The following is a 72,089-nucleotide window of genomic DNA, read 5'->3' on the forward strand; positions in this document are numbered from 1 at the left end:
AACCACAACTTTTTCGATAGTAGTCACAAATTCTGAAAGTGTTTTCTCTCAAGTGTCCGCATTGTTTCCATACCTATGGAATCAACCATAATAGCTAAATCAAGTCAGTACATCCTAGAAACGAAGACGCCAAATTTGGTCACATCATCAGACCCAGATGAGCTAGAAGGATGGTGTCTTCGGCAAAGTTGTTCAGCATATCAACGGCTATCTGGCAGTAACAAAACAAATTGGGAAATTTTCCTTAAGGTGGTGCTAGTAATATATTTTCTACAATCTTCTATATCTATAGATCTTGATGAGCTAGAAGGAAGGTGTCTTCAGCAAAGTTGTTCAGCAGACCAAGAGCTATCCGGCAGTAACAAACTTTATTGGGAATTTCTCCGCTAGGTGGCGCTAGCTACAAATTTTCTTCAATCTTATATATCTCAAGGTCCTGGTGTGCTAGAAGGTTGGTGCAGTAAGAAATCTAATTCAGAATTTATTCGATAGATGGAGCTAGTAACATTTTTTTTCGATCTTCTATATCTCAAGATCCTCATGAGCAATGTTGTTAATCAGAGAAAGGGTTATCTGGCAATAACAAAACTTATTGAGAATTTATCCACTAGGTAGCGCTAATGACAAATTTTCTTCAATCTGCTATATCTCAAGATCTTGTCTTCGCAAAGTTGTTCAGCAGACCAAGGACTATCTGGTAGTAATAAATCTAATTAGGAATTTATCCGCTAGGTGGCCTTATGAACAGATTACCTTCAATTTTATGTATACCGATGTCCTGATAAACAAGTCTTCGGCAAAGTTATTTAGCAGATCAGAAGTTAACAATCAGATCAATGCTAGGTGGCTCCAGTTTGTCTTCGGCAAAGTTGTTCACATCGTTGCGAAATTTTCAAATTCTCATATCTTATGCTCGAGGTTTTTCACGCTTGAGTTGTACCTTACGCAGTTCAATAGCCACAATACATGAGTTGGATCATTAATTTGTTTCACATGCCTTTTTTCACTCAAAGACCTTTTGTATTATTTTTATTAACGGATTAATTCATTTCGGGACCAACAGGTTTACTTCGTCGAAGGAAGTCGTCACTGAAAGCGGAAGTAAATTCTTATAAAACGTTTACAAGCTAATTTTAAAATAACGTTTTACCCAATAAGAAAAAAAAAACTTAAAAATGTGGATGAATGTAAGTCAAAGAATAGGATCCATTTTTAACGATTTATGGTAAGTCATCTTGGTTTTTGGGTACATTGCAGCATTCGATGGGATCAAAAACAAAAACATCAACATCAGGGCTTGAATCCTGAGAAAATTGAGAGTATCTTTCACTAAACACTCTCTGTAACAATCATGATCGCTGCACATCATGAGAGTATGTTTATCGTCTACTGCTACACTGCCCTTCTATGCCTACTTGTCCCACGTTCTATGTAAAACTTATGGACCGCGAGACAATTATTCGTAGAACGGCAGTACAGCTCTGTAAAACACCTACCCCCAATGGTAAATAAGCAAAACAATTATTTATCATCACTCTCTCTTTGGAGCTCTTCTTCGCTAGTGCTGTTGTTCATCAAGCTTGTTACAAATTGCGAAACATTGCTGATCATAGACCGATACAGATGCGATGTTTTTATTCGACTGCTTTGGTCGTGTTTCAAAATAATTGAGAACGAAATTTGAAATGCCTGATTTAAATGTACGATTGTTTGAAATCTAGTAAGAAAATTAGTTAAACTAAATGAAAACTATTATGTATAGTGGATATTCTTCGAATATAGATGGTAGATCTATCCATCTATATGAATAAAAATGGAGTGGTGTTTGTGTGTCACCAAATTTTCTGAGAACGGCTCGTAAGTTTTTCACTGTTGCACTCGACAAAGAATGGGCTTTTGTTGCTAGAAAAAAGTTCAGAAAAGTCTCCGAAAAAATCTGGGAATCATAAGACGGCTAATGTGTTGATTTGTATGGGGATTGCATGACGGTTCTTCAACAGCCAACTTGATGACAAGATGAAGTTTGCCTAGCTCTTAATAATAATAATACTTCCCAGAAAATCTGGGAATCCCGGGAAACAGAGAATCAGTTCCCAGGAAACGGAAATTCGGAGAAGTTCTTCCCGGGATGGGAAATCCTTTTCATGTTATCATCAAGATGATCAATTTCATAATTTTGTCAGATGCTTGTTGGTGGGGCCTGTCACATGACTTACCACAAATCGTTCAAAAGGATTCTATTCTATGATCATCCACATTTTCAACCTTTGTCTTTTTATTGGGAAGGGTGATGCAAATTTGCATTTTGCATAAAAACTGTTATAAATTGAGGAAATTTGATTACACACCACAGTTTAAAAGCTGCATCTCGTATAGGCAATTCAAAAATAATGCTCATTAAAAAGTTATAACACTGTTTTTCCTTCCTATACATCTCTGCCTTTCTTCTATTTCACAATGTGACAATATCGTCACGGTTTTGATTTTTATTAGCCTATTATTGCAGCATCAAATCGTTTCAGTCGCTTGTAATAGGTCTGCTCTTGCCTATATTTTCCACAATAATTGAGATATTTCTCGGCGAAGTGCGTTGATTTATTGTCGACCTGCTGCTGCTGCCGTTGGCTGTCATTATTACCTACGGTTCCTGTCACAGCAGCAGCGATGGCAGTCAGTCGCCGTTATTTCGAATGCGATGCTGCACTTGCACACACTTCGGCAACGACATTTCAAAAGGGCGTAACTGGTTTTGTAAACACCAACTTTTCACGTCGCTGTGGAGCGTATTGTATTGAAGTTCACTCAAACACTCAGAAGCAATGTTTTCAGAAGCAGTTGCGCCCTTTTGAAATGTTCTCATAGACTTATCGGTCCTTTTCCGACGACTGCAAATTCCCCTTCGGCACGTGGGAAAAGTAGCGGCAGACAGTCAGTTGGTTGGTGCAGTTGCATACTTTTTTACGAGCCGATAATTAACGAGAATAATGTCGCGGCTGTATGCTGTTAGCCAAGATTTTAATTAGAAAATTCATTCATACCGCACTTTGGCCATGGCGACGACGGTGAGTAGGGCATCTATGCAATCATCCAACGCGTTTGTCATATCACCCATCGCAACAACGTCTCAGGGCCAGCAAAACAGTCTATATTTATGGTGTCCGGCCATTTGGCCGAACGCCGTTTGGCCGAATGCCGTTTGGCCGAACGCCATTTGGCCGAATGCCATTTGGCCGAAAGGGTCATTTGGCCGAATGCCGTTTGGCCGAAACAACGCTGATGTGTAGGATTCATAAGTGTGACCCAATAACTGATAAGCTAATTAATTTGTTGATTTTTATGATGTGACGAGACGTCATGTTTGCCACTATATTAGCTCCAAGAGAATGATAACATCGACCCTTTAATTCAGGATGAAGTTGTGAACTCCACACTTCGCGTCAAGACTCTGAGGTGGTGATTGATTAGCCACTGGATTACCAACGGTGTAATAATTTCATCAGATCAGATTTTTTTTCTTCTTTTAAACATAGTCTATTCTTAGTTATACTGGTTCCATTACTATCGGCAATTGTTTAGCTAATATTTTAATTGGAAATTTTTCCTCCTTAAATCATCGGCAGTTCTTTGTAGTTGTACTGATGAAATGATTATATGCATTACACTTGCTTAAATTTTCATAGGAGATTTTTCCTTCTTTTGATCATAGACTATTATAAATAGACACATTTTTTTAGCTCAAGGGTTAACTTAGGTGAGATGTCATTCTCCTTCAAGATTAAGATTACAACATGAGAACTGAACACTGCACCGTTGCTTGCGTATAGCAATAAACGACTCGATGAACACTTACGTCAAAGAAGCACAATGTTTTTTCCGTTGTGAAAAGCAGAAGCCAAGACTTGTTGATGTCAGATCAGAACTATGACACATAAAAATTAATTAATACGGTTCGACGGATCGAAGCCAGCCAATCCAGCAGAAGAACGAATAAGTTTTAAACCTTTTTAGTTACTGTCAAAAGCTAACTACAAACGCGATGCCAAAACATCTGCTGGTGGCTATTACCGCTAGCTTCGAAGTGAACAACTGCTTACATTTAGGATGTTCTTCTTTCAGCACTGACTGTTTCTTCAACTAACACTAAAAAGCTTATGTATATCAATGATGATTTATGTTTTTTTTTATGAATAAGGTGAATAAGCTCTTTGGAATTCATCAAAAATCTACACTCAAATAAAGATTAAAAAAAAAAAAAAAAATTCATCAAAAATCCATACTAACTGTGGTTCACTTTTGTTTTCAATTTCGGCCAACCGGCATTCGGCCAAATGGCGTTCGGCCAAACGGCATTCGGCCAAATGGCATTCGGCCAAATGACCCGGAACCATATTTATTACCCACATTTAAAACATTCTGCGGGTACTCGTTAAACATGTGTTTTGGCGGCGGCAACGATGACGATGGCAGCATGCCGTGAAGATTTGGGAGAATCCTTAGCGACGATGACGTTTACTGGAGGGTCCAATACAAGTAGGTTTGGCCTGCAGATGCACCACGCATGTGAGCAATACATATCATCCCAACCTTGATTAGATTTCCGCTTTTCGGTGGAAAATGCCTGCCTGCCCGAGTATTTGCATTAACTTTTCACCAGAAGATTAAATTTATAACTACGAAGAAATATAGTCGCACATATTTTACCAATTAAACTTTGCTCCGTCAGTTGCTTGCCCTCCAACGACTGTCTTACATATGGCGGTAATTTCTTCCACCTCTTGAACGCAGCAGGCTAAGCAAAAATCAAATCTCTGCGCTTACTTAGCATTAGCATTAGCACTCCGGCTAAGCCGTCATCTGTTTCTAGTTTTGTGGCAAAAATTTCTGCGAATTTCTCGCATTTCAAGCATTTGGCTAGTATGTAAAGTGGCGTACACGTAACAACTGCAATTCACATGAGATACAGTGAATTAAGAAATTATATTCTAGTACATATATATAACAACTTTAAAAAAAGTGGTGAAAAATGTAATTGTTTTTCTCAAAATGGCTTCGTATGTGTGTCACAAACTGCCAAAAATACGTGAATAGACTTCTAATCTTCGTTTGACATAGTTGTTGAACCAAATTTCCAACACAAAAATCGAATGAAACGTAAAAATTTCTTCAAACATTTTGTCAGTACACAGATGGGACGTTGGTTTTTGTTGAATATTGAAAACAGTTTTTGATTTGGTCCTCAGAAATATGACTTAGAGACATGTTTTGTATTTTGACGTCTCCGTATTAAATTCGAACAAAAAGTATTATTCATAATTATTACATACCTAGACTCTTAAAAATAATGAAAATTACTGCGGACGTAATTCACATTATGACTGAATGACACCTGATGTAAATGATGTAAAAATGTGTTCTGAAAGATGTATTGAACGAAAAATGTAATTTTACATGATGATGGACATGAACACGATGCCACTATGACTGACATTTCCCGAATCAGACACCATCGTATTTAAAATGTAACTCAAATTCACGTCATTTGGCTCGCTTCTTTAATGTGCATCCAAAAGACGTAATATCACATGATTTTTTTGGAGTGTGTACATCACAGAACATGATTGATTATCTTTGAAAATCAATCTTCTTCTTGTTGGCATTAACGTCCCCACTGGGACAGAGCCGGCTACTCAGCATAGTGTTCTAATGAGCACTTCCACAGTTGTTGACTGAGAGCTTTCTTTGCCTAAGCTGTCATTTTTGCATTCGTATATCGTGTGGCCCTATGCCCAGGTAAGTCAAGGAAATTTCCATTACAAAAGATCCTTGACCGACCGGGAATCGAACCCAGACACCTTCAGCATGACTTTGCTTTGTAGCCGCGGACTCTAACCACTCGGCTAAGGAAGGCCCCAATATCAGAAAATCAATATGGGGGACAAATAATATCATATTCAAGAAATTAGGGTAAAATAACAATCAAAGCTGCTAATTTATAAAAAATAAGCAAATTTTCAATAGGGCACATAATTTTTGCCAGTACTGTAGGTCGGTTCACATGCGCGCCGCCGGTCGAGGTCTTTCTATCTTTCCATTCTGCGGAGGGCTAACTGTATATCGTAACAAATGGTTTAATGGTTAGCACGTTCTTCGGAAAGTGATTCCAGAAGCGGAGTTATTGGCAGTCAAGAGGAAAACTCCTTACACGAGAAACGTATTTGCTTGGCGGGAGTTAATCTATTCGACGAAGGCAATACAGGGATTACACTTACAAGCGAGCGTGTTCAATTAACACCTCAGAGATACCGAATGGAAAGCAATGTAATGGAAATCATCGTAAATTGACTGGTTGGACGAAAAGGCGTGAATTGGTTGGTTCGCGATAACAACAACATCCAATTGCTTTCATCGAGTTTAGATAAGAGTTAGTCATCGCGAATGAAGATTGTACAGGTAGAGCTGAATTTGTATCTTTTAAATCATCCTTAGAGAACCTTGGAGTAGTTTGTTAGGAAAATTTTGTTATCAATAGTAAAAAAGTTTCCAAACTTTTGTTTTTGTATTTTATAACAAGGATTTTGATGAAGTACTTTGAGGAATTCCTGGACGAGCTCCTAGATGAAACCTAGGAGAAGAATCTGAACGAATACTAGATTTGCTCCCGACATATATTTTTGTGTTGTTTTTTTTGTCATAAGGGCTTATCTGCATTTATCGATTTCTCTTCATCGTTGCTCTCTTTGCGTTATTGCAGAAAACAGATTCTCTTTTCGTAACATATTTTTGTGCTGTAGGATGAAGAATCACTATGCTTCATTATCAAGAAATATTACAGATTTTCCTAATTAAGCGAAGTTATTAGCGAAAGAGAGGATCGATGAAGAGAAATTGCTCATGTCAGTTAGGCCCTATTGAAGTAACAGCACAGATTTATTTCGTATTCAGATTTATGTTTATCAATGTCTGCTCATGAAAACTTGATAAAAATATTAACCTTCACAACTACATATAAATTGATGGAATAACTAATAATATACATTGTACACAATCATCTTCCCTTTTCGTCGAGACAATAAAATCCTTGAGCACGTGTCCGATATCAAGTTGACTGTCTATCTGCGAGCAAAAATCTCTCGCAATTTCAATTTTAACAATCTCATTAGATACACCCTTTTGCCTCAAACTAACAAGCTGTAAGTGCGTTCTGCTCGCTGCGAGAGGGGGATCCCAAATTGACGAACAATATCTTGAAATTGTATCTTTATTCTTTTGATTCGGAACGACGACATGAGCACGGGTACGGGATGAACAAAGCTTTTTGTTTGCCAATAATCTCATGTCGGATGCTCTGATACGACTGGAACGACTCCCCCGCACGTGTCATTCGGCGGTCGGCTCTAGGTGAAGAGCTGATCCTTGTATCCAGCAGAAAATCGATTTCATGGTGGCTGTTTGCAAAATCTCCATCAGTCTATCTGCGCAAGTCGGTTCAATGTCGACGGGAGCTGCGAAAAGGGCGCCATTTTGGACACCCCTGCGGTGGATGTCCTTTTTGCAGCAACGATGGTTTACACAGACTACTAAGATCGCTGGAAACGAAATGCTGGAGAAAGAGCGTGGTGGATGCTGAATTCTGTCGGTTGTCATGGCAACTACAGGTGGCACCAGCTGTGGGGGTGTGTTTCAAGGAACTGAAGGATTTGTCAGATGGAAGTATATTAAAGGAGAACATTCATTTGATGAAACACTGATGTGATGACTCCAAGCATAGTTGTCTCGTACGATTGTGCCCCGTTAGACGAAAGTTGATCGAAATTAAATCGTTTGGCATAAGGTCATCTGGAATAAATTTTTGGCTGAATATTTTTTTTAAAATGGCTGGATTGAAAAACAAAATATATTATTGGTGAAACCAGCTTTTTACGCTAGCTATAAAATGGACAGGGGTGATTCAACTTTGCCGTTTCTTAGCTACAGGTTTTATAGTTTGATCAAAGTAAGTTAAAATATGAAATTGTTGATTGATGTTATTTAATTATAAAGTTTATTCTTAAATGCGTTTGTGGTTCTTTCTTAATAATCCCATTTTTTTACACTATTTTAGGCACTTGAAAAATATGGAATTACCTACACTGATGGAAAGAACCATGATTGATGTGATTGATAGGTACAAAAACGTAAATTTATTGCTTCATCTCAAATGAGACATCCTTAACAATAAGGGCAGCATTGGGAGCGAGAATTTGAGGGATGATGTGAGCATTTAAAAATGACATAGGGGAAGAGCACTAATTTTCGACTTACAAGAATACAAAAATTGTCAATTTTCGGATTTCCATACAAAGTAGGCCAAAATCGTATGGATGGGTCGAAAATTAGTGCTGGGTCGAAAATTGGTGCTTTTCCCCTAATATAAATTCCCATGAATATCTTATTATGGGTTAGTAGGTTCTCTAAACTGTTTATATTATAAACATCCATATATTGTGCGGAAATATATTCTGGTGGACGACCATATTTTGGTACTCGATCATGCCAGCTGCCGATGATTGTTCTTCATTAATCTAGAATAGAAAACAGTTTAATATAGAAAACATTAAAAAAACAATTTTCGTATCATAGTAACAATGCCGAAATTTTTTGACGTTCCTCATCGGCAATTTTTTTTTTGATACTTAGAGTTTACTTTAATTAGCTATAAGAATTACAGTGTATGTAAGAAACGTCAACGAGGGGTGATTCAAAAATTATGACATGCTAGCATAAAAAGCTGGATAGATCGATATTGAAGAAACCATCGACTCATGGAACAGAAATCCTTTGGAACGTTGTTTCGTGGGATCATCATAGGCATTTTCATGTGACAGATCCGTCTGTGCATTTGTTTACATCGGTGGAGGACTGGTGCTAACACGGGCCTGTCATTTTCATAGAAGAACTGTCAAAGTGCTTCCTGATCAGCTGATTTGAGACGTCATGTGAATAGGCCTATAGTAACCATGGAATTTTGTTTCTATTATGGACACAGAGAACAGAAATTCGTCTTTAATCGTCAGTACGTGTAAAGCTTTGTACTGTCATTTCAAAGTATATCGTTATGCTCCTGTAACGCGGCGCTGTCATCTGAATATAGAAGCTTCAATTTTTCCACTTTTTACACTTTGGCGCTGGTCATCATAGAAAATTGCCACTTGTCGCTAGCGTTGCTTTGTGTGCCAATGTATGTTGACGTTCACTAGTGCCATCGTGTAGTCGAAACGAGTTTGTATGCCGCGCTGTCTGCGTTGGCGGCGCTGGTGATTGACTTTAACCTTTACACATGATTATGATGGAATTTTGTTCTAGCCTCTATGTCTGTTCTCTGTGGTATGGATGCACCAATTCACTATTTGACGCGGCCTTCATACAAAGGTCGGAAAAACTTCAAATTCGTCCCAAATCGCTTGAAAATTGTAATCTATTATCTATCTTGGACACCTGATATCGATTTTTAGTGACATTTGTCCAAATCAGGGATGGGAAAAGTACTGTAACCAACATTTACCCCCTCTACATTTACATGCTTCTACATGACCATCAAAATCCAAAGCAAACCATGACCGTTCAAAGCAAAAAAATGTCACGGCTCTTCAAAACTGTAATCTTCTTCTTCGCAACGTTTTTTCAAACCCGAATGCGAAATGACTCGAGCACAGTGGTGACACGATTTTTCCGGTTTTCGGGGTTTTGAATTTTTGCTCGATAAAGGCAGCATTAAATTGAACTTGTTTATATGTATCGCAAAGGAATGAGTATGCTCTTGCTGTTAGCGCTAATAGATTTCAATTAGTTGAAAACACAAGCGAAATATTAGCGATTGAATTATTTAACATTTTTTTCAGTCATTCACATTGGAATGGCTGCCCGAAAACGGTCATAGTGGAGAGACAAAAACAGTCAAGCAGTGTGTGAACCGTTGGCAGCAAGGCTGCCATATATACAAATTTATCTGTATTACACAGATTTTTTTTATTCTGACACAGATTCAATTTGTATGGAACACAGATTTTCTTTCAACAATTTTCGTATGGGCACAGATTTTTTTTGTTTGGGACACAGATTTTTTAACCTCGTAAATACAGATTTTCTATCAAATCATCTGGCAGCTCTGGTTGACAGCGCAACACCTGATAGTATTCGAGTGTACGAAGGTACGGTGCTGCCATCTGGGAAAAGTTTGCTCGATGCGTGAAGCGTCGAAAATTTTACCCGGCAAGGTATAGGAAGCGAAATTTCAAATGCTCATATAAAATTAACTACAATAGTTATTTAAAATCTTTTCAATATATGTTGATATACTTTTGATGGGCTACATTATAGGCATATAATTTTGAGTTTTATATTTTTTTCTCAATATGCTGCTGATTCTATAGTTGATCACTGTCTAACCCCGTACACTTAACAGAATTTAATTAAAAAGTGTTTTGAATTTTTAGAAGCATTTGAAAATTGACTTCCTATGCTTTGCCATGTAAAATAATCGGAGCTTCACGCATAGGGTCAACTGTGGTAATTACCTTCGTAGACGCGAATTGAGCTGCTGCTGCTTTGTGTTTTGGTTGACTGGCAGAATCAGGCTATCGACATCGATGGAGACACCATCCTCTATGGTTACAGAGGGCTCGATTAGCATGTCAGATGGAATGGGCTCGGGACATCCTGTCTACTGCAAATCGCTGCAGTTGATATTGGGCATGTCCATAGGCTGGGCAGAATCGATGAACTGTGGTTAATTGTGATCACAGTTCCCAAGCCTGGTCCAAATCATGTTTTGTCATCCAATCGAATAAAAAGGCTATTATTATTAAAAAAAAGTTGTAATGCAGACATTTGTGTATAAACCAAAACTAGAGATACATATTTAAGTTCCTTGTAGTAATTTCAGAATAGTTTCAAACGAGTTATGATACGTTATACAGATTTGAATGATGAAATAGATAAATTATAATGAAAAATGAGAATGGAATTTTCACCTCTAGGGGCAAAGAGGGGCAAGAAAAAATATTGCACTTCAGAAAGTATGAATGATTTGCTGTGTCATAGTGAGTGACTCATTTTCTCAAAACCCTTCATATACACCGTGTCCAATATATTCTCATACACTTTTTCTTTCCTTTGGTATAACTTTACTGAATGTAGGATAATCCAATGTTGTAGTATTTCATTGTAGTCTGGTAGTATTATACTAACGTAGAATAGCTTGTTTTACGAATAAGAAAAAAAACAATTGCTATGATAAGTGATGAAATGTCCATTGAAGTCGTGTTTTGCACTTAAAATGAATTTTTATTCATATTGGTCTGGTTTACAAAGTGAAAATCAGAGCATTCACAAAAAAGTTTCAGAAACTTTAAGTTAATCATATTGCGTTTTGAATAGATAAATATTAATAAAATTTGATAAATATATGTGCGATAACTGCAGATTGAAATTGGGCTCTGCCTATGAGCGTGCCGCTGGAAATTTTTTTCGTAAATTCTTAAGTTGATAAAATAAGTTTATAATTGAAATATTTCCAAAATATTTTCTGTAGTGAATCAGTTTTATAACCACTTTCAAAAAATGTTATCACCAATGATGTCAGTTAGACAAGCGCAAAGTAATGTTATCTTGAATTTGTATGAGAATATACTGGACACGGTGTAAAACGAACGAAGATTTGAATATTTTTTTTTAAACTTTAGAGAAGGATAGAAAAACATATTTTTTGTTACAAGTAACAACTTAATGTGTTAATATTTATGTAATTATAGCCAAATCAAAGGTTCAAAGCTACGCTTTCAAATGAAGCCTATTGAGCTTAGATTGGCTATGATTTCGTTGAGATACAACTGTTTGAAGTTGATGAATTTTAAGCATTCCAATTTTGCTGACTTTCGCGCTGACTTACTCCGGCTGCCAAAATCGAAAACAAAACAGATCAATCTCAAATTTTGAGAAATCGTCATCGTGGCGCTAGTAATAAATATTTTTCATCCATCTATATCTCAATATCCTTATTAGTTAGAAGTTTGGTGTGTTCGGCAAAGTTGTTTGGCAGATCAAGTGCTATTTGAAGTTGAAAAAATCTAGTAGTAACAAAAATTATTCAATCGTTGGGGCAGGACGTTAGACCGAAGGCCGTTAGGCCGAAAGGGTCGTTAGGCAGAAATAACATGTGATCGTTTACTACTATTTCAAATGGCTAACACATTCATCAGTGTTTTTCCCTTCTTTTAATCAAAGGCTGTTCTTTCAAGTTTTATTTCACAGCGGTTATTTTAGGCTTCTAGGTTCATCAGAACTATCCGCCATTTTCGGCCTAACGACCCTTTCGGCCTAATGACCTTCAGCCTAACAGGATAGAACCGTTGTTTGCCAGATCAAGGGCTTTTTGAAGTTGAAAAATCTAATTTGGTGCCGTTAGTAACAAAGGTTATTCAATCGTCAGATTCTTATTAGCTAGAAGGTTGGTATCTCCGGCAAAAATGTCCAACTCGAGGGCTTGTGATGGGAATTCTGATTACAAACACATCCACTAGGTTACGCTAGCAATACTTTTTTCTTATTCTTGTTTATATCAAGAACCTTATCTGCTAAAAGGTTGGTGTCTTTGGTAAAGATGTTGGGAATCCGCTATGTGGTGCTTGTATTTTCTACCATTCTATATCTTAAGATATTGATAAGCTGGATTATTGATGTTACCAAAATTGATATTATGTTCCATTCAACGGATATCTCAAGATTGCGATAAGCTAGAAGGTGGGGGACTTTGGCAGAGTGGATTAAGGGCTCTTTGGCAGTTTTGAATATAATTAAAAATTCGTCCACAGGTAGTACTATTAATAATTTTTTTTCAATATTTGTATCTTGAGATCATGATCAGCTGAAAGCTTGATGGCTTCAACAAGCTTTTTTGCATATCAAGGGCTATCCGGCGGTAAATATTAGGAATTCATTCACTAGGTGCAGCTAGTACTTATTTTTAACATTCTGTATCTCAAAAGCTTGAAAAGATAGAGGGTTGAAGTCAACCCAGATCAAGGGTTTTCTGACAGGGGGAAATAGGTTTTAAAAGTCATTTGTTAGGTAGCTTTAATAACTAATTGTTTCAGAATTCTATGTGACAAGATCCTGATAAGCTAAAAGTTTGGTGTTCACAGTAAAAACGCGTTCAAATGAAGGTTGACAATTCATTTTAGGGCTTTTTTGTTTTATTAATATTTATACCTCAAAACAACTGTTTCGCTTGTCAAAATATCATACACTTCCCAACACATTTATTGATGAAGACGACACATGCTTTACTTACCGACAACAGACTATAACATTTCCCTCGAAAAGTTTCAAAGGCTGAAGCGGGAATTGAACCATGACACGATGCGCTTAACTGTCTGACGACACAAGCTGCTTTACCATGGAGCTGTCAAATTCAATCACTATCAGATAGATATTGTTCATCTGAACAACGTTTCCAAAGACACCAAATATCAAGTTTATCTTAAGATGCAGAAGATTAAAAACTTTAAACTACAGTAAACAATTTATAACTCGATATTGAAGAAACTTTCTCGTAAGATAAACATCGAATTATAGAAAAACACAACAACAATGCAACTGTGCTTCAAGTGACCAATGAGTAAGCCATAAAGTTCATTTCTGTTATGGTTCTACAACTCGATATCAAGATTATGAATTTCAAGTTATGGAGAGATGACTGTAGCGCCATCTATCAAATGAATCTCCAATCAGATTGCATCGCCAAATTACTGAAGAACTTTGCTGAAGACACGAACCTTCTAGCTTTTCGGTATATTAAGGTACTAGATATTGAAGAAAAAATGTTACTAGCGTCACCTAGCGGTTGTATTCCAAATACCGTAATCTGGGGGCAAATTGATCACTATTTGACAACTTTTTGTTATGTTATCATACGGAATTCAAATATTGTCAAATCAATTTCGACAAAATCAGTACTCCATTGATCTTTATCGGTTTATGTAATAAACTTTTCATGAAATAATATTTAACATTTCATAAAAATAGATTAAATATAAAAAAAAAAATAAAGTGACAAACTGGGGCGAAATTGATCACCATATTACAAAACAGGTTTAAGGGCCAATTTCTTCACCTTCGCTTAGCCCGTAAACCACGTTTACCCATATAGTTAAACTGAGTTTAAGGCCTAAGCAGTGGTGAAGAAACCACATATAAGAATAAAAATATTCCCTATTTACTGAGTTTCGGTCTCCTGAATCTGAAAATGATGTCACAACTCGAGTATTTGATCATTTTACTGCAAAATTAGACTTTGAAAATCTACCTAATACGCCTAAATGTAGGCAATTTTCCATGAAATAAGCTGATTATTCGAGAATAACCGGTTTTATGAGCAAATAACTATGCTTGCTCTGTTGTTTGATAACAAAAATGAGTTCAGCAGTTCATCCTTAAGCTTACACAACATTTTAAACACTCAAAGTTAACAAGTAGGCATAGCACCAGTGGATTGTTTAGCACCGACATATCCAACTGTATTGCTTACGCCTTCAAAAACTGTGAATAGTTCTATGCAAAACTAACCTTAGCAAAAATGAAATAGTTCAGAATCATCAATAGACATCTATAAATTAGAAAACATGGAGTCTATGTGATGGCAACGAAACATTCGGCATCCTTGGGAGGAAATATTGTTGGTACCGACCTGATCAAATTCACCCCAGTGATCAATTTGTCCCCGGATTACGGTAATTCATTTTTCATCGTCAGATAGCCCGATCTGCTGAACATCTTTGTCGAGGACACCAACATTCTGCCTTATCTTGAACATTGGAACCGTTTTTTCTAACGCCACCTATTGTACGAATTCTCAATTAGATTCTTATGCATCAGATAGTGCTTCACCTGTAAAACACCTTTGCCGATGACACCAACCTGCTAGCTGAACAGACGTTCTGGCAAGTATGTAGATGGTTTCTAACGCATTGGCTAAAGATCGGCTCAAATTGTAGATTAGGGCGAAGCAAGATGAGCACCCCGAATAAAATGACTAAACAAGAGAGATGTTTTGCGCACTCTCTTATTGTTACGCATTGTTATGGATCAAGCGTTACTTTTTAAATTTTGTTTGAGCAGAAAATTCTTGAATCATTTCACAATTTAGAGATATCAATGGATCACTTACTTTATTTTACTAGAAATGGAAGGAAAAGATTTGAAACGACTTTACAGCTAATCAAAAGATGTAATAAAGCTAAAGTAAGTCATTTCCACAAAGGGTGCTCATTTTGCCCCAACTTGTTGAAATTACACACATCAAGTAAAGCACTGTAAAGTTTTGTTGATGATTTTTTTTCTTTATATAACAAAAAACTATCTAACAGGCTGAAAATGTTGATGAAAATCAGAAATTTGGTCAAAATTTTGTTAGATGACAAAAGTCTTATTTTGTTCTGGCCATTTGTTAAAAGAAAAGTAATTAATGATAATTTACTCATGTTTTCAAACCTATATTTTTTTTTAACTTTTATGAAGATTTGTCATTGATTAAACCTCAATGCAACAGTGTATAATGATATTTTAATTGATTACATTTAATTAATCTCAAAATTCGAGGGTGCTCATTTTGCCCCGTCCTCCCCTATTGATGTAGTCTCAATTTTGTTGAAAAAATCAGATTAAACGAAATTTAACTGTGAAATTTAAACCTTTACCTAGGACAGGACGTGACAGCTCAACTTAGACTATCCTGTTGTTTTTCAGTCGATAACCTTGACGATACAGAAGCCAGTGCCACCCGTATCCTTTTTTGGACTAATCTTGTGAACAAATTTAAACATCAAGGCTTATAATTTGGTTGTATCTCGCACGCTACATTTATTCAGAGCAATAGAAGATGCTAGCTGTTTTGAAAATCAGGTTTATATTCAAAACCGTCGATATATTTAGAGAAAATGACGCAATTTCTTTTATATTGCTCTCAATTTAGAATTTTTATTTATTTAAGCATTGTAGGAGCAATTTCTGTAAACTTAACATCGAATAAAAATAAATTTAAAACAAAAAGATTTGATGAAAAATTTCCAAAATTGTGGTTAAAATTCAAATTCATGAAGTAGCAACACAGCCGGGCTAGCAACGCAGTGCCATGTTGCAATCCAACTCAACGAAGGCCTACTCTTTGCCAAAACAACCAATGAGAATAGTGGTCTTTTTTTTGACAGGGATTTGGTTTCGTTTTTGTACTTCGACCTGATACGTCTAGTCTTAGCCTACTGCGTGACAAAACAGCGTTTGCCTAGAATACTTCTTCTGTTTTTTTCTAGCGTTACGTCTCTACTGGGACAAATACTGTTTCTCAGCTTATCATTCTTATGAGCACTTCCACAGTTATTAACTGAAAGTTTTTTTTGCCGATTGACTATTTTTGCATGTGTATATCGTGTGGAGGTACGATGTTACTCTATGTCTTGTGAAGTCGGGAAAATTTCCTCTACAAAAAAACCCTCGATCGGTGGGATTCGAACCCACGACCCTCAGCATGGTCATGCTGAGCTGCGCGTTTACTGCTACGGCTATCTGGGCCCTAAGAATAGTTTTCAATGATTAATGGCTAATGTTCAAGAGAACTAATATAGTAGCACGGTTTTCTACATTCAAAAGCTGTAACATTTATTTCAGCAGAGTTCAACAAAAAATCATTTTTAATATTTGTGATTTCCGTATAAGCATTTTTACCAATAAATACGAATCATTATTGTGACTCAGTCGCACTGGAAAGAAACGCCAATTTTAGAAATAATGGAAACTTTATAAAATGCCAAAAGATAAGCTGATAATTTTTGAAACAGCATAACGAAAACATTCTAATTGGAACATTATCGTAAAGGGCTACGCTCAAAAGAACAAATATAGATGAAATTGAAATTTAAAACATTAAGAGCTTCGAAATCTATAATGATGGTAACAGGATAATTTTAACAATTAATTTATGAAAAAAGGATTAATTTACGATTATTAAACCAAAAGTTTTGAAACCAACATTTATTCAGATAGTGCAACTCGAAAACATAAGCTTCAATGAACTACACTGCATAATTTATGTTAATGTGCCGTTGTTTGCCTCCGTCTGTTCACAAGAATGGGAATATTGGATTAAATATCGCTATATTGCGTTTCAATCTAATAGGTAACCCTAGAATTTTCAGTGGAATTGAAGAGAAACGTGTGAACCTTAAGGAATCCTTGTTTTCAGACTCATTATGCCAAGCGCCCTTTATGCTAATCGACCTTATGACAAATGGCCTTATGTCAAACTACTTTATGCTAAAAGACCTATCACCGTCTCGTACACCTGACGACGACGTCTCGTTCAGAAAACATCAGCGCGACTTTTGGTCGCCCATGGTTTCATACATAGCCCCTTTTCGAGTCATGGGTCATCAACAGCTGTCAAGTGTCTGTTTTCGCGGCCTGCTACAACAACCGCTGGCTGGGCAATCAGGGCACCCGATTCGGCGCGACCCCGCTCGGTTCAAACGGGAAGAGCGTGCTCCCCTGCGTCCCATGTGAAAGCATTTTGATTTATTGCTTAACAATTGGGCCCGTCGGGTTCTCTGTCGGCCGAGATTAGCCGGTCGTAATTCAAACGATGACGAACAACAGATTCACACTTCTACGGCAGACCGGGCCCAGAGAACACGATGTTCGAAATGATTGTTGTTTAATTGCAAAAGTGTTATTATAGGCCGATGCCGTCGACGGCTTCGTCGTTGTTGATTTCGAATCGTAAGACGAAAGGAATTTTTGGCGAGTTTGTTTATTTTTGCGCCATGTCAAATTTAGCGAGATGATAAATTATTATGTTCAATTATACTGGCACAGATTGCGGCTATTCAGAAAACACGTGAAGGCATTTTCGTTTTTTAATTACATTGTTGTAGGAAAACACAGAAACGAATGACAGCAGGTGGCTGGTACGATAACGGATCTTATAATTCGAATTTCTCAATCGAATTGTGAACAATTTTTCAAAATTAAACTATTTTCCAACTCAAACCAATTACTCATAGTAATTCTCGGCACGATCTCAGCAACCCAAATCCAAATACGCGAGGTGTTGAAGTGCGATCACTTTGTGCTCGGCGATGAGATGTTCTGTCGGCACCGCGAAAATGCATCCCCACAAACGTCGGTTGGGCCCAGGAAACTCCTCACGGCGTGTCTGGTAGAGCAATATTATTACCAAAAAGCTTTCGAATTTCAAATGATTTGGCGATACCTATTTTTTGTAATGAATCTTTGCCATACACACGCCGTGTCTCGAATAAAAGCATGTTTGTTTACACTGACCCCACCGATTTTCATTAACTCCTCCTCGAGAGACGAATGCCATTATTGTTGCATTGATGATGGGTGCATGCAGCTACTGCAAACAAACCATCAGCAATGCCTCTGCCAGCAGTCGTCGCGTACGCCGCAAGTGGTTTTCACATCTTTCGGGTGGGAAATGTTTTCTGGGAAAACAACATTTCCGACCAGTATGGAAACCTTTATTGAGCGTTCAAAGAAAATATCATTTTTGAAGATGATTCATCGTTACATTGCATTCGAATGGGTTGCTTTATTAGTCTTCATACATCAGCAGACAATAAAAGAACTACATCGGAACAATTATTGGAATTAGTTTGAATAATGAAATATATTTGTCACGTGCCACAGCACGTGGCGACCTCCGTTCGGGGAACCGGAGGTTAACTTCAACCGAACTAATGAACCTAAAGTTCAAATTTGACGGGCATCTAGGCGCAGTAGGCCATGGCTTATGGCGTTTTCGAAAATGAACACCAAGTAGGCTGTGCCGACGGTTAGTGGTCGCACAAAGCGAAAGTAACGAACACCATTATTCTAATTAAACGTAGGGTAGGTGTACCAGTTATGGCCATAGTGGTTCCCTATTTTGCCATACGTAATAACTTGAATGTCTTAACATTTTGAAAAGTTTTTTTGTGTTTTAGCAGTAAGATATAGCTTATATCTTGATGTTAAAACATTCAAAAAGATTAAAAATGTGGAAGTTATCCGAATTTTGCATATGATCAAATAGGGAACCACTATGGCCATAACTGGTACACTTTCCCTACTGCCATTTGATGAGGCCGGGTGGAAGAATCGATCACGTGACCAAAGACGGAGAACACAAAACAATGAGGGGTGTAACGCAAGGGGTACGAAAAAACGATTTTGGAATACTTTATAGTCCATAGCCAGAAGCAGTTCATTGGATTTTATTAAGTTTTATTACGATGTTAAGACTAATTGGAAGGATGCTGGTGATACAGTTGAAGCAATTATTTTTAATAAAAGACGTTTATTTTATGATTGGTAAATCCGAAGAATTTCACGTATTTTAACATTTTTGTAGCATGTACTCAGTAATTTATACCAAAATATAAATTATCCTTTATTGGTACAATTTTGCTGCTTCATTAAAACATTATTCTCTATAGATAATTGTTGCAAATTGGTTGACAGACAAACAACATCAAATTTTGAGCGCTATTTTCTCAATGCCTCCATACGACAGTTATTCTTTTATGGACAGTGCATTCAACACTTCATAATTCAAAATTTCATATATCGATATAGAGTTATGATAAATTAATACCATCACGTATATCTCGAAGGTATTTTGAACCCTTACTTACTTGATATTTGATGGGCTACAATTCGCTGAGAGGAATCTGCGCCGAATGGATGAGTCTTCTCCACTGGGCTCGGTCCTGGGCCAATCGCTTCCAGTCGCCCTGAACGTTAAGTGCCCTTAAGTCCTCCTCAACCGCAAAAAGCCATCGTGTGCGCGGCCTGCCTCGAAGTCGGCGGCCTCGTCCGGCTTCTCTGTTGAGTATTATCTTTGCTTGTCGTTCTTCCGGCATACGGGCAACGTGACCAGCCCAACGCAGCCTGCCGTGTTTTATGCGCTTGACAATATCCACCTTTTTATACACTTGGTACAACTCGTGATTCATGCGACGCCGCCAGATGCCGTTTTCTATTTTACCGCCGAGTATTGTTCACAGCACTTTACGTTCAAACACCCTGAAAGCTCTCCGGTCTACTTCCTTCAATGTCCATGATTCATGGCCATATAGGACAACCGGAAGGATCAGTGTCTTGTATAACGCGAGTTTTGTTTTCGTTTGCAGGCTACGGGACTTCAGCTGGTTACGGAGCCCGTAGAATGCCCGACTCGCAGCTGCAATACGTCTTTTCACCTCGCGGGTAAAATCATTATCGCATGTCACTAGTGTTCCAAGATACACAAATTCTTCCACCACTTCAAACTTTTCACCACCTAGCACCATTTCGCTACCACTAACACGTCCGGACCCACGTTGACCATCAGCTATCATGTACTTCGTTTTTGTGGTGTTGATCATGAGCCCAATCATCGCTGTCTCCCTCTTGAAAGGTACGAACGCCTCTTCCACTGCCCGACGGTCAATCCCGATGATGTCGATATCGTCCGCAAAGCCAAGGAGCATATGGGAACGTGTGATAATGTTACCGCTTCTCTGCACATCGGCTCTCTTGATAGCACCTTCGAGCGCTAAGTTAAACAGCAAGTTAGAAAGAGCGTCACCCTGTTTCAATCCATCTAAAGTTACGAACCATGACGAAATTTCATCCTTCGCCGGAAAACCATGTTCGGACATAATTTGCCACAACTCGTTTCTGTTCACTGAATCGTACGCTGTTTTGAAATCTACAAACAGATGATGAGTCTGCAAGTTGTACTCCCGGAATTTATCTAGGATTTGACGCAGGGTAAACATTTGATCCGTCGTTGATCGTCCCTCTCGAAAACCAGCTTGGTATTCGCCGACAAAATTCCAGACATGATTTTGTACGCCGAATTAAGGAGTGTTATCCCTCGGTAATTGGCGCACTCCAGTCGATGCCCTTTCTTGTACAGAGGGGAAATGAGACCTTCCAACCAACTAGTAGGCATTTGTTCTTCCTCCCATATCCTCGATATGATACGGTGAAGGAGTTCGTGCAGCTGCTCACTTCCGTGTTTGAGAAGTTCGGCCGGGAGCTCGTCCTTCCCAGCAGCCTTGTTGTTCTTCAGCCCATTGATAGCTTTTTTTACCTCATCTAACGTTAGAGGTTCCACAGCCTGTCCATTGTCATCGATTTGAATTCTGCTACCAGATCCACTTCCGTAATCTCCGTTTAACAATGACTCGAAGTACTCTTTCCACCTTGCGGCCACCATTGTTTTATCCGTCAGCAAGTTTCCTTCGCGGTCGTTGCACATGGCGGGAGACGGCACTGTTTTTCTCCGCACACCATTTACGGACTCGTAGAACCGTCGCATGTTGTTCTGTTCCATAGCTTCTTGCGCCTGAGCAATTACTGCCTCTTCATGCTCTTTTTTTCTGCGATGGATCCGTTTTTCGGCTGCCCTTGCTTCCTTGTACCGCTCTCTGCTCTGATGGGTACCAGACACCAGCATCCGTCAATTTCACTAATCTGCTAGTCGAGCTTTTGATGGTAGTCCGCTGCTACACCATCTGCTAACAGGCGTTGGATATTGAAACGTAACAATTTTCGATTTCTAGAACTCGAAACGGTTGATAATCGCGCTCGAATTTTGATTACAACGAGATAGTGGTCTGAGTCGATATTGTGAAGAGCAAACTATTCACTGGGTAAAACCCATGAAAAATATTCGTAGTTCAACTTTACCGTGTATCTTTTGACAAATAAAATTCATTCTGTTCTTTTATACTCGACCGTAACACACGTGTTTGTTTTTACTCTCGTCGCGTATCACATTCCACTTGGTGCTCCGCTTATAGGTTATGGGCCCAGCGCAGCCCGAGCCCCATTCCGAGAGTGCACACGTTTGAGTACGTCGCGAAAACGTTTTTCGATCGTTGAGAAGAAAAAGTGTTCTCCGCCACAGCGCATGGCAAAAGTTGCCATTGTTCGGTTTGTGTGGTAGTCTATCGCGAGTTTTTCGAGCAAGTTTTTCGTTGCTGTTGGTACCGCCGGTCGTAGTGCGTTGAAATGGAGGAAGAAAAGAAAGTTTATCTTTTCGACGGAGCCAATTTCAACAATTGGTGTTTCCGAATGGAAATCCACCTGGAAGAGCTGGACCTCGTCGAGTGTATCCGGTCGGAGCCGGAGGAGGTGGCTGAATATCAGGTGTTACCGACCGACAGTGCCGATGTCAAGCGCGGAAAGGAGGAAAGCCTGCAAGTGAGGAGGAGGAAGGACGTAAAATGCAAGTCGGTGCTGGTCCGGAATATTGCGGATTCGCAACTTGAATACATCAAGGGTAAGCGAACGCCGCGGCAGATCTGGACGACGCTTGAAAACACGTTCGCCCGCAAGGGCATCTCCGGGCAGTTTTATCTCCTGAAAAAGCTGTCGGCGATGAAGTTTGAGGAAAATGGACCACTTCAGGCGCACCTGCTCCAGTTCGAGCGGATGGTGCGGGATTTGGAATCAGCCGGAATCAAATTGCAGGAGCAGTTGGTGGTGTTTTACCTGCTGCAGACGATGCCGTCGTCGTACGGGCAGCTCGTTACCGTGTTAGAAACACTTTCGGCGGAGCAGTGTACTCTTGATTTCGTTAAAGCCCGTCTGTTAAGTGAAAGTGTGAAGCGGGAGCATTGCGATGATGGAAGAAGCGGTGATTCCACGGCATTTGCCGGTAAAAGTGCTAAACCGAAACTCAAGTGTTTTTCATGCGGGAAGTTGGGGCACAAACGGTCGGAGTGTCCCCAGCGTCGCGATTGGGACAGTGCAAAGCCAAAGAAAAAGGAAAACAAGTTTGAGAAGAAAGAAAAAGCGCACGTCAGTGAATCGGAGGTTACGTTCATCAGCAGTTGTGTTGACAGAAATGATAAATCATGTGATGAAAGTGGATTTAAGTGGATTTTGGACTCCGGCGCGTCCGACCATATGATTTGCTCGAGTGAGTATCTCCGTGACGTGCAGAAGCTTGATGAACCAGTGATGATAAAGGTTGCATCCGGTGAAGTTCTTCGAAGCCACCATAGGGGAAAGGTGGATATTGTGGCCCGCGTCGGGAAGCGTCGAATGAAGTGCGTCGTCGACAATGTGTTGTTCGTTCCCGGATTGAACTATAACCTCTTCTCGATCCGTCGCGTTGGACAGCTTGGAATGGAAGTGAATTTTTCCAAGAACAGTGCGGTGATCAAACGAGATGGCGAGGTTGTGTGCACGGGTACGCGGTCGGACCGACTCTATGAACTGAACGTCGACGTTAAGATAGCAGTGAAATCCGAGGTGCTAGTGACGCAGAAGGCAATCGAAAGTGCCGAGCTGTGGCACAGAAGATTTGGCCACATTGGGAAGAGTGGCTTAGTGAAGTTGATCCGTGAAGACATGGTGAAAGGACTAACGCTGAAGAGGGAAGCTGTGAACAGTTCCAGTGGCGGCGTGTGCGGTCCGTGCGTGGAAGGCAAACAGACACGCAAACCCTTCCAGGATATGGCACTTCCCCGTAGCTCTAGGCCTCTCGAGTTGGTGCATAGCGATGTTTGCGGTGCGATGTCCCCGGCGTCATGGAACGGTAAGCGCTATTTCGTTACTTTTACAGATGATTTCACTCACTTTTGTGCGGCGTACATCCTGAGCACGAAAGATGAGGTGTTTGATTGCTTTAAAACGTATGTAGCGATGGCAGAGGCCCACTTCGATACCAGTGTTAGCCGCTTGCGCTGCGACAACGGTGGAGAGTATGTGGGCAAAGCATTTGCCGATTTCTGCCGAACCAAAGGAATACAGGTAGAGTTCACCGTCCCATATACCCCGCAGCAGAACGGGGTCAGTGAACGGTTCAATCGCACCATTCTCGACAAGGCTAGAGCAATGATAGCGGACTCCGGACTGAATCGGAACATGTGGAACGAGGCTGTGTTGGCGGCCGTCTTTCTCATTAATCGGAGCCCTACGGCAGCGCTAACCTCAAATAAGACACCGTATGAGCTTTGGTACGGGCATAAGCCGGACGTATCGAAGATTCGGATTTTCGGAAGCAAGGCGTTCAGTCTAATCCCGAAGGAGAAGCGAGGCAAACTGGACTCTCGCAGCAAGGTCAGCTATTTCGTTGGATACGGCGGTGGTGGGTACCGTTTGTGGGACGGTAAGCGGATCTTCATAGCTCGGGATGTTGTGGTTGAGGAAACAGCGCTCAAGCAACGGAATATCGAATGCGAGTCAGTGGTGACGAACGACGTCGACCAGATCACAGGCGGTGGTCGTCTGCTAGGACCAGTTTCGTCTAGAGGCGTAGCAGATTCTGAAGAAGTCCATCGTGATCCGTTGAATTCAGGAGCCGGTCCCGCTTCTGATCCCAGCGTCGAAGCAGATTCGGATGGTGAAGAGTTTGATGAAGCGGATGACAGGTCGTTTAGTGAAGTTGAGGAGGGGAACAGCGGCAGTGCGGAAGCAGGTCTGCGCCGCAGTCATCGAGTTCGGAAGCCTCCAGAGAAGCTGAACGACTACTTGTGCATCGCGTATGCGCTTAATGCTGAAAGTTTCGTCGAAAATGTCCCTGATACCATCGAAGAGCTGCGGAAACTGGAGGATTGGCCGGAGTGGAAGGTTGCCATAGATGAGGAGCTGAAATCATTGGCTGATAACAACACTTGGCAACTAGTGGACTTGCCAGCCGGGCGTAGGCCGATTGATTGCAAATGGGTATTTCGCCTCAAGTTTGATCCGGATGGTTCTGTCCAGAAGCGGAAGGCACGATTAGTCGCCAAAGGCTTCACTCAGCGTTTTGGTTTTGACTTTTCGGAAACGTATGCCCCTGTCGTCAAAATGTCAACTGTTCGATCAATGCTCGCTCTTGCAAATCAGTTCGACCTTGAAATCCACCAAATGGATGTCACGTCCGCCTTCCTTAATGGAATCCTCACTGAGGACATCTTTATGCGTCAACCAAAGGGATTTGAGGAGGGGGATAAAGTATGCAGACTCAACAAATCCATTTATGGATTGAAGCAGGCGTCCAAAGCGTGGAACGACCGTTTCAATGAGTTCATTTCACGCTGTGGTTTCCGTCGATGCGAGGAGGATAGCTGTCTCTACGTTCGGGTAAGCAAGTCGGGTCCAGTGTACCTGTTGCTTGAGCTGTGTAAGGAAACTCGATTCCGTGATTTTAATCCCGTATTTATTCTTCGGAGATTAAAATTCTCCTGTAATTAATTCAATTATAAGTATTGCTTAGTTGTACAAATTTTATGTTACTTACGTTTGTAAGATTCCTGTAGCTATCTACGGGTTTGGATCTATTTCAATTTATGTGCTTCCAATTTCAATTCAATGGCTACAGTAAATAGTCGATATTAGGTTATAAGTATTCAAGTAATAGATTAATAAACTCAGTACCGTTTTAAGCGTTATCAGCACTATTAGATACACGTATTGGCCGTACAAATCTACGATCAAGGCTAACCTAAAATCAGACAATAGTGACTCGTGTTTAAGGTTTATACGAATTGGAATATCTCACCTATCCGTTATTCTAGTTTCTACAAATTTACTGGGATTAACTGATGGATAGCGAGTTCAAATTTACTATTAATTCACAATTATTAGCGATTTCAATAAATTCAATCCAGAGCACATCACGCATGCTATTGCTATGACATCTACACTCCTCTTGTCTCGTATCGATATGACAGGCTCCCACTCAGCTGTCAACGATCGCAGCAACCTTTACATCTTCGGGCAAAGTAATCGATTACGGGTCTGCGGTTAACGAGTTGTTGGACTGTGTGAGTTCTCGCGTAGGGTGTACGCAACACTCCCCCCCAGTACTTGGGCGTTGGTCCATGCTACTCATGTTTGTACGTATGTCCAACACTGCTAGTTTGGTCGCAGGCCTCTCATAAACTCCACCTGCGGTCTGAATTACGGCCGACCGAACTTGTCCATCTAATGAGGTTTTCACGGATATTACTCGTCCTTTTGGCCAACAATTTCTCGGAAAAGTAGAATCCACAATTACAACAATGTCTCCAACAGCAATTGGCTTACTTGGGCTGTACCACTTCGAACGACGAGCAATTTCTGGAGTATAGTCGTGTACCCATCGCTTCCAGAAGTAGTTGGCAAGTATTTCGGATGTTTTCCAGGACTGTCTCATCACCGTCGCGCAGTCTTGATACGGTACGAGTGGCTTCGAGCCATTAGAAGAGCCGACCAGAAAGTGATTAGGCGTTAATGCTGAAGACGACTCATCGTCGACAGGAACATGTGTCAGAGGTCTACTGTTCACAATGTTTTCTACTTTAATCATCATGTTTCTTAATACTTCGTCAGTCGGTGAACGTTTTGGTTTAATCTCCATCAATATCTTTTTAATGATTTGTATCATGCGCTCCCAGGCTCCTCCCATATGAGGACACACAGGCGGATTAAATTTCCACGATGTGGAAGGCGTTGTGAACTCTGAGATTAATTTTGAACTATCGACAAGAGCCAAGGCATCTTTGAGCTCCTTCGATGCGCCAACGAAATTCGTACCTCGATCGCTGATTATTTGTATCGGAGTTCCTCGTCTGGCAAAACAGTTTTGGAGAGCCATAATACATGAATCCGTGGATAGACTGTGAGCAATTTCAATGATGATTGCCCTGGTAGTTAAACAGGTCACCAGCACTCCCCAGCGTTTCTCCAACCGTCTGCCAACAACCACTTGATACGGTCCGAAATAGTCCACGCCTGAGTACGAGAAGGGTCGAACGTACGCCGCCAATCGTTCCTTTGGTAAATTTGCCATCATAGGAGGGCATGGCTTGGCTAGACGGATCTTACAACGCTGACACTCTCGACGAACTCTATTGCATTCAACGCGTAGTTTTGGTATGTAAAACTTCTTTCGAGCTTCATTGACGAATGTCTCATTGCATTGATGATGATATTTTTCATGTATATCTTGCAGTACTAACTTAGTTAGAGGATGACTACGAGGCAATACGATGGGAAATTGCGTATTCTCACCGGCGAAATCAGACACATCAATCCGACTGTGTATACGCATTACCCCAACGGTGTCAAGAGATGGACTTAATTTATACAACGCGCTTGTTTTCGGCAAAGCTGGTTTCTTCTGATCTTCTGATAATACTGCTATTTCGTGGCCATAACATTCCTTTTGAGTGCGTTTGTAGAGGTATGTCTCAGCCGCTTGTAATTCTTCGGTGGTTAGTGGTCCTAGCAGAGCTGGTTCAGCGTTCCTTTTGTGCTTGATATTTGCGGAGAATCGTAGAACCAAAGCTGAGATTCTACGGAGATGGATCCAACTGGAATAGTCCTCGGCTCTCAGGATATCACCACCTTCTTGAATGCTATGATGCAATAAATGCGTTCTTATCTCTTCCACGGTTTCTTGATTAAATGACGTAATTGGCCAGTCTTCTTTTGGCTTCGACAAGAACGGAGGTCCGGAAAACCATCGTGAACTCGCATCGAATCTAATTTGATCGTTCCATTTTGTTGCTTCATCGGCAACGTTGAATTTCCCAGACAACCACTGCCATTCAGACAGGTCTGTTTCATCCAATATTTCGCCAACTCGAAATGCGACGAACTGCGAATACTTTCGGTGGTCTGACTTTAGCCAGCACATAACGTCACGGGCATCAGTCCAAAAGTATCGCCGCGAGATCTTAATGGAGTGACCAAGTTCGATGCTTTTCGCTAGTCTTGAACCAATTACCGCTGCCTGGAGCTCAAGTCGGGGAATTGACACAAATTTGAGGGGTGCCACTCGACTTTTTGCACCTACTAGCGAGCAAGAGATTTGTTCACCTTCAGTGAATCGAAAATAGCAAACCGCGGCATATCCTAATTCGCTGGCATCTGCAAACGTATGTAGTTCCACAGTTCGTTGTGTCCCTTTCGAAGCCGACAAGTGATAACATCGAGGAATTCGAATAGACTCGGCCTCAGGAAGTAGCAGCAGCCAGTTGTTCCATTTTTCCACCTGTCTCTCGCCGATTTCATCGTCCCACGAAACGCCTTCCCGCCAGATTTCTTGAAAGAGTAGCTTCAACAGTACCATATAGTTCGATAACAGTCCAAGAGGGTCATACACTGACATCATCACACGCAAAATGTCACGTTTCGTAGGATGCTTCTGGCCAGTAAGCAGTTGCTGATTTCGCTCCGTCGATAGTTTGTAGCGAAACGTGTCCGTCTCGGTGTCCCACCACAAACCCAAAACCTTTTCTAATACAGTATCGTTGTTTCCATCAATGCTTTTCTCCGTCATTTCCGTACTGCCTAGTGCCTGAATGACGAGCCTTGAGTTTGAGATCCAATTTCTCATTGTAAATCCCCCTTGCTGGTGTATGTGGTGAACATTCTTGGCGAGTTGTATAGCCTCCTCTTCAGTGTCCACGCTCGCTAGCATGTCGTCAACATAATGGCCTTTCTCAATAACCTCTACTGCTTCTGGATATTCTGTTCTGAACCTTGCGGCGTTTTCTCTAACGATAAATTGAGCGCAGCTCGGTGAGCATTTGGCGCCAAAGGTCATGACCGTCACAACATACTCTCCGACCGTTCCATCTGCCTCACACCACAGAATTCGCTGGCACTGTTGATCATCTTCATTCATTTGAACGCGAAGAAATATCTCCGCGATATCCCCTGATATAGCTATTCGTTTTTCACGAAATCTGTATAACACGAAGGGCAACGGTGTTAACTGATCTGGGCCCTTCATTAAAACAGAGTTAAGAGAGGTTTCCCTTATGGTCGCAGCCGCATCCCAAACAATTCTGATTTTGTTCGGTTTATTGGGATTATACACGGGAAACATTGGTAAATACCAAATGCGGTCCATAGGTTTCCTTAATTCTTCCGGGGAAAGTTTTCGAACGTAGCCTTTCAACACGTATTCCTCCATCTTTGCTTTCAACGTTTCACTCAGTTTAGGATCCCGTTGCATTCTTTTCATCAAGCAGTTGTGGCGTCGTAGTGCCATAGACTTGTTGTCGGGAAGTCTGATGTTGTCATACTTCCATAGCAATCCGGTACAGTATCTACCATTTTCGAATTTTGTCACTGAACGCATTTTCTCAGCAGCATATTCGTCTTCTTTTGATAGTAGCAGCCTTTCAGGCTTAGATACGCCAAGGCCTTCTAGCGCGAAATAATCTTTAACTACGGAATTGAGTTCCACATCCGCTTCTGTGATGTGATGACACACGTGAAAGCTATGCGGAATAGTTGTGGATGTTGCTTGGCCACCTGCGGAACACGTTCCAAATACCATCCATCCTAATCTCGTCCTGGCTGCTATGGGATCGTGTTCCTCTCCTTCTCGACTTTCCATGGGATTTACAATTCGAGCGTTGTTCATACCAATCAAAATTCGTGGTTGAACGTTTGAGTACGAATCTATTGGCAATCCTCGTAGATGATCATGTTTCTTCGACAGCTCTTCAAACGATAACGTCTGACTGGGTAGCTTCAGCTCTTTAACTGTATAAACTTCACTGAGCCGGTGTGTCCTCTCTTCGTCGAATGACCCGGAAATATCCAAAGCAACTATTGTTGCAGAATCTTCATAGCGACAAGCGTCGCCAGTCCATCGAAGGCATAATGGATGGCTTTGTCCTTTTAGTTGCAATTTCGAAGCAAGACTCTCTTCCAGCAGCGTTACCGATGATCCGAGATCTAAGAAAGCGTAAGTTCGAATCTTTACATCTTGATTACGGAGTGTGACTGGGATGTACTGAAACAGTACGGTTTTGTTGTCACCGCGATGTGTATTGCAAGTATGTCTAGCATCATTCTGGTTGCCTATAGTGTTGCTAGCTTCAGGACTACTCACGGCCGAGATTGCACTAGTCGTTGCTGGTCGTTTATCTTTAGAGTCATTATGCAGCAGTCTGTGATGCTTGAAAGTGCATCCATGTTTACCACACACCTTAGTAACTCTACATGGTCCCTGGTGTTTTGCGAGACAGCAACGACACAGTTTGTACTCTCTGAGTAAATTCCATCGGGAAGGATGATCCAGTATCAGGAAATGCTTACATTCTTCAACGTTTTCGCATGCTCCTTGACAGATGATGCATTTACTCGAACTGGCGATCGTATTTGCTTCGTAGTTGCTTGGTTTTATTACGGTCTCACTATGCGCGTTTAAGAATGCGTCATCCTTCCGTACTCGTCGTGATTTCTCAGGTTCCACTTGAATTTGTGGTATGGTAACCGTGCTGGCTGCTTCAGCGAGCGTGTAAAGCCACGTGCTGAACTCCGTTAGAGTAACGCGGAACAATCCCTGACGATGAGTCGCCCAATTCAACCGGATCATAGGAGGAAGGCGATCTACAAGGCTTTGTAGAAGAGAGATATTGCACAAATGTTCATCCAGATTGCAGTTTTGAACAGTCGCTACCATATTCCTCACGGCTATAGCAAAATCAATCAATGTGCTCAATCTGTCGGATTTTGGTGCGGGTAGAGCATGAATTTTCTGAATGAGAGAATGAACAATGATTTCCGGTCGACCAAAGAGCATTTTGAGGGTGGCCATTACGCTTTCGAGGTTTGCTGGATGCAGGAGCTGACAACGTACTGCTTCGAGAGCCTTCCCTTTCAAGCATTTCTGCAACCGCATCATGTTTTCTTCCGGAGTGTACCCACATATACGAGTTGAACTCTCAAAGGTACCAAAAAATAGTGGCCATTGTTCCGGGTCGCCGTTATACTCTGGCAGGTCCTTAGACACGGCTTGACGAGCAGCGATTTGACTCCTGTTGAGCACCACAGACTCATTTCCGACTCCTGACGCTTGCAATGGAATAGCGTGTGGGAAATCTTGGTTCGGGCGGTTGTGTACCGGTGAAGGCTGGGTAGCGAAACAAATGTCGCCGCGCAATGGTCTATGCGAGCATCCAGGATTCTGCACCGGAGAAGAGTGGTACTGCGGGTTCGGAAGTATTGAAGTGGGTGGTACGCCTACAGTTGTCATCCGTGGTTGATGAGCCGAAAATAAATGACACTGCGCTGCCGAATTCGTCGTGTTCTCATGATAAGGAACTGACGAAATATTGTTTGTTGCCGAAACGGGATTACGATCCATTAGTAACTGATACCGTTCCACAAGATGCTTCATTTCGAGTGCTTGCTCTTCTTCTAGGAAGCGAAGGCGCAGTTCGGCGGGTAGCTGCGATACAAGACTCTGGCGAGCGGCTTCTGCTGATACCGAAGTAGAAGATGTAGGGTGTACTGGTTGGGCATAGGGAATTGATGTAGCATATGCAGGTATTGTCGACGGGGCAGTTGTGATTACCGGGTCCGTCAACGGTATCGATATATAGCTTGTATAAGTACGCGTTGAATCGTATACACTATTTGAAGACGACGGCTGCAAAAGAGGTTGATGCATTGTTAGAGCACTGATCGGTGCCGAGTAGTGTACACTTGATTCTCCTGATGTGTTTTGGGTCACTGACGTTACTGCTGGCAGCATTCCAGTGACGGTTGGTGGTGTAACATGGCTTGTTGGCGGGGCTAAGGGCGTGGTTCCGACTGGACGAGAGATTCTGGCGTCATGGCATCTTTGGCAGCTCCAGTCGTAATCCGCAATAGCTTCAGTAACGCCTACACAAGCAAAATGGTACCACCTATGGCACTCGTCACAGCTAACCATTTGGCTGGTGTCTGGTTGCCCACACATCAGGCAGCTCTGCTCCAAGCTGCTCTCATCGTGTCCTTGAGATGATCGCTGCATTGTGGATCCAGTTCACCCGCAAACGAGAATTTTAAAGTGTTGCTTGAGCTGTGTAAGGAAACTCGATTCCGTGATTTTAATCCCGTATTTATTCTTCGGAGATTAAAATTCTCCTGTAATTAATTCAATTATAAGTATTGCTTAGTTGTACAAATTTTATGTTACTTACGTTTGTAAGATTCCTGTAGCTATCTACGGGTTTGGATCTATTTCAATTTATGTGCTTCCAATTTCAATTCAATGGCTACAGTAAATAGTCGATATTAGGTTATAAGTATTCAAGTAATAGATTAATAAACTCAGTACCGTTTTAAGCGTTATCAGCACTATTAGATACACGTATTGGCCGTACAAATCTACGATCAAGGCTAACCTAAAATCAGACAATAGTGACTCGTGTTTAAGGTTTATACGAATTGGAATATCTCACCTATCCGTTATTCTAGTTTCTACAAATTTACTGGGATTAACTGATGGATAGCGAGTTCAAATTTACTATTAATTCACAATTATTAGCGATTTCAATAAATTCAATCCAGAGCACATCACGCATGCTATTGCTATGACATCTACACTCCTCTTGTCTCGTATCGATATGACAGGCTCCCACTCAGCTGTCAACGATCGCAGCAACCTTTACATCTTCGGGCAAAGTAATCGATTACGGGTCTGCGGTTAACGAGTTGTTGGACTGTGTGAGTTCTCGCGTAGGGTGCACGCAACAGTACCTGTTGCTTTACGTGGACGATGTCCTGATCATCGCGAAAAATTTGAACGAAGTCAAGACAGTGAAGCGAATGCTGAGGATGGAATTCAAGATGCAGGACCTTGGTGAGGCCCGAATGTTCCTGGGCCTTCGAATCGATAGAGATCGTCCGAACGGTATAATAAAGTTGAGTCAGCCGAAGTACGTGGATTCTGTGCTGCGTCGCTTTGGAATGGAGTCGTGTAAGCCGTCATCGACGCCGATGGAGCCAAGCTTGCAACTGAAGAAAAAGGAACTCAGCCAGAACTTGGGAAATCCGTATAGGGAATTGATCGGCTGCTTAACATATTTGATGGTGACTTCCCGCCCGGACTTAAGCGCAGCCGTATCGTACTTTAGCCAGTTCCAGTGCAACCCCGGAGAAGATCACTGGAAATATGCGAAAAGAATGCTCCGCTACTTAAAGGGAACACCGGAGTATGGCTTGTTGTACAAGAGAACGGATCCTGCTAGTCGTCAAATAGTGGGGTACGCTGATTCAAATTGGGCCACTGACATAAATGATCGACATTCTGTCTCCGGATACCTGATCCAGGTCTATGGTGCTACAACAGCTTGGAGTACCAGGAAGCAGCGGACGGTGGCGCTTTCCTCGACCGAGGCCGAGTGCTTTGCGCTGGCAGAATGTATCTGCGAAGTTTTATGGATTTGTAAGCTGTTTACGGAGTTGGACATTCGTGAGCGTCAGTCTGCGGTTATTTTTGAAGACAACCAGTCGTCAATCGCCATTGCCGAGTCCGATGGTCCATCCAGGAAACTCAAGCACACTGAGGTCAAATTACATTTCATCAAGGAGTGTGTGCAAGACGGTAAAGTAAGTTTGTGCTATATCCCAACAGCTGAACAACCTGCTGACATATTGACAAAAGGTCTTCCTTTGGCGCCCTTCATCAAGCATCGAGACTTCATGGGAGTTCAAGCGTGATTTGTTTGAGGAGGGGTGTGAAGAGCAAACTATTCACTGGGTAAAACCCATGAAAAATATTCGTAGTTCAACTTTACCGTGTATCTTTTGACAAATAAAATTCATTCTGTTCTTTTATACTCGACCGTAACACACGTGTTTGTTTTTACTCTCGTCGCGTATCACATTCCACTTGGTGCTCCGCTTATAGATATTAGGACCCCTGACATCGGAAAAATGTCGGCCGTCTACCAGAACATGGTCGATTTGGTTGCAAAGTTCGCCATTTGGGTGTTGCCAGGTGTGCTTGCGGATATCCTTGCGTGCAAAGTAAGTGCTACTGATGGCCATCCCCCTGGTGGCAGCAAAGTTCACTAAACGTAGGCCGTTGTCGTTGGTAACAGAGTGAAGGCTCTCTTTACCAATGATAGGGCGGAAGAAGTCCTCTTTTCCGACCTGCGCATTAGCGTCGCCGATGACAATTTTCACGTCGTGTTTTGGGCATTCTCCATAGGTCTTGTCGAGACAATCGTAAAACGCGTCCTTCACGTCATCGGGTTTGTCGTTAGTCGGTGCATATACGTTGATCAGGCTGTAGTTGAAGAACTTGCCCCGAATCCTCAATACGCAGATCCGCTTGTTGATCGGCTTCCACCTAATAACGCGCTTCATCTGCTTCCCGATTTTGAACCCTAGTTGCCTTGAAATTGTATTCTTTAATTTGAGACTATGATGCCCAGCTGAAGAACAATGGACTGCCTATGTATCAGGCGTAAGGAAGCACGCCTTTTAATGTTGAAAGAATGGAATAGTAGGGAAACGGTTTATTTATGTCCATCTCGGGTTGTAGCAAATGCTATGAACTGTGATATATTAAAATAGGTAGATAGAAGCATGTGAAAGATACAACTACAAAGTACGAGGAAAGGGACGGGCCTGGCATTGAACCCATGACCTTCTGCTTATGAAACAGAAGCGGTAGCCATTAGACCACTTATCCCGTCCAACTGAATTACACAATATTTTTTCCAAATAAAAATAAAATTTAGTTTTCCGGAAATATCGACCGTACACAACAAAAAAATCTAATTATTTAGTTTGAGGGTATTCGAGCCGAATGGAACAAATACATGAAACTTCTGTGCCCTCTCATTCACAGATAATCAAAATTTTGTTCTAGGAACATGCTTTTGATCTTCAAACAAATTTTCGGGCGTTCCATGTTGTATTATCCATTTCAACATAAAGCTCCCTGAAGAAGAATTAAGTACTTATTTTAAGATCTTAAAATGGGAAAAAATCAATTACCCTCGGCCAGTTATTAAGTGTCATATGAATACTAGCGTCACGAGTTCCAGAACTAACAGAACGCTGCCCTTCAATATCCAATGCTTGTCGACTTATGCGGTAGTTGCACAGTACCACAAGCAGCTAGACGAGGTATAGGAGGACGTAGAAATGCCCACCAGCTGGCTAGATGGCATCATACGCCAAACCTACAAGAAAGGACACAAACTGGAGTGTGCCAATTACAGAGGAACTACTCTGCTGAATTCGGCATACAAAATTCTATCGCGCATCTTGTTTAACAGACTGAGATCTCTGGAGGAGTCCTTCGTTGGCAAATTCCAAGCTGGTTTTCTTGAGGGCCTCTCGACAGTGGACCAGATGTTTACCTTGCGATTGATCCTAGATAAATCCCGGGAGTGTTACTTGCAGACTCACCATCTGCTTATTGATTTCGAGGCAGCGTACGATTCAGTGAAAAGTGGCAGATAATGTCTTATCATGGTTTACGGGCGAAATTAATTAGGCTGATACGTGCTACGCTAATGCGAATGTCGTAAGAAAGAATTGCGAAAATAATATTCAGCGGGAAACCAGCTAGAGGTCGGCGACTTCGTGGAAGACCACAAATACACTTGCTATACGCAGTGGCCTGGCGACTCTAAACGTTCGAGGCAACTGAAGAAGTATTGCCCAAGACCGACGAAGATGGAGCTCTACAATATGCCTGGAAATGGCGTGACGCTACACTATAAACATCATATGTTAATATATAATACTACGTACTGCATTCATCGATAATGATAAAAATTATATCAAATGACAGGCTGGGCCAAGGTTTTTCAATAGTTTTACACAGATAAAAATATTTAAATTTCAATGTAGCGTAAACAGACGAGTATAGTAAAAGTAAATAAAACTCATCTACTGTTACAGCATCACGTTTGTTTTAACTAATGATGCTTGAATGTTACATGATCGTGGAGATTTAAAGTGCATTTGATTGAAAAATAAGCGATTTGTCGTTGACATTTCAGTTTATTTTGATGCTCCAAATATGTGCATGAAAATAAACTGAAATTTATAATATATTTTTAGTTGTGTAGTAAAATGTACCCATAATAGCCAAATATTTGTATAATTTATTGTTATCATCTGTTTGATGATACATCTGTATTATAATAGCATAGAAAAAATCATAATTGAAGAAGTATCAGCGTACCATTATTCTATTTTATATATTCGTTGAATGCCAAAATATGTGTCATGCAGTCAGGTCTGTCTGAACACCAATCAAATGTCAGATAAACGAAACAGAAAATTGTGTCGAAAACAAGGCTGAGGGTAGATTGAACACTTTCGTTGAATTTTTCGAATGGAGGTAATAATCAAGTATCAAATGTTCAGATATATTAAAGGTCTCATCCTCAACCCCACTAGCAAGAAAAAACTTCTTTGGGTTCCTAACTTTGCTACAAAAATAGATTCTTTCGTCACTTTGCTTATATGTATATCAATTTCAAGCTGAGTGACAGTCTAAGTCAAATTTAAATAAACATTTGAAAAAAACTCTTGCACTGTCAAAACATTTGTGTACAACATAGATTTCATACAGTGTACGGCATTCAAATTAAAAGGCTGGCTCTTTACTGGTGTAAACATCTTACTTGATTATAAACACGTGACGTCACTTTTATCGTACCATGGACCAATGCAAGAGTTTTTAATTTGACGTTTGAACGGTGCCGAATTCACTCGTTACCATGGTCACATAAATAACACGGCACCGCTCAAACGTCAAATAGTGAACTCGTGCATCGGTACATATACTATCCGGCCCACTAGATAATTTTTTTCACAATTTTGTTCGAGATGAATAGGAATGACGTCGTCAAGTAGATGTCAGTTTTAGGAATATATCACCTTCTCAATATAGTGCACCGTGATACAGTGTATAATATGTTGATGTAATACACATATTTTAAGATAACAAATTGATGTTCATTTCACTCCGTATGATCATTACGCCTTTAATGTGCTTACTAATGAATAAAGAAGAATATCCAATGTTGAAACACTGGAGCAAATGTCGAATCAAACTATCAACAATTTTAGGTAAAAATCATTGCAATACAATCGTTGCCTAGCACAGATACAAGGAATTAATTTGAAATTGCAATACTAATGAAGGAATTCAATAAGGCATGTAACTTTTGTGTTTGAATCAATTCTGCTTTGTTTCTAATGCCTTATCATGTTAACAGTACACAAATCTAAACCGCCATTTAATTTCATCCTGTCTTCTTATCCACAATTCCAGAGATCGCCATAGCTTCCGAATTTAAAAAATCACGTGGCCGGATTTGAGGCAATAAATCGAAGTGAATCGAACGATAGAAGTCGGCCTTGTATGCGCATAGGAAGGAAATCCACACAATAAATCCTACCGAAGGAAGGTCCCGCTAAAACTACCGGTGCTTCCATTGCCCCCTCTCGTCTCGATGATGCTCTTCATATGTCCCATTGTTCTGCCGAAGGGATGTGACCTGGTGCATAGACGTACAAAAAATAATGATGCACGTGTGCAGCAGCAGCAACAACGGCAATGACGACGGTCGATTCTGGTGAAGCCTTTCGCAGTTTTCATCGCCGACGGCCTGATCAGGAGAAGAACGGCTGCGACGCATCGATGGAAGCACAGTCAATGCATTCGGAAGTACTACATAAAACACTTGGTGGACTTGTTGTTATTCTTGTTGTTCGGCTTCTTCCACGCCCGATCGATAAGACCGCTGTTGTTTCGTTTAAAGGACCATCGTCGTCGTCACATGGACGACGTGCCTACGAAGGGAAGAGAAACCCGAGACGCACACCGGAACCAAAAACGGAAGTTGCATTATATGAGTCAGGCTCGGCACGGCTCTGCTCGAAATTTTTCCTGTGGGAAATTAAAGTGGAAAGTGTCTTTTTGTGTTGTGCGTTTCCTTCGTATCCGCTCACGTGCTGTGGATCTCTTCGAGCGGGGTTGCACGATATCGATTTTTATAGGGCTTTCCGATTTGTGTTTGTTGCCTTGATGACGAAGTTGATAAACGTGGGATTCCCAAGGGTCCTTGAACCCCTTTTTGTGGTACTTGGCGCTACTTTGAATATGTAAATTGGCAGGACACCTGCAAACTTAAGGCTTTACAGGTTGTACTGTACCTGATTGGATTAGCATATTCTCACACAGGCAAGTCCACTAAAGCAGCTATCTCCCATAAACAACTAGTGTTAACATAAAACACCAGTGCAATAATTGTCAAAGTCGATTCATTATCTCTGGCTACCCTCGACAGATGCTCTGGCTAGGGTGTGCAATACAGCACATTTGATGAGAGTAGATTAACTATATCCATTTTTGAACAAATCGAATGCATTTATCAACAAGCTATTTATTGGTTGAAAGTTATAGATCTACAAATTTTGGCAAATAATTCAGAAAATTTCGTTAAATAAATGAAAATAGAATTTAGTGCTGTACCATTTTAATTCCACGAGAGTTTGAATCCTTTGACAGATACGAGTATTTCGACCTCAACTGTTTAAACAGGCCGTTTTCCTACTAGACTCGACTTGAATGTTTATAAAAATGTTGATGAATTTCGATGATTTAAAAGTTTTTTTTTCTATATATTTTCTTGTGAAAATAGCTCGCTGAGGTTTGACTTCTTCCCTAGCGAATTGTGGCTACTAAACAATGATTTCAAGCTCACATATTAGCAAATACATAAAGAGGCAAATGATCTATGGTAACTGTACCATATGTAAATTATGTTAAAGTTGATGAAGCTTTTATTCGATTTTTTTTTGACTGCATTTTATTACACGGATACCGTTTTCAGCCATTTTGATGCACAGACTGACACTTAACAGTAGACAACGGTTGACCCAGACAACCAAAAGTCGCATAACAGCTCATGTAATAACTCTTTTACTTATATACATTACCCGTCATAAATACGCACTCGCTTGAAAAAGTATTGCAACAGTCAGCTGAATGTTGAATCAGCCTGGAAAGCTTAGCATCACCTCAAAACTGGACCATTCATGATGCTATATCTCGAGATGCTGATGATCTATAGTGGTGTGATTGATTTATATATTTTTATCGTCATACAAGTTCTAACTCATAATTTTAATAAGAAAGAATGTTAAAGTTTTTGGCAAAGTTGTTGAGAAGGTAAAAGAAATCCAAATGGCAAACAGTTCAGTACATAATGATGTCACTAGGTGGCGGTAGTGAACATGTTGAATTGAGAATTTTAAGCTTGTTCTAGTCCTAATGAAATAGCAAGTTCGAATCATCGACAAAGTTGTTCAGACAGGCAAAGAACTCCGCACGTCAAACCGGTTGATTCGTTATTCTCCCGCTTGGCGGTGCTAGTGAGCATGTGAAATTAAGCATCTTGAACTTGAAATTAAAGTGATTAAATGATCCCGTTAGATAACACATAACCAGTGTTACTGAGGTTCGAGGTTGCCAAAAACCAACTTTAACTCTGGTTCTTCAATTCTTTGTCGAGATATGGAACATCAAGTTATTTCATGATTCAATAAGATAGAATGTCCAGAATGTTGTTCAGAAAGCCTTTGGTATTTCTAAGTGGAAATGATTAACGTCAGAATCTATCACATTCAAGTGATTCAGGTCTGACCCGTTGCATATTCAAATGTTTCTGATCTGATGCGTATTTTAAGGATTCAGTATGTTTTACGTCATATACGAGTGATTCATACCTGACGCACATCATATTTAAATTAAGTCAGACCTCTTCATATCCAATTGATTCAGGATTGATTGATGTTATATTCAAGTGATTCATATTGATTCGCTTCATATCCAAGTGATTAATGTCTGATCCTCTTTACATTCATGTGTTTTAGGTTTGATTCACTTTATATTAAATAAATCATGTCAGATTCACTCCATGTTCAAATAACTCAAGACTGATTAACTTCATATTCAAGAGATTCAGGTTTGGTTCACATCATATTCAAATGATTCATTTCCAAGTAATTCAATTCGCTCCATATCCAAGTGATTCATATGTGATACACTTCATATTCAACTGTTCAAGGCTTAATTCACTCAATGTACAAATGATTTCAAGTGTATAAATATCATATTCCAGTGATTCATTATAGATTCACACCATAGTCAACTGATTTGTGTTAGATTTCAGTGTCGGATTCAGTGCGCACTGAAGTGGATAAGGTCTAATTCACTTGATAGGTTTGAATTACTTCATATTCAAGTAATTCAGGTCTGATTCATTTTGACATCAAGTTAATTCATTTTTGTTTAACTGCAAATAAAGATTAACCAAAAACATAAATCTTATTGATAGTTTGGAGATTTTAGCCGATTTGAGTTAAATATTACTCAGTTAAAAATAAATTAAAATCTTTCTATCAAAATTGTTGCTGTGTATCAATAGATCAATATTGCATGTTAGGGATACAATACTTGCATATTATCTGTAATGTTCGAATTTACTTCGTCGTTGCTCTCTTCGCTTTCAATTGCATTAATCAGTCGTAAAATTTCAAGTCGTAAAATTTTTACCGAGAATTTTCATTATTTCTATTTATTAGGAGAGTAGATTTTGTCTCCCATTTTGTTTAGCATCTTTAAGCTGGTCTGTTAAATGTTTAAATCTGAAAACGCTACTCAGTATTTGCAGTGACTGTAATACTACAGGGATTGGTGAAAAATTTACTCCAAGGATTGTAGATAACTTCATACAGGGATATTTACAGGAAGATTTTTCTTTTGCTACTGTGAGAATTTAAAATCAAATTTTTTTATGGAAGTTTCTCTGGAACTCTTTCAAATTTTTGTTGATATTATAAGGTTGTAGAAGACTTCATTAAGTGGTTGTAGAAGACTTCATTAAGTGAATAATCTAGATTTCTACTGGAAAGCTGTCCAGTAATATTTTTAGCATTCCTTCTGAAGATAATTCCTAACAAGAATCCGACTGAAGGGTTCTTCAAAATATATTCTTGTAATTCCTTGTAATTTTGCTTTTGGATTTCTTTTTACAGGGATATTTTAGAGAAAAAACTTGAATGAAAAATTAAATCATATTCTTTACAAATGTTTCGTTGAAACTTTTCAATACTTTAATAATTTCAAAAGTTCGAGTTGACTTTCTTTAATGATTTGCATGCAATTTAGTGATTTTCATGGATATACATGGAATTGATATTTCCCCTAAAACAATTCCTCTGAAGATTATTCCTGTTAATTCCTTCCTTTGGATTCCTCAAGAATCATCTTGATGGCTCCTCACAAAGATCGCGGAAATCATGCAGTAATCCATTCTGGGATTCTGTAAGGATTTTTTCAAGGAATCATTCGGTTGGTGTTCATTTATAATATTAACGACGATTTAGATAAAGATCTATCAGGGGTTCATGCACAAATTCTTAAAAAAAACTCCGTTTTAAAAAGTTCTCTGAGTACTTTCCATGCATTCCTAAAGGATGTTCATTATAAATTTGATCAGGAATACTTTCAAGAATAATGCAGGAATTTATACAAAAATGCAACTTAAACTGTTTTCAACGATTGTTTTTGAATTACTCCATAGATCGTGCCAAAAATTACTGATAAAAACGACTTTACAAGCTTCTCTAGGATTTCCTGTAAGATTTTTTCAAACGAAATCTTGAAAAAAATGTAGTATAGTTTCTGAATGTGTCCTGGCGATGATAAAGTAAACATTAGCGGAATTTTGAATGGGATTCATGAACTTCCTGGAAAGATCTTACAGAGGAATTATTGGAAAAAATCCTGGGGGAAAATCTGAAAGCGCAGAAATTCTAGAGGACTTGCTAGGAGAATTTTTGAAGAAACCCTTGATGGCTTTCTGTTTTGAGTTTTGTCCGTTGCCGAATGTTAGTGATTGTTCAGTTCAGAAAGGTGGAATCAGCACTACGATGAACACCTGAATGGCGCAGAGAGCGATGGCTAAGTCAACACAGCGGACAGTGGATAACAACCAACTCCCACGATGGGGGAAGTTAAGGATGCTATTCATCAGCTCAAGAACAATAAAGCCGCTGGCAAGGATAGTATCGGAGCCGAACTCATCGAGATGGGCTCGGACAGGGTGGCCGCTTGTCTGCATCCGCTGATAGTTAGAATCTGGGAAACAGAACAGCTTCCGGATGAGTCGAAGCAAGGCGTGCCCTATCTACAAAAAGCTTAGCTTAGCTTAGCTTAGCTAGCTTAGCTTAGACTGACTACACATATCAATGGTTGCTATTCCGTGATTGACCGAAGTCAGTGAAAATGCACAAAGAATCAACTAGAAGTTTGACTGGGATTGGCCATAATCTTCTTCGGTGTGCATAATTCAGTGCCTCTATTTATACAGGGTCAATAACGGCGCTGGCCACGTCCTTGCAGTCAGGTGGGATTGAGGGAAGGAATGTTAGTGTGTAACCTTTGCTATTTGGAGACCGTGTTTGCCTCTGCATCTCCACAAAGGTTACTGGGAGGGATATTTGTTAATGGGGAGGATCGTTGGGTCACAGGATTCACTTTGATAAGCGATTAGACCATGATAAATAATTATTTGTGAGATATAAACATGATTATGCCGACACTTGAGGTGACGAACCATTCAAAGTTTGTTGAACAAATACCTAAATGTAACATTCCTAACACTCCTATTCTTATGCCGACACTTACAGTGACGAACCATCCAAAGTTTGTTGAATAAAGTGAACCTTTCGGAAGTCTACACTTGTAGTGTCGAACCATTCAAAGTTTTTTTTAATTACAAAAATAGAGGTAAAAAGAAAGGGGTGTTTTGAAAAAAAAAAAGTTAAATATTAATAATTCATGAATCAGAGTTTATGTCGACACTCACAGTGACGAACCATTCATAGTTTGTTGAAAAATCATATATACATATAAGGACTAATCGAACGCGGCACTTTTTCACTTTACTCGTCCGACGCGCGACATATTTGATCCTGTCCTCATCGCTCGCCCCCGCAGGAGCAAGCGTCAAGGTGGAAGGATCAAACACTTCTAACGAACCAATCACTTTTTCACTCCTAGCAACCGACGCGCGACATGTTTGATCCTGCCCTCATTGCTCACCCCCGCAGGAGCAAGCGTCAAGGTCGAAAGATCAAACACTACTAACGGACCGCGCACTTTTTCACTCCTAGCAACCAACGCGCGACATGTTTGATCCTGCCCTCATCGCTCGCCCCCGCAGGAGCAAGCGTCAAGGTCGAAAGATCAAACACTACTAACGGACCGCGCACTTTTTCACTCCTAGCAACCAACGCGCGACATGTTTGATCCTGCCCTCATCGCTCGCCCCCGCAGGAGCAAGCGTCAAGGTGGAAGGATCAAACACTTCTAACGAACCAATCACTTTTTCACTCCTAGCAACCGACGCGCGACATGTTTGATCCTGCCCTCATTGCTCACCCCCGCAGGAGCAAGCGTCAAGGTCGAAAGATCAAACACTACTCCAAGGCGTGCCCTATCTACAAAAAGGGCGACAAACTGGAGTGTGAAAATTATCGTGCAATCACCATCCTAAACGCCGCCACAAAGTGCTATCCCAGATTCTCTTCCGTCGTCTATCACCTTCAGATAACGAGTTCGAGGGAAGTTATCGAGCAGGTTTCATCGACAGCCGTTCGACAACGGACCAGATCTTTACCGTGCGGCAAATCATCCAGAAATGCCATGAGTACCAGGTCCCTACGCATCATCTGTTCATCGATTTCAAGGCGGCATACGACAGTATTTACCGTGTAGATCTATGGAAATTCTTGGAGAGAACAGCTTTCCAGCTGCGAGAAGATCTCAGGCGAATACTCCAATTCGTTCGAGTCGCGCCGGGGACTACGACAGGGCGATGAACTTTCGTGCCTGTTGTTCAATATTGCGCTTGAAGGTGTCATGCGGAGAGCCGGACTTAACAGTCCAGCTTCGAATTCCACGAGATCCGGACAATTCGTTTGCTTCGCGGATGACCTGGATATTATTGGGAGAAAATTTGAAACGGTGCCAGATTTGTTCACCCGCCTGAAACATGAAGCAACAAAAGTCGGACTCATGATGAATGCGTCGGAAACAAAGTACAAAGTGGTCAAGAAAAATTCACACCCGCACTAAATGCACGATGTACAAAACGCTCATAATACCGATAATCTTCTACGGGCATGAGACGTGGACGATACTCGAGGACGACCTGCAAGCACTAGGAGTCTTCCAACACCGGGTGCTTAGGACGATCTTCGGAGGCGTGCAGGAGAACGGTCGGTGACGGCGAAGAATGAACCACGAGCTCACTCAACTTACGGTGAAACCAGTATCCTGAAGGTGGCTTAATCTGGAAGGATGCGATGAGCAGGGCATTTTGCAAGAATGCCGGACAACAGCCCTGTAAAGATGGTGTTCGCTACGATTCAGGTCGGAACAAGAAGGCGTGAGGCGCAGCGAGCTAGGGGATCGACCAGGTGCACCAGGACGTGGAAAGCGTGGGTCGCAGTTGAGGATGGAGAGAGGCGGCCATCAACCGAGTGAATTGGCGGTATATTGTTGGCGAGGTTTTATCAAGTTAATTGATGTAAAACCAAATAAATAATAATTATTCTTCCATTTGTCAAATTTTAGTATTATTGGCAGACTTGATTTTGTGAACCCTATCCAGAAAGCAGGACTTGCATCATGAAAAGCATCATTTTCATTTCGTGAGGGTGGATTCTAATTCCGTTTCAAGTTTTCCCAATCTTCCACCCCAGTGAAAAACGATTTTACTCCCCCGCTCTGGTAGAGGTGTATTTGTTTACGACGATCCACAAAAGTGGTGTCTTGTCCTCTCCTCGCTGTAACGTCAGGCGAATCATTGCAGGGGGTTGATTGTGAACTTGCCGCACCCATGCCATATGATAGCATTAATACCCGAGGACAGTGTTTTGATTTCTATTTTATGCACTGGTCCAGTTAGACTGCTGAACCGTCTGTGGAAAACTTCCTCAGTAGACCACGGACCGCATCTCATGCGCTTACCTTCGGTTCAGTGCTCTACCCACATTTAAAAGTCCTCACTGAGGCGTACCACAAGAGGGGGACAAACCTACGGCTTGGGCGCGAAGAAAAGACGCACACACTTGTATGACTTTTCCTCGCCCGACAACAAAATAATAAAACCATCAATCATGATTACGTTTCCTATTAACTTCTTGTAGTTTGAAGAATGCGGCGACGACCCCCTCGCTCAGTTCTTGGGACCGTATCGGTTTGACTCATTCGGGTAATTGCCAAAGCAGGCTGAGATTTTTTGCGAAATCGCCTGCTACGATGATAGCCGTTGTCGTCGTCGTCGCTCGGAAAAATCGATAACATTTGTAAGGCTTTGCCACATGGCAGCATCCAGCTGTGCGCTCACTAATCCCATTCCGATCCGCAAATGTTCCGACGGCCGTAACTGCCATTAGTTGTCCCAAATCTCGGTTGTAATTCCCGTTGTTATCGAAGTTAATGAAATGGATTTTCCGGCTTTGTTGGTGTGTACTTTGAAATATTACGCTTCTGTTGGCAGTTTTGCGCTCTTGGGAAAGGGGAGCGAAGCTTTTAGGAAAATTACAACCGGAACGAATGCAACAACATAGAAATACAGACGTAATACTCTCAGATGGATTTCATTTTAAATTCATCGCCCACTTTACATCATCGTCACATGCACGAAATACAATTACACGCAAAAAAAATGTGCGGTAAAAACTACCATTTTAGGGGGTTAACTCGAACCGTCAATTTTCAGCAGACCAGAAGTGCGTTTGATTTTACTATGTCTGTAGTTGGAATCAGATTGTTGTAAATTATTTCTGTCAAATGTACCAGTAATGCGGTGGGGTGTACCGTAAACATAGTAAATAGATCTGAATTTCCATGGAAGTTTTAAGAATGGGCGTAGTCAGCTAAAATAGTTATTTTTACCACAGATTTTTTTCCCGTGTATGTGCAACAAGGCCTACACGGAGAAATCAGACTACCCGAAAAATAAGTTCTTTTTACTCAAATTTGGGTAAACTGCATTTAGTTTTTACCCACGGTTGGGTTGTTTTGCCTCTCTCGCAACAGCAATGTTGTCAAAAACAGAGAGAGACGCACCGACCCATCGTACAAGTTCAATGGAATAAGCCAAATTTGGGTTAGAGTTTACCTAACATTAAGTTGTTTTTACCCACAATGGAGGCTTTAAGCTAACGCTGGGTAGGTTATTTTTTTCACTGAGTTGTTTTTTCGCTGTTGTCAAACGGAAACTACCTAATGATAGGTATATGTCAGTTAACCCAAATTTGGGTAATCCCATGGAAGTGCCGAATTGCGTCAAAAGAATTCAAATTTGGGTTGATTTCTGCCTCCGTGTACAGAAGCCGCTAGTGTAAAACGTCAAACACGAAGAAAATCTATGCGCGCGCCTCTTGTTGTGAAGAATGGAACTGTGGAATGTTGTGAAATTTGAAATGACAGTCGATGTGAACTTTGTCAGTGTTACGTCTGTTTATCTGTGGCACCAGAGTAACCTCGGTGGCGACCGCACATGTCCATGTGTCTTGGAGAAACATCTCAATGTGGAACAGTGTGGAGGCCGCTACTGATATTGCGTGGCTGGTGTCAATTTAGCTTTTTTTTTGCCTCTGGGCACGAATTGTCGCATGACGCGCTCCGGTTAGGGTTGATCACATTTCAAGTGGAGTTAATGCGTTTTTCACGTAACTCTACCTTGCGGATTGAGTGAATTGGAAATGAAGGAACGGTGGTGGAGGAGGGTGACCTGCCCATTCAATAAACAGTGAACATAAATATTAGGGACGAAAGATATATGGTAATAGAAATCAATAAGTCAATAGGGTATCTTCATGAGCGGTGGAATTAATGAGACTTAATGAAAATAAACACTACCAAACTTATGAAACACTGTAAGGCAGATAGCAAGTCCAGTTCGGTATGTATCCTTTTTTAAATATGCATTAAACAGACGGGGTCAGTAGTATAATGACTACCGCTTCTGCTCCCACCAACATCATCCAACTTTTCATGATGTCTATGACAATGATATTCCAATTATTTCCTAATTAGTTTCTCTCAAGACTCACCCAAAATTTTTTCCAGAGTCGGAAATAGATCCGAAGATCTTTGAAATACGTCTCTCATGTTGGACGTAATCAAGGATTTTATCAGTAAGATTTTTTTATAAGAATTCCCTCCGATAAAGTCTGAAAATATCCTTAGCATCTTCTTGAACAAATTGTAAGAGAAATCTTTGAACATATCTTTGGGAAATTTTCTATGTGAATCACTGGAAAAAAAAATCTAAGGGTATCTTTGGAAATGAAAATTGAAAGGTATTCCTTAGAAAAAATTCTGAAAATTCTAGAGGTATTCCTTAGAAAGGAAGGAATCGTTCAACTCCTGAATAAATCTTCGAATTGATAGTTGATGCAAACATTAAGCCAATACCTGAATTACATCCTGATGAGCTGTCTTGTCAGATTTCTGGAAGAATCCTCATCGAAATGATGTTTCTGTTCAGTCCCATTTTTGTTTCATTTTCATGATGTTCCATTTTTTAGACACTTAGCCGCTATCAGCCCTGGATGAACCGATTTCATCAGTTCACTTTTCAAAACTATTTTCGACGCCACTTCAAAATGAAAGAAATTTATCAATGTTATTTCTCAAGTACGTTATGCGGATTCAGCGTAAGTTCAAGTGGATTGTAGCACATTTGAAGAAAATTCAGTATTAAAACGGTGACTTATCAGTTATCAGGTCTTGATTGTGCTGCAGATGGATTGGAACTGTGTCTTGGTCACTGAAAATCATTAGTAGTATGGATAATTTACACGTAATCACTCATTCTTCAGTGATTATGATCTAGAGTGTGATGTCGCATCACTGCTGTTGGTTGTCAGATCAAAATGATGTTGATAGTTCGTAACAGATATTGATAGTTTTAGTATATCAGCCGGCAGCTGATATGACTGAAATTGTGCAACACTGAGTCCAAGTATTCATTATGGAAAAGAGAACCCAATCTGGAATTCTTCGGAAAGGGCTTTCTCAAGAATATTATTTAGTACACTTCAGCAAAAGTGATTTAAACAAAAAATAAGCTAAAACTTTAGAAAAAGCAAGACTTATGTTTGATGTCTAGCTTTTTCTAGAAAAACAAGACTTATATTTGATGTAGGGGCCTTCATGAGCCGAGTGGTTGGAGTCCGCGGCTACAAAGCAAAGCCATGCTGAAGGTGTCTGGGTTCGATTCCCGATCGGTCCAGGATCTTTTCGTAAAGGAAATTTCCTTGACTTCCCTGGGCATAGAGTATCATCGTACATGCCACACGATACACGAATGCGAAAATGGCAACATTGGCAAAGAAAGCTCTCAGTTAATAACTGTGGAAGTGCTTATAAGAACACTAAGCTGAGAAGCAGGCTCTGTCTCAGTGAGGACCTAAATGCCAAGAAGAAGAAGAAGAATATGTTTGATGTCCGTGCGACATGCGAATTTCCATAATTTAATTAAGAATCATACCCATCAGGTGGATTATAGTCATGCTCATTCACAAACTAATTTTGTTCCGTCGGGTACCCGTTCGAATCTTTCAATTTCAAATGGATCTGCTCAAGGAAAATCCTATGCCGATATCGTAGCAGGTAACTTAAACACCTCCCCTATTCATACTACGAGCAACTATTCAAATTGTTTCAAATCAAAAGGAAAAAGCCCTGCCCCCACAGGAACCTCTATTCCGCCACTTCATCTACCGAAAATCCTAACGGAAAGTCATCAGATAATGTAGGGGGGCCCTTAAACAAAAAAGTTGTAAAATTTAACGGGGCACCCCCTAGATATGTGCCTTAGGGTAAGAAAAAAGCTCTCTCAAAATTTCAACTCATTTGGTTGCTCCCCCAGCTTCCGGGGGGCGCATTCAATTCAAAGTTTGTATGGAATATTCGTCTCAAATATATTGAAAATTTACCATATGTCACTGTTTCGTCTCGTACACTAGTTAGTCGCGTTCAATTGAGCCCAGAATGACAAATTCACTAGTTGATACGCTTATGAACATAGTTGCCGAAGGTTGTATCTGGATTTAAGCTCATTTTCATTAAGCTTTCAGTTGTTGAAAGTTAGACTTAGATCAGCATTCCCGTACAATCACACATGTGCATGCACCTTGTGCCGCAGCTCGCCCAGCATCATAGGTGGCTATGATGCGCTTAGTGGCTACCTCCCAGCTAAGTTGAAGGAATACTGAGCAATATTGCAAATCTACTTCAGATAGTTAAAACACCAACTTTATCAATTTTAATCATCATACAACCTTTTACAATATTGTTTGCTATAGAATCAAGTAGTGTTTTTGACATTCTGGGTTCAATTGAACGCGATCAACAATTTTCCTGACTCAAACAGGAGATGATGTGCTGTTTCCTATACTGCCCATAACTGCATATTTGTAACATTCGACAAAAGTAGGCATTGAGTAAATTGAATACAAAGTGTGCATTTCATGGCAGTATGGGAGGAAACTAAAATTTCAAAAAATCACCAGGAACTCAAAGGTGCTTATTTGCGGCTAATATTTTGTACAACTGATATCGCATACTAGGTGAATAGTCAGAAAATAATTCTGATAGAAATTTCATTGCTATTACATTACGAGGCTCATTTATAATCTCAATGTGACTGTTATGCGGTTATAATTACCAATGTGACAAAACAACTTGGTATTTTTTTCGAATTTTCTAGAACAATCTCACAGATTTAAGTAAGTTGGTCGAAAGTATTTATCATTTGATGACTCTCCATGGTATTAACTCCAATTTGTCAAAAATGTCGAATGTGACTGTTATGCAGTTATGGGCAGTATATGTTGGAGCTGAAAATCCCATATTAACTTCAATTCAATTGCGCCAGCTCATGGAACGACCAAATGAGCTGAAACTTTCAGGAAGTCTTCCTCTAACCCTAAAGAATAATCCTGGTGGGTGCCCCGTGGAATTATACAACTTTATTTTTCTCCCATACTAAGGTGGGCCAGTTTAGGGGGCATGGGGCAAGAAGGACACCCGGGGCAATAGTGCCACCTCTAATTTCACGTAGTTCAAATCAACTTTTTGATGTTTAACGCAGGATAAGTATAAATTGAGTACTAATTGAGGGTTGTGTAAATATTACAGTTAAAAATGTTTTGTACAAAAAATAAGAAAAATGTATTTAACTCACCAACGCAAAATATGCGAAATATTATAAGAATGTTTGTTTGTTTGTTTGTTTGTTTATTTCCAGTGGCGTAAAGGAAACCTTTTTTTGTTTACCACCTGCGTTTTTAACAAGTCAAATACAATAAAAACTTAACATATAAACTACTCTTACATTCTACAATATTCACATTACATACGGTTCCAAAACTCTAGACAGCCCCTTTTAAAAACTGCTTCTGATGTCGAGCATTTGACCGCAGGAGGAAGCATATTATAATAAACCACACCTCGAACAAATAACGAGTTGGAATAGCACACTGAGTTATTGGGAGGGATCATCAAATTCTGCAAGCGACGTCCTCGGAACGGCAACAACTTTTGATGGAGTATTGGCGGAGTGTTCGTTTTTACCAACTTATACAGGAACACACAAGAACGGTGAGCATAGAAGTTTTCAAATGGGCAGCCGATCAAGTTCCTTTGCAAATGACTAACGTGCGCGTAGCGGTTCAGCCCATAAACGAAACGTACGCAGGAATTCAATGCGACACGTAGCCTGTCCATAGAATAGGCGCAGGATCTGCCAGGAAGTAGTTCGCCAAACATAAAGTGCGGAAGAATGAGTGCTTTGAACAGTTTCAGACGTGTACTAATAGGAGCTCCAGAAGAACAAGAATAGAGCGATCTGAGGCATGCGTAAATTTTTCCACATTGCTGATTCACTAGGCCTTCCCACTGCAGGTCTGATTGAAAGGTGAATCCAAGATTGGCAGCACTTTCGGTCCACTCTATAGTCTGCCCAGCCATACTGATAAGAGGCAGCAACTCCGTTTGAACGGTGTTTCTCCGTCGATTCTTTACCAACATTGCTTTGCTTTTTGATTGGTTAACAAAAAGCTGATTTCGTTGCGACCATTCCGTGATTCTCTCGAGGTCCATATTTACCATACTGATGAGATCGCGAGTACAGGGACCAAGGCGACAGATATACAACTGTACATCGTCTGCATACAGTTGTATCGAACAGTATTTTATAACGGTAGGCAAATCGTTGATATGACAGCAGAATAATTAAGGTCCAAGCACCGACCCTTGAGGAACACCAGACGTTAAAAAGCCACGTTCGGATTGTTGGTTCCCACAGTACACAGTCTGCATTCGCTCTTTCAAATAGGAACTTATAAGCTCAACAGCTGTACCAGCAAAGTTAAACTGAGTTTCCAACTTCGAGCAGAGTTTTTGGTGAGGAATAGTATCGAAAGCCTTGGAAAAATCAAGCAGCAGTAATACGCCAGTTTCTCTCTTATCAACAGCTTTTGCCAATTCGTCATAAACGTGGACAACGGCTGTTTGGATGCTTTGCCCTTTACGAAAACCGGCTTGATGTTCTGTTAACAAATTGTTTACAGTAATGTAGGATGACATCTGTTGCTTCAGGAGTTTCTCAAATGCCTTCGATAGTGCACACAAAATACTAATTGGTCTGAGGTTCGTCAACGCATTAACATGAGGCTTTTTTCGCAGCGGCAAAACTTTAGCGTGTTTCCAGCACGACGGAAAAGTAGACGTTTCAATAATACAGTTGAACATATGGGTAACTTGTTGCACGATCAACGGAAGGATGATTTTTATGAATTTGATCGGCAAGCCATCCATGCCGTTGCATTGGATTTTATGCTACACACGGCATTAACTACTTCCCAGTACTCCACTTGCCGGAACGAGAAACTGTAGGGCGAGTTGGACGATGAATTTCTCGGATTGCTATTATGATCGCATTGAACACAGCTATAAAGAAATATGCGATTCACATCGTCTGGGTGAAACTCACAAACGGTTGATGATTTATCTTTTCCTACGCCAATTCCTTTGAGTCGCTTCCACAGCTCTTTCGGCGGGACTCGGCTGTCCAAGAATCGATTGAGGTATTGATTTTTTGCAGCCACAACCATCGAGTTTGTTTTATTCCTCAAAGCGTTATAACGGCGTCGCGCTTGATCCTTGGTTGTAGTCGGTGCTCTAATCCAGTCGGTATAGGCCAAATCACGTTCCAACATAGCCTTACGGATTTCGTTGTTGAACCATAAGTTTGATGACTTGTGTTTCTTACTGGTACGAAGTGGGATGCAGTCATCATGAATGCGTTTCACATTGGAGTTGAAAAAGTCGACCAGCTCATTTGGATCGTGCATTTCGTAGAAAGTATCCCAAGGAACGGAAAGAATAGCGTTTTGCAGTGTTCTGGCTTCAAAGTTGACGTAATCACGATACGTATTCATACTTGGAAAAGGGTTTGCGTCGAAGTCTAGGGAGCCGAAGATCAAATCGTGCTGGGATAGCCCAGGGAAGCCAACTTGATTAAAGCGCAGCACTTTATCGTAGCAGCTTGTAATAAACAGGTCTAAATGCGAGCAACCATCTTTATGGAAATACGTAGGTTCCTCACCCACCGAGAACAAAGCGAAATTTTCTAGCATATACTCAAACTGTGCACGTTTGCTGCTCGGCTTAGACAAATCGATGTTCAAGTCTCCAATTAGCAGAATATTGTCGTAACGCGTGGCGAAATCCGTCAGTTTGTCTGCGAAGAATTTTGTGCAGTTGTTATCTGGAGGATTGTAGACTACCACAATCAGGATTTTATCGCTGCCTAATCGCAACTCCACGGCTAGACACTCAGTTTTGTCTTCTGATTCGGATGACAATTTCGTACTGAAGATCGGAGAACAGCACAAATGATTCTTGTAGTAAACTACAATTCCACCTCCACGTCGATATATACGATCATTGCGAATTGCAGAAAAACCAGAGATAGAGATACTGCGATTGCTGTTCCTTGCTGAAAGCCAGGATTCAGTGAAACATGCAACCGATACTCTAGAGTTACGCAGGAGATCCTTCACTTCATCCAACTTGGATGAGTTTCGTTCATTGAGATGTGGTTTGGTAACGATGGCATCATGTGAAAAAAGGGAAGCAGTTTTTAGGGGGCTGTGAATAAACTACAATAGACGACATTGGTATTTTGCTACCATAACAGTCTTCGTACAATCACAATTTACAAAACTAAATACAATATTCAATACACATTAACAAATAACGAAAGTGGACGATGACATAAACTCGATTACTTAGCTAAGAAACTGATCCAGCAGTACATCCGAGTGCACGGCCACAGGTGGCTGATCGACGGAGCGCCTCACCATGACTGTCCCCAGCTTCGTGTACACCGTTGATAGTTTCCCAGCTTTCTTCAGCCGCAATGCTGTTGCCTTTATTTTGCGTGCAGCGACAGTCAGGTTCTCGTTCACATAAACTCGCCTTGAAGAATCGATTCCTAGATGGCACGGCTTTAGATCTCGCTTATGGAAATAGCCGCTGTAGAAGTCGTCACGGTCATTTCGTAGCGCAAATTGTAATACAATTAGACCATCGTTTTGAGTGCTCGGTCTCAATCTCCGTACGTCGACAGATGGAATGGATCCCTTCTGCAGATCTAAGTACTTCCACATTGCGTTGAAATAAGATGTCAGATTTTCGTCCTTGAGATACGGGATACCACTCACAATTAGCTCGTTCCTGTTTTGGAGATTGTCGATATCCTGCGATATAGCGCCCACTCTTTCGTCGAGAGCACACAGTGCATCTTCGTTGCTTTTGAGCTTAGCATTGCAGTCCGCCTTGAAGGAGTTGATGTCGTGGAGAACAGCTTCAAGTTTCCCATCTAGATCAGCTTTTACTGTGTCTATTTTTCCGCTGATGTTGACACTAATTTCCTCGATCTGTGCTAGTGTCTGCGCAAACTGATGGTTCATAGCTTGCATTACGGCTTCCAACGTCAAAGGCTGGGGGACTGCATGAACATCGCCATCCGATCGTATGCGCTTAGCAATGTTTTCGTTGCTCTTGTCACTTGGTGGAGTACGATGTAGCGACATTTTTGTTTCGTACTGTGTTTATCGAGGAGCGCAATGTGTAGGTATGAAAGAGACCTCACACTGATCGTTTTATGGCAAGCTTGTAGATGCACAGAACAATGTCGGCATATGGATCAGGATTTTGCAACTGTTTTATTGGTCCAGATACAATACGGCGGAACTGGATAACACGTACACGATCGCGGAAGACACTCAGGACTTTACTGGGATTTCTTCGAGGTATTAAAAAAAACGATTACATTCCACTAACGCGAATTTGCTTAGCTGAGCCACTATTCACAACACATAGTAGCGCCAGTGTTGCCAAAGTTGATAATTGTATGACTGGAAAACAAGGTTTGACTCTCAAAAAATACAAAACATATTGATTTTTCCGCACAGTATTGATGATTTTCAATTGTTTAATATAGCTGTGAGGATTTTTTTCAAAAAAGTCCTTTTGACATTATATTTTACATATATAATAATAGTATGTCTTATCGGGCAAGAGGGACACCGCAATTTTCTCATATAAAATCAAATGAACTTTTATTTTTCTTGTTTAATATTGCATTAAATCAATGTTTCCTACTAATTAAAATCAAAATAAACCATCTTGGACATTCGAAATGGTTTCTGATTTTTTTTACTATTATTGTTACAGTCAAATAAGATGAAAACTAAATTAATTTCGTAAAATTACTTTTTAACTATAAGTCAACTTTTATCCCTCAGTTTTTAACTTTACTTACTCTACAATTTATCGTTTAGGCGGGGAAATAATAATACAAAATTTGTGGCATTTTGCTCTGGTGGTCTTCTTGCCCCACACGAGTGGCACTCTTGCCCCGTGCCTCGTTTAAAAACCTCATAAAAAGGGACATTTTCAAAAATCTCAAATCATCATGTGTTTCTTATATTTTTGAAATCTATCGACAACATCCTTTAGAACAAGAGGTGAGCTTGCCCCTACACTGGAATAATCTTCAAAAATTGTGCTAATCAACCATGATATGAACCTATATATCTTAAGGTGTCCTTCTTGCCCCCAGCCCCCCTACCCACGTCAAGTGATATGTTTCCCTCTGATTTTAATGTCTATACTGAACAATTGAATCGAATGATTGATGCAATGTTCAGAACCATCACTATGAATAAAGCAGTCCAAGTTAGAGTAAAATTTACTAACAAAATTATTACCAGATTACGCTTTAATGGTTCCAAATAATTTTTAAAATATTTTAAATTTGAAGGCTCGTTCTTTGAATGATAAAGATTATCTTCAAATTTTTAATCATTATGTGTGTTTAAGTAGTTTGATATCTAATATATCTTGATGTTGAAACATTAAAAAAATTTCAAAATGTGAAAGTTTTCGAGGTAACACATAAGGCCAAATAGGGAACCACTATAGCCATAACTGGTACACTTACCCATATAGCATATAATAAATCTTTGAGCTGTTTAGTGGAGTACCTATGAGTAAATTAAAAACCGAATTTAGTACTATTATATTTAATTACACTAGAGTTTGTATTCTTTGGCATTGGCATTGGCACAACCCTAGCCCCCTGTATGAGGATTGTCTTCTTCTCGTCCGTTACCATAAATAGAGGTTTGGGACAAAACTCTACCTCTCTGACGAAAATTTACGCATCCTCTAATAGCCGAAAATTGTCCTGGCCACGTCCGTGCAAACGTGGAGGGATTAGAAGCGATCTGAAATTCGCTGAATGGGTGTATGGCAGAAAACCACTACAGTAGATACACAGTAGAGAACCTTTTGAATCCCCATACCATCATCTAAATCTACACCATTCACGCACGTGTCGACAATCTCATAAACATCATATTTTACATCACAACGCGATAGCTCCCGGCGGGTGCGACTTGTTGTGACACTCGCTCCTGCCAACAAGTCATACATCATTTCTCGTACCAAATTCGATCCATCTCACTTCTCCGGAAGCTTGAGTAATTTATTGAAATTAGAGAGAAAAGAGTTGATCTCCTCCGCGCTACTCCGGCAATCGACGGATGTGCCGCATGAGACGACCGACCCCAACTTCAGCAAATCCTACTACGTGCCGCCAACACCGATTGCATCAACATTCGTCACGGAACTTTTAATGGAAAAGAAATAAATTTCCTCTTTGATACACTAATACCTACCACAGAGGCGGCCCTATTCCCGCGGTTGTTTCGCGGCGTGGTTAACGGGTGTGTCTACCACGGAATTCCCCCACCGACAACCAATTGATAGATCTTTGACAAAATGTCAATCTCTGAGGCGAATTCACCGTTGCAACACCGCAATGTCAACAGTGTGGTGGAAGAAACTTCCGTCTTTCCGAGCTCAGCCAGCAGCACCCACGACGAATCGTGTAGATTCGATCCCCATTAATTTTGCGCATCGAAGTAGGCCATGCGGCGTGCACATGATAACTTCACACGTGTCCATCAATCTCTTCTACAGTGAGGCATGGCGTGGCCTCCCGCGATTCGTTCGCATTTGGTCAATCGGGAAAGTGAAAACCCATCGCCTACTGGGGCACCGCACCGTCGCACAGTGCACAGTGGGAAAAAAAAGGTAACAAACCGACGAAGAATTCTGTATCTTCTGAACGCAACGAGTAATCCTTGAGAAAATACCTGTATCTTATGTAAAAATGTCTAAGGAATCGAATTAAACTGGTTCTGATGGCCACACGGATCGTTATCATGCCCATTTTACCCGAATTCCCCATTTTTATTAGGTATTTGATAGGGTTTCTCACATTATATGCAGGGAAACTGTGTATGAGCTATTGAAATGACGATTTTCAAACGATAGGAATATGAAGATGTGGATGCAGAAGTTTGACCTGACCGCACGGATAGTTATCATGCCCATTTCACCCAATTTCCCCATTTTATCAACTTTTTCATATAATTTATCATATTATACGCAGGTAAACCGTTTATTAGCTATTGACATAACGTTTTCTAAGCGGTAATAGCCTAGAGAAAAAAGTGCATGAATTAAAACTGACAGCACGGATCGGTGTCAAGTTCGTTTTACCCGAATTCCTCAATTTATCAGGTTTTTGAAAGGATTTTTTATATTACAAGCAGAAAAACTGTTTGTGATCTATTGGAACAATATTTTCTAAGCGATAACAGTCTGAGCATGTAAGAGCAGGTGTTGAAACTGACCGCATGGAAAGTCAACATGCCCATTTCACCCAAATTCGCCATTTTTATGAGTTTTTTTTCATAAAATTTACCTTATTTTATGCAAGGAAACAGTTTATAAGCTCTCGGCGTAATATTTACTTAGCGATAATAGTCTAGACAAGGGAATGCAAGAATTTAAACTGACCTCTTGGATAGGTATTATGCTCGTTTTACCCGAATTCCTCAATTTATCAGGTTTTGATAGGATTTCTTATATTATATGTATGGAAACTGTTTATGAGCTGTTCAAGTTATGTTTGTTAGATAAAAGGATGGTTGGTTTGACTTTATTAACGAGATTTTTAGCCCTGGGCTAGTTCATCTCGGGACCAACGGCTTTACTTCCCTTCCGAAGGAAGTCGTCACTATAACTTTTTACGTCATAAGTGACTATGTCGGGGATGGGATTCGATCCCAGGTCCTCGGCGTGAGAGGCGAGTGTTCTAACCACTACACCAGGTCCGTCCCCATTAGATAAAAGGAATGTAAAGATGTGAATACATGAGTTGGACCTTACCACACGGATAGTTATCATGCCCATTTTACCCAAATTCCTCATTATATCAGGTTTTTCATGTGTGTTATCATATTATATGCAGGGAAACCATTTAGTAAGGTACAGTGGGGGAAGTGTATCAGTGGGGTAAGTGGATCATTTGTCAATATTAAGCCTAAATACTTGGATATGTTGAATGTTTTCGCACCATTGCTTCGTTTTAGGTTATATTCTTACGCCCACACTGATACTATTGCAAAACTGGCACTACACGTACACTAACACAAGCAAACTTGTTAGCTTCAAAAAGTAATTAATTTGAAAATTGTTCTCCATCAATCAAAAATCCATTGTATCTCTGTCTAAAATCAAATTCTATTATTTTTTTCGACACATGGTGAGCATTTCAGTTCCAATTGAATGAATCACAATGAAAAATATGTCATTTTTATGAATAAATACAAATATATTGGACATGGTACACTTACCCCTACTTTTTAGTGGGGTGGGGTAAGTGGATCAAGAATAATTATCATTTATTGACAGACTGCTTAGGAGAATTTTAAAAAGCTTTAACACCCGCAAATGTTGTTTTCTTTTATTTTGTTCCATTCCCAGCTTGAATTAGTTAAATTGACCATAGAAAATTTGAATTAATCCACCTAAAAGTTTTTTTAACCTTTCTGGTATAAAAAAAAATATAAAAAGAATAATAATTTCAAAATTCACACGAAACTTTTCATGATTTATTTAAGCTGAGTTGTAAAAGAGCAAAATATACTAATTTTCCAATCGAAAGCATAGTCTCGTACATGATTTGACCATCCCAAGTAACACAATTAGTCATAAACAAGCTTAAAATACACCTTTCGTACATCGCCGTTGTTTTGGTTCGAATGTACTTAGTATTTAAAACACCTTTATAACCGAAAAAGCGCACAAATGAACGGTATTTAAAACATCTTTTCGATTCCACTAGATGTTTTACAATACGTACTTCATACTTCTCAAAGCATTCTGATTTGTTATATCAATGATATTTCATACATCATTATGACCCACTAGTTGTAATTAAGTTTTCCAGATGTAATAAGGTATGTAAAAATACAAGCGCATTGCCTTTTGCTTGAAATGTTTTGACAGCTCAAGAAAACAAAAACAGAAATACTAATCATTGATTTCAAGTGTATGGTGATCAAAAACTAATTTATTGCCGCATGATATTTTACAGGGATCTTTTGATCAAGTTTTTGAAAATATAAGGTTCTCTCCGTACATAAAGTGTGTGTTTTTTATGTGCCGTGTTAGGTTTCTGGTGAAACTTATAGTTGTACCTCTTGTTATTTCATGCGCCGTTTAAAAGATGCGCAATTGTAACTAGTGTTCCGTGGAATTCATCCGATTGGGTCAGATGCTCATCTGAACGAAGAAGCGACAAATATGGTGGAATCGAGCAGAAGCGTACAGTGCAGGTAAAAAAAAATTAATAATTATTTAACAAAAATCGTGTGATAATTCAATTGATTTGTCAATTGTTTCCATTCAGAAAAATGTGATACTTAAAATCATCAAGCCTTATGACAGGCTCGAACCCATTCTCCACCTACTCTGCTGACAATCGTTATTTATTGAATTCATTGTGATGTCAATCATATATACATTTTTCTGACCAGTACTGTAATATAGCATTGCTTTGGTAGGGATAGAAAAAAAACATATGTCAGAACAAATTTTGCTTTAGAATTAAGTTTTAAAAGCGTATAAAATACATGTTTAAAACCACAAAAACACAGAAATAGAAGCATGCTGTTTCATTTCATCAAAATGCGAACATCGTCATCAAGACTCGATGTTAAATTTTCTTGAAAATATTCACAATATCATATCATCAATTCATTTTTCTTTCCGCTTGCATTTTTTCCACTCCTCTTATTTTTTGCCACAGATTTTGTTTTGCTTCGAAATAACCATCTTCAAAGAGAAACTGAGATGTCGTCTAGACCAATATGCTGAATATGTTTTCCATTTGACAGATAAAAGCATTGTTATAACTTCTTCACCATAACAATCGTAACAGAGATGCACTAAATATGTTTTTGAAATCAGCTTTAAAACTATGTTTACATCGATTGAATGTTGGTTATGGTGAATGCTTTTGTTTAGTATTGTTAACATCAATCAAACAGAGATATAACAAATATAGCAAAAACACAATTTCAACGTTTGCGGAATAGTTATGTTTTACTAAAACATCACCAGAACGGTTTTAATACAGAAGATGTATTGGATTTTATCTTTAAGACCTAAATATAACATCACTTTAGGAGCTCTGACCGAGAAGATGTTTTCTGTGTTACTTGGGATATAAATTGTTCTAGACAGATGATACACATATATTCATAAATAAAACAGAAGGATTTCAGTTTGTTATTCAAAAGTAAATGTAACTAATATTTTTAAACCAAGACTGCTTTTCGAAAATATCGTTAGGAATAATCCTACAATACTTCTGTATAACTTATGCGTATAAATGGATGAATTTTCTCCAAATTTTTCTAGTTACAATGTTTTTTTTTTGTTCTAATTAGTATGAACTAATATATACATACTTTTTATTATATTTTGATTAAATAAAGATACTTTTTAATTTTAAAGTAATAAAATGTACATTACTAGCACTAATAACAAGTGCGAGGGTAATATCATTCTTAATAAACATAATCATACTACATTTGTTTCGAGAACAGATTTTTTTTAATGGTGATCCACTTACCCCACCATGGTGCCGCAAGTGGATCATTTGACGCAAATTTTTAAGTCTCTCATTCTCAATACATAACAATCAGAAAAATCGAAATAAATGACGATTTGAGTTACAATAGTCCCTTATTTGTTATCCATAGAAAAAAGTTTGAGTTAAACTATTCACGTTAGCTGTACATAACAATGAAGTTAACTATTGATTTTTCTGTATCCACTTACCCCACGGTACCTTATTTATTTACATAATGTTTTCTAAGTGATAATAGTCTAGAGGAGGAAGTGCATGAATTAAAACTGACTACACGGATCGGTAGCATTTTCATTTTACCCAAATTCCCCAAATTATCAGACTCTCGTTCTGATTTCTCTATTATATCAGAACTCATATACTCATATTGATATATGCATGGCAACTGGTCGTGAAGTATTGAAGTAATGTTTTCTAAGCTATAAAAATCAGCGAAAAGGAATACAATAATTACAATTAATCAAATGGATGATGGATCGTTATCATTCTCATTTTACCCAAAATCCCCATTGTCTCTTGACTTCTTCAGTGAACTTGAAGCCTGACTCTAATATTGATCTTGATATATCCTTTAATAATTCTGATATTCTGATTATTCTGATTCTGAATACTGAATTCTGAATCCTGAAATTCTGATAATTCTGATAATAAATCTGATACCCTGATATATCTTGACTCATATATTCAGGGAAGCTGATAATGAACTATGAAACGATAACAGTATATGCAAAGAAACCTGTAATGAGTTATTTAGGTAACATTGTCCGAGAAACAACAGTCAAAAAAGTAAGTGCAGTAATATAAACTGAGCGAAAGGATTGTTGAAATGCTCATTTTACCCACATTTTCTATTTTTATCACAATTGTAAGGGGCCGCTCATAAATGACGTAGCATTTTTTCACTGATATTTTAAACCCCCCTCCCCCTCGTAGCATTTCATCACAAATTCTGATACCTTTCTTGGAAAATACGTAGCATATCAAGCAACCTCCCCCCTATCATTTTTTTATTTGTTTTTCTTTGCAATTAGGTTGAAACAAAAAATTTGAATTCAGAAGTTCAATACACAGTTTGATATTATTTACTGACTGAAACGTAAGGATAGTCTAACGAATAATGGTTTGCAAACGTTTGATATACAGTAGCGTTAAAGAGTTACTTGGAAAACAGTTTTAAATAAATTTTTCCTGTTTAAGTTGTTGGCTGAATTGTATTAATTTTGCTGTTGTTACCATGAAAAACAAGTTTACAGCTGAAAATGTAGAAAAAAAGGAAAAAGCTTCAATTGGATTGCTGAAGCCAACAGTAACAAGTACAATAGATTTTATGATATGTTGAAAAGAAATTTCGTTTTATTAGAGGTTTTTTTTTTCAATTATTCGTTGATTTCAATGAAAATGGTCAATCTTAATTTGAAATGGATACAAGTTAGGCTGATACAAATAATATTTTTTTTTATGTCCGAGACACTTGGAAGGTATGAGGAGGGGGGGGGGGGGTAAAAATAAATAAGGAACAAAAAAAAAATAGAAAAAAAGAATTTTTTTCGAATTTTTATTTTGAACGATAATTGTTAAACTTTTTTCAAACGCGTTCTGGATCATTATTTTACTTGTTTTTTACTTTAAAAATTGAAAAAAAAACCTTTCTGATTTAAAAAAAAATAACGAATCTTTTTTTTCTCCCCCTCAAAATTTTCGGGTTTTTGAAGGGGGGGGGGGGGGGGGGTGCGACATAAAAGAAAATTAATATTTGTATCAGCCTTATTATACCAATTATTTATCTTTATTTATATGTCAGCTAAACTTCATTATTGTTCCCCATACTGAAATAATCTTACACAACCTATAATGGAACTGTTAAATAATAAAAATAATCTTTCTTCAAATTACCGAATTCTTAAGAAAATTGAATGATAGAACAATTTCGATAACATCAAGAGCATTGATATATCAAAACAAATCGATAAGTTGATTGGGTGAAGATCTCCTGCAACATTGAAAGCATAATTCACGGAATAAATATCTTGTTTCAATGTAAATATTCACCATAACGATTTTTTTTATAATGCTCTAACAGAAAATATGAATAAAATTAAAACAAAGTTTTCCAGGCCGTTAAAGCATCGATTATTTATTAATTTATTTTAATTTCAATTTGTTTATTTATAAATTTATTTATTTAGACATGTATACAATATAATGTTTACATAATTATTTTAGGCTTAAAAAATCTGTTGGTTTGCATTTATTCATAAAATCTAAAATTTCTTTGAACTTTTTCAATCTTGTCAATTTTTTCAGCGCCTCTCAATTTACCGAAGTGATTCAAAATGCTACTTCCACTAGCTAGGACCCTTCCCTCCCCCTTGTCACACATCGTCACAAATTCGTGAAAATTCGATCATGAAATTTATTTGAGAAAAATTCGCGAGTAAGGTAGAATATAAGGAAATTTAATTGAGATCATAGTACAGACAAAAACTTCATAAAATTATGTCTGGGTTTCAATTTTCAGAAACTTTTATGAAAAAAGTCTCATTTTGGAAATAAGTGGGGTGTTAAGGAATAATCTATTCTAACTTTTCTTAGTAACTAAACTTATTAAATTTATGCCGTAATATATTTCAGTATAGTTTTGAGTTGTTCCGTCAAGTTGAACTATAATGTAAAGTTAAGGGATCTATTTAGTAAGTCACTAAATATCTCCAAAAATGAATTATTTCAAAATTTGGTAAAATTGGTAGGAAAATCTAAATAAAAACTGATTAATGTGAATATGTTTTTTTTATGATAATATTTTCATAAGTTGTTCCATCACATTGGACAAAAGTTTGCATACAGGAATGATTATCTTATTTGAAATGGTTTTGGAGCTATTAATTCTTTTAAGTTTTGAGATTTATTGGCGTAATTTCGGTCCACGGGTTACATTAATAAACAATCGTTTTGATTAAAGCCGACGTTTCGAGCATTTATTTGCTCATCTTCAGGGCAAACTACAATTTACAAAAATATATAATTCAGTGCAAGAAAGTAGGCCATACAGGACAGGTTCAGAAAATCATCACAGTGATTCTCCCAGCGATTCCTGTAAAGATTATTCAAGGTATTTTTTTAGGAATTCTTTCAGATTTTCCTTCAGAGATTCCTTCAGTAATTTATCCAGGTAACTTTTCATTGATTCCTTCAGCAATTTAACCAGGTGACACTTCAAAGATTTCTACAGAAATAATTCCAGAGACCCCTCCAGGGATTTCTTCAGGACCAAAAATAATGTTGATTGTCTTGATACATAAATAGAACCTTCTTCTTCTTCTTTATGGCATTACGTCCTCACTTAGACAAAACCTGCTTCTCAGCTTCCGTTCAGTGTTCAATGAGCACTTACACAGTTATTAACTGAAAGCTTTTTTTTACCAAAGTTGCAAATTTTGCATTCGTATATCGTGTGGCAGGTACGATGATACTCCACGCCCAGGGAAGTCAAGGAAATTTCCAATACGAAATTATCCTGGAGCGACCGGGAATCGAACCCAGACACCTTGAGCATGGCTTTGCTTTGTAGACGTGGACTCTTACCACTCGGCCAAGTAAGGTCCCAGAAATAGATCCTACGCAAACCAATCAAAGAACTTGAGCTTATCTAGTCCAAGAATTGAGGATGTTTTCAATACTCATGTAACACATCTAAAATATGTTTAAACGAAGTGGCCTGTTGGATTTGGAGAAAAAACTAGATTTCATCATTTTTGTCCAAGGTACACAGCACTGTGCGCCGTTGAAAGCCGGACATCTGATGGTTGTTTTGTTTATGAATTATAAACTATATTTTGATTGAATTGGATGCTTACAAATGGATATTCTGTCGACGCTGCCGGGTCGAATGATTTCGTGGATGTTAAAACGGGGTTAAACGTTCCTCCCGCTGGGTTTGGCGAGGGGGTGTCGATCGAAGTGTTTAGCGTGTCGGTTTTCAATCAATTGGGTCAAACAGCGTGAAGGTGAACGGTTATTGATTATGGCTCTGGTCATGACATGGTAACAAAAATATTATCGAATGAGTATTGTACAATCTAGTGAGAATTTCATAAGTCTTCTCGAGGACTGGTTATCACCCATAGAACGGATACAGCATGGGAAGGAAAGATCAGGACATACATGAGGTTTGCAAGGTTGAACATGGACGAGAAATAAATTTCCAATTTCGAGGAAACTTCTACGAGCAGACAAAAAAAACTCCATGGGAAACTGTTAGATATAAGTATGCCATGACTTTGGTATCAATAAAATTTTCACATTTAATAGGTTATGGGCCTCTTTTCCATGCCAAAGCATTGAAAATTCAAGATGAGTTCTGGAAGTCAAGCAGGATCCCAAACGTCTCCCATGTCCGAGCATCCGTCATCACTTCTTCGCATTCCCCATCCATCTTCCATATTATCTCCTTACTCGCTCCCTGGAAGTTTGTCTCGTTGTCGGAATAGAATTCGGAATAGGTTTGCTGCGACCACAAAACGTCGAATCACCATCAGACACGCCTGCGTCGTCAAGCTGTGTGCCACTTCCAGATGAATCGCTCTCGTTGTCAGGCACGTGAATAGGCAGATCCAACGCTTTTCGGATCTACGCCCAACAGTGACCATGATCGGACCGCAATAGTCTACGCCGGTGCAGGAGCGCATTTATGTATGATCTTGTTCTTGTCTTGGCGTTGACCACAGTCTCCGAATTCGCGTGCGCCGCCTGCTTTTTTTTGGGATGCTTTTTTGGGCAGAAAAACCGGAAACCGAAGTTCGATAGGGAGGAACGACCCTGTGCCGTTCTGCCTTCCATCTTCAGTACACCATCATCATCTAAAAACGGACTGTCGCTGCACAGACTGCTGCACTTCTCGATCGGTTGCCACTCGCTGCGTGGTACTTCACCAAAGACAAATTAAAGACCTCCATGTCTTTGGCTGCACCATACGCATCTTGGCTGGTGTCGACAAGTACGTGAAGTTGAAGCGTACCATAATCCACGGACCTCGTCCCATGAAAAACTAGCGGGGAATCTTTACCTGTCCAATCTTCGGGAGATGAGCTATCCAATGATCCCATTTCTCACCGCTTCCATCGTCGATCGGTTGACCCCAGTCGCTGCCGGTTCTCCACAGATCCTGGATCAGTATTTTTCTTCCGTGGATTACGAATGTTGCCAGCATTCCTAGCGGATCGAACAGCCTCATGACAGCCTCTAGATTGGATTCTTTTTCCTGCAGGACCTGCACGCTCTGGTCAGAAATGCGCTCACCGATGCCATGGAGAAACTCTTCCGAATTTGACACCTAGTTTCGGATCTCGAACCCACCCTTGGAATGGACGAATTTCACATCTGAGGCCCGCTTCTCTGCTTCTTCGACTGTGTCCGTGCTATCGAAATAGTAGTCCACGTAATGATTCTCGACTATCGCTATAGCATCTTCCGGAAACTGTCCAGCGTATTCCTCTGCGTTACGATTATTGACGAACCGCGCCGTGTAAGAAGAACTCGTCGCGCCAAACATCGACGAACCGCGCTCGCTTGTCTGCTACTTGCAGTTACATCTCTCTGATTGCGCCTCCGAAACCTACTACCCACTCACGGAACTTCGCTAGAACGTTAGGAAGCGGAGTTAACATGTCCGGCCCGTTCAACTATTTCGAGTTCAGCGACACACCGTTGACCGCCGCCGCCCCGTCATTCACCAGGCGCACTTTCTTCGGCTTCTTGGGATGCATCTTCTTCGAATTCCGGCAGCGCTGCCACGGAAATCACCGACTCATTCAGGGTGTAGAGGTTTCGTAGCATGTCGTACATTTTCTGGTTCGAAACTTCGCAGTTGTGATGGCCAACTATTCTAGACTCGGCTTGCACACGTAGGCCCGTAGATCGTCCAACCCAGCTTGGATCGGACGGCGATTGGTTTATCCGGTTTACCAATCTTGGATTCAAGAGGAGCGTAAAGATGGATGTCCTTCAGTCCTATCAAGATTCGCGTCACGCCTCTTGCTTGCAACGCGATGGCTAATGACTTCTCCAGCAACGTATATGACGACCCTTCGTCAAGGAAAGCAATCGTGTCTACGGCCAGCTTCCCGTTGTAGAGAGTGATCGGCATCACCGACTGGCGATGAAGATGCACGTTGCAATTCGTACTTACCGTTTGGTCGATGTGCAACAGTGGATTTTGGCGTTCGTTGCACTGGAAGTTCAGTTTGCATCGTGCGCTCCCGTGTTCGTTGAGGCACAGATAGCAAAGTTTCCATTTCCTTACCGCTTCCCATCTTTTCGGCAGAGGCAACCTCTTGAACGTGTCGCAGTTCTGAATCAGATGATCGCAGCGGCCGCAAATCCTGCATGGCTTCTTCTCCCGTTGCGGAACTTGGCGCACTGCTCCGCTGTCTTCTACGTTGTGCGTGTGCAGACACCCGGCATGCTCATTCCTTCCCTTCTTCTTCCGGAACGCTTGATCCGATGCAACTGGTTCCGACTCGCTGTACGGAGTGATCTCGCTGGCATCTTTGACGATTCGCGACAATGTCCGTAGCGTTACGACTTGGGCTTTCCTCCGGTACCGCAACCATTCCAGCTGTGTGCTGGCAGGCAGTTTTTCCGTCAACTTCTTGTAGTAACCGAACTTCAATCAATCCTACGCGTTCGAAGCTGTCAATTAAATCTAATCCCGCGCAAAAGGACTGAACGACCACTACTCACAAAATTACTTTTATGACTGAATGTCTAGTCCAACTCTCGACCACAAGTCAACCCGATCAACTCCTTTCTCTTTCTTGCACCTATCATTTGGATTCTCTTTCATCCCATCTACCATTCACTTATGCCGTTCGCGGGCATCATTCGTATACAGAACGATATGTTAACACACACACACCCACAGTCCCTCATCGTCATCATTCATTTCATTCCTGTCGAAGAGCTTTTCTGACACTCCTGTAAACTTTCGGCTACCAAACTGTACACGCTCAATGAATTTCAACAACTTATACAGCTCATTCACTACACTTCTGAATGAGCATCGGGCTGATGAGATGTGCTGTCAGTCCCGTTGCCTCCAAATGGTCGGTAAGCTGCTGAACGACGACACCGAACTGAATAAACGTCGCCCATTTATCCGCTTTTGGCGACGCAGCCTTTCGCACGTTCGAAAGCAGCATATTCAGCAGCTACTCATGCCTTTCGTACAGCATCCGCAAGGTTTTGATAATTTGTAGCACTGCACTGGGAAGCAGTAACCTGCTTCTCACCGCATCGAGCGCTTGACCCTCCGAGCAATCTTGAAGTCGTGTGAGATTCTCGACATTGGAAAATCCGCATGCTGTAGTGGACGTCTCGTAGGCACTGATGAACATCGGACATTCTTCGAGCCGCCCCGTGAATGTCGGAAGCTTCTTCGACAGGAACTGCCGAGCGGATAATTTGGCCTTCGTTGGTCCACGCGTGACGACTTCGGGACGCATTCCGAAGTCTTCCTCCTGCGACAAGCTTTCTTCCTCTGAATCCGATTCTTCGGACTCTTCTTCCTCGGATGATTCGTTGGCTGGATACAAGCCTCGAGCCTCTTCTTCGACGAACATCTTCTTCTTCTTCTGCAACGCTTGATGCCCTAGCGGAGTTCGCTTGTCGCTCACAGCAGGTAGGCGGTGCAACTCCGAACGCTTTCGGTGTGGAGAACTTTCTGAAGCTGAGGGTCGTGGGTTCGAATCCCACTGGTCGAGGATCTTTTCGGGTTGGACATTTTCTCGACTTCCCAGGGCATAGAGTATCTTCGCAAAAAATGGTCAATTGGCATAGAAAGCTCTCAGTTAATAACTGTGGAAGTGCTCATAAGAACATTAAGCTGAGAAGCAGGCTTTGTCCCAGTTGGGACGTAACGCCAGAAATAAAAATAAGAAGAAGAACTTTCTGAAGGCTCCACGGTAATCCTCACGGTCTGCTTTCATCGGTTTAGTTTTTTCCGGTTTGATTTGCTCGACTTTAGTCCCTCGGGCTCATCTTCATCCGGTTTTTCCATCCCCGACTTCACTAACTTGCACTTCCATTCTTCCTGGCTTTCTCCATTTACAGCTCCGAGTGCTCCTCTTTCCCGTTCTGCTACCTCTTTCCTTGCTGAATCGACCTTCACATTCTCCAGCTTCGCTTGCATCTGCTTCAGCATCTCATCGCACTTTTTTTCGGTGAGCTTCTTCTTCTACCACTTGCAGTTCCATTTGCCCCTGCTCGTACGCCAACTCCATATCGCGCTCCTCCTTTTCCACCCGCTGACGCAGCAGAAACAGCTTCTTCTGATGCTCCAACCTCTCCTTGTGAAGGGTTTTCTTCAATTCGATGGCCTGCCTTTCCTTCTCCATTTCTCCATTTGCTCGAGTTTGGCTAACTCCTCTTCTAGGCCGGGTGGCCCCTCTTTGTCCGCCAACAGGCGCAGACACTCTTCGCACGACCACAAAGGATGTCCCTCACATCGAGCGACACACCAGCTCATCCTAAATGGTACCACCGATGACAGTGGTCACAAAACACCATCTCACTCTCGTAACTCTCGTCATCATCCGGACGATGGCATCCCGCGCAGTTGAAACCTGTTCTTTCAGGATCCTGACTTTCCACAGCAGTGTTGGTTGTTAACAGCAGCTTGAAACTAAATTTTATTTGAATTCATTAACAGTACTCAGCAATATTTACATTCACTCCAACTTACATTTTATAGTTTCTATTTTATCCTTTTCTCCTATGGACCAATCAGTAGCGTAGCTAGGGGGGTGCGGTCCGCACCGGGCCCCGAGCTCCTGGGGGCCCCAAAATCGCAGGGCGGAGTTCTCATAACATTAAAAGTTCGACATAGCTTGTTGGAAACTGATAATTTCTAAGATTCTAAACAGATAATGAACATGACAATCATAATTTTTGGAGAAGAATAGAATCAGCGATGTACAGGGGCCCCTTGATTATCCCTTTTTTTAATACTTTAGAGTGGGTCGAGGGCCTACACAAATATTTGTTTTGTAAGTAATTTTCCTTGGTATTGTTCAATCGATTTCACTCATGAGAAAACTGAGACTTCGATAAGCGACGTCGGTGGTGTAGTGGTAAGTGTGATTGCCTCTCACCCTAGTCGGTCGGGTATCAATTCTCGTCGACGCCGTCTGGAATTTCTGAGGCAAAAATTCTCTGATCACGTCTTCCTTCGAAGACGAAGTAAAGCCGTTGGTCCCGGCTCATGGTTTGATGAGTTCGATATGCAGGGTCTCAGGTGTGTGTGAAGGCCTCCCTGAGCATCCGTGTTTAGGCTTAGTACCAGAACTAAGCTGACGTAAAACTACAACTGATGTCAAAAGGTGTCGGTTGACCAGAAAAAGAAGAAGATCCTTCGATGAGGGCCGCTTTTGGCTTTACATCATGTAGATACTTAAGTAGGCTCAAATACCTATTTTAAAAATGTTTAGTCTATTTACGTCTTTGAATTTATAAATATTTATTTCATGAATTCTTATTTCCAACCAAATCTATCTTAAGGTGAAGATAAATCGAAGCCAAAGTTCAAAATTTCAAGAGCACGGATCTGAAGAACCAAACATCCGTTTGAGCTGAAAACCTAATCGATTGGTCACTCGCTGGTGGTGACCAATCGATTAGGTTTTCAGCTCAAACGGATATTTGGTTCTTCAGATCCGTGCTCTTGAAATTTTGAACTTTGGCTTCGATTTACCTTCACCTTAATTTGTAGGCCTCCAAAAAACTAGAGCATTGGTGAGCTTTGAGCATGTACCCATTCCTTACGATCTGAACCATTATTATTGTTTTTGATTTCAGAAATGATACAGATACCTTCTCAATATGATGAATGCGTACAGTTTTTTAGATTTCAAAATATTTTCAAAATAATGAATTTTGTAAAATGTGTAAGCCAAAAATTTTGATTTTTTCAACTATTTAGACTGATGCAAATACTAATTTTCTTTCATGTTGGAGACCACTTGGGAGGCCCAAGGCTGGGAAAAATATTCAGGGTACAAACTGGGGTGCAAACAAATAAAATACATAAAAAGGGTAATTTTAACAAATTTTAATTTCATTTTTTTTTCTTGAAATGTGACAGAACAATACGCTCTTCGTGTTTCAAGATTGTCCTTGGGGTCGTTGTTTTATGGGGTTATTTGAAATTAAAAACGCCAATACCCTGATAGGGTTGAACAGAGCAATGAATCTCTTTTGGTCTCGTCTTCAAAATTTTCGATTTTTTGAAGGAAACGGTGGCGAAAGAAAAAAAATGTATCAGCCTTATTTCAAAATCAATCCTGCAGAAATTACTACAGATATTTCTCCAGGGTGGTGTCTGCTATAAAGTATACCAATGACTTGTTGAAAATGTTTTTTGAATCATTCTAGAGCACCAATAAAAAATCATCAAAATTTGTTGTCGGTTGACCTTAAATAATTCATAAGGATATTTCTTTAAAAATTTCTCCTGGTAATTTATACGAAATTTTGCCTTGAATTTTACCAACATTTATTTTTTGTTAAACGTTTCGAGAGATTTCGTTAAACATACGTTCAATAGTTCACTCAGAATTCTTTCAGGAATGTTTGCAGAAATCCTAACATGATTTCTACAGAATTAAGATTAACCATAAATCTATGAAACTTTTTCCAGTGCTTTCTTGTAGAAACTCTAGAGAATGTTTTTAAAAATGCTATCATGATTTTTTTTTCTATTAATTTCTGAAGAAATAATTCGGGTATAAAATCACTTTGATAATGCTAGTAATAATCTATCTGGCGTTCCTATATGGACGTCAATTCATTACGGAATTTAAACAAATTGCACAGAGATTCCGAATAGGTCTATTTTATTTCTTTTTAAAGGATTATTCAAGACTGCCTACAGGAATCATTCTAGGAATTCATCAAGATATCAACCAAGAATTTCACTAAGGCAACCTTTGAGCATTTTCCCCTGAAATCCACTGAATGGATTTCTTGGCGTACCTTTGGCCAAGCCCGTGGTTTTCGCAAGTATTTCTTGTTGGAATAGAGGTAGTGTCGTACCTCAGGTAGAAGAATCGTCGGTTGAGAAGCATGCGTCGTCGTAGGTAAAAGTGTAACAGATTTGTTGAGAGAGGTATAATATTTGTGTAAGATGTTGAATTGTAAAAATAGATACCTGGTTTGAATAAAGAGAGTTGCAGCTGCTGATTGAGGTATCAGTCAGTTAGCTGCCCAGTTGAAGGAGACATCTACTGTATTGTATTTCTTTATGATTTGCAATCGGATGTGGACGGGCTAGCCTCGCTAGGATCTGCGTGGTCTTAGCGGACTAGCTCTTCAACATTTCTTAACCATTAACTCCAAGGATTCTTCTACGAATTATTTTACTTATTTCGAATATAGGGGTACCGGGGGCAGAATGGACACCCCCTGTATCTTTGCATAAGCAAATTCTTTTACACTTTCAATGCAAACAATATCTTAGTTGCCTGTCGGAAGAGTAAATTATTTACTAAAATTTAAGAAAAAATGTTTAAAACATTGATTTTAAATCGAAAAATTGAGCAT

General features: G+C 40.1%; 2 long non-coding RNA genes across 2 annotated transcripts; both read right to left on the minus strand.

The window, feature by feature from the left end:
- Positions 1 to 25,245: 25,245 nt before the first annotated feature.
- Positions 25,246 to 25,919, minus strand: LOC110675337. Its single transcript, XR_002499385.1, has 2 exons — positions 25,450 to 25,919; positions 25,246 to 25,387 (listed from the first exon to the last, which is right to left on the minus strand). It is a non-coding gene; the product is annotated as an uncharacterized LOC110675337 (long non-coding RNA).
- A 5,999-nt stretch (positions 25,920 to 31,918) lies between these two features.
- On the minus strand, positions 31,919 to 32,553 carry LOC110675338. Its single transcript, XR_002499386.1, has 2 exons — positions 32,123 to 32,553; positions 31,919 to 32,060 (listed from the first exon to the last, which is right to left on the minus strand). It is a non-coding gene; the product is annotated as an uncharacterized LOC110675338 (long non-coding RNA).
- Positions 32,554 to 72,089: the final 39,536 nt, after the last annotated feature.

Source organism: Aedes aegypti, chromosome 2 (assembly GCF_002204515.2).
Source record: "Aedes aegypti strain LVP_AGWG chromosome 2, AaegL5.0 Primary Assembly, whole genome shotgun sequence".
Taxonomy (NCBI): domain Eukaryota; kingdom Metazoa; phylum Arthropoda; class Insecta; order Diptera; family Culicidae; genus Aedes; species Aedes aegypti.